At 35.3% G+C, this 72,089-nt stretch overlaps 4 protein-coding genes and 1 pseudogene across 9 annotated transcripts; 4 read left to right on the top strand and 1 right to left on the bottom strand.

Annotated features, from left to right (window-relative positions):
* Positions 1-1,182: 1,182 nt before the first annotated feature.
* On the bottom strand, positions 1,183-24,780 carry LOC107854243 (DNA-directed RNA polymerase III subunit 1). Of its 6 annotated transcripts, none has more exons than XM_016699248.2 (29): positions 24,444-24,780; positions 23,530-23,659; positions 22,316-22,465; positions 21,343-21,520; positions 17,750-17,919; positions 17,525-17,637; positions 16,570-16,669; positions 13,419-13,634; positions 13,191-13,339; positions 12,968-13,109; positions 12,714-12,854; positions 12,171-12,359; positions 10,929-11,124; positions 10,615-10,708; positions 9,774-10,008; positions 8,435-8,626; positions 7,368-7,466; positions 6,630-6,833; positions 6,250-6,528; positions 5,330-5,477; positions 5,072-5,223; positions 4,121-4,273; positions 3,929-4,042; positions 3,630-3,727; positions 3,074-3,278; positions 2,793-2,995; positions 1,845-1,987; positions 1,651-1,711; positions 1,183-1,475 (listed from the first exon to the last, which is right to left on the bottom strand). In XM_016699248.2, exons 1-27 carry the CDS (start codon positions 24,512-24,514, stop codon positions 1,939-1,941), a joined length of 4,170 nt encoding a protein of 1,389 aa, XP_016554734.1. In that variant the 5' UTR covers positions 24,515-24,780; the 3' UTR covers positions 1,183-1,475; positions 1,651-1,711; positions 1,845-1,938. The 6 variants fall into 6 exon arrangements, with proteins under 6 accessions (XP_016554734.1, XP_047271041.1, XP_016554731.1 ...); XM_047415085.1 differs by having other exon boundaries at positions 1,600-1,711; XM_016699245.2 differs by having other exon boundaries at positions 1,651-1,715.
* Positions 24,781-29,285: 4,505 nt separating this feature from the next.
* LOC107854240 (auxilin-like protein 1) lies at positions 29,286-45,788 on the top strand. The gene is made up of 11 exons (XM_047415086.1): positions 29,286-32,291; positions 34,364-34,510; positions 34,981-35,145; positions 35,352-35,378; positions 38,264-38,381; positions 39,598-39,694; positions 41,572-41,665; positions 41,792-41,870; positions 43,000-43,171; positions 44,160-44,240; positions 45,395-45,788. The coding sequence occupies exons 1-11, from the start codon at positions 29,427-29,429 to the stop codon at positions 45,561-45,563; spliced, it is 4,014 nt and encodes a 1,337-aa protein (XP_047271042.1). The 5' UTR covers positions 29,286-29,426; the 3' UTR covers positions 45,564-45,788.
* Positions 45,789-49,558: 3,770 nt separating this feature from the next.
* Positions 49,559-50,936, top strand: LOC107854238 (putative GDP-L-fucose synthase 2). Its single transcript, XM_016699236.2, has one exon. It carries the CDS (start codon positions 49,828-49,830, stop codon positions 50,767-50,769), a length of 942 nt encoding a protein of 313 aa, XP_016554722.1. The 5' UTR covers positions 49,559-49,827; the 3' UTR covers positions 50,770-50,936.
* Positions 50,937-50,960: 24 nt separating this feature from the next.
* On the top strand, positions 50,961-51,490 carry LOC124899987 (probable GDP-L-fucose synthase 1). The gene has a single exon (XM_047415087.1). The coding sequence runs from the start codon at positions 50,961-50,963 to the stop codon at positions 51,345-51,347; it is 387 nt and encodes a 128-aa protein (XP_047271043.1). The 3' UTR covers positions 51,348-51,490.
* A 151-nt stretch (positions 51,491-51,641) lies between these two features.
* Positions 51,642-52,748, top strand: LOC107854213 (annotated as a pseudogene).
* The last annotated feature ends 19,341 nt before the right edge of the window (positions 52,749-72,089 follow it).

The raw sequence follows: 72,089 nt of genomic DNA on the forward strand, positions 1-72,089 counted from the left end.
AAACAAACTTTTGTAATTAACAATGGTAAATACTTGTCCACTAAGTCAGAATAATAGTTCATATTTTAAAATATAAAAAAGATATTAAAAAAATATCTTTCAAAAAAATTTAAAATTCATTTTGGAGGTGTAGATTTACCAACTTTTTTGAAAAAATATGTTAATTTATTTCAATTATGATTTTAAATGCTTATTATTAGTTGTAATTTAATTTGTTCTTTAAAATGTGTATTTTCCATGTAGTCTCTTACTTATTCAGCAGATATAACATTAATTAGGGGTGAAAGTTTTCTTTTACATGGTAAAAGCATAATAAAATCTTTATCTTTACATCAAATAAATAAATTTCATGTATATATCTATATAAAATAATTTGTAGTTATTTATTAATATTTAAATATTTTCTTACTTAGTTGGAAAGTATATATTTACCATATATGTAAGAGTGTCTTTGGATCGTCCGAGCCCAACAACTGGTATTAGAACCCAAATTCGACGAGTAAGGAAATATTGCGGAGTGATGAAGTGCAATGCTCGATTTGCTTACCTTTACGAGCTTAAAGATGCACACACAAGAAGAAGTTAGTTATGGGCGTCGGTTGCCATAAATAGTCAAACAATGTGGACGACACATAGTAATAAATCTCGAAAATTGATCTGTGGATCGTGGTGATGGGCCATGTGAAACTTAGTTCGAGGGGAAATTGTTGTGCGTGGCTTGCACACAGTGAGTCTCAGATATTGACTCGTGGATCGTGGTGATGGGCCACATGAAACTTAGTTCGAAGGAGAGATTGTTGGGTGTGCGAACCAAACCCTGCATTGGTAGCTGAAGGGACTGGGAGGCTACGTATAAGATGAAGGATATCCATCTCCTTAGCCACGTCATCACCCTTTATCTTGCAAATTATTGAAATGTACCTGTACCGATGTACGCTCTCGTATCTGTTGATGATAAAGGCCTAACGTGTTCGCCCAGAGTGTATTACCCTTGTAGGAAATCAAAACGATCGTACTTTTGTACTCAACGTCACGAGGGTCATTATTCTCGACGACGAATTTGATAGTCAAGTTATGAACAGAAAGGGATGTATACTTATTGTATTATGCCTATTTCAAATATGAAGGACCATTAGTGCTATATGTGAAAGAAGAAGGATGATTTTGAGTTTAAACACAAAGTCGAGGGATCATTTTGAGCTTTTATAGATAAATGTATACCGGTGTACATACAATAAACCCTTGTGATTCAGCCTTCCCTGGGCCCCGCGCACAGCGGGAGCTTTAGTGTGCTGGGATACCGTTTAGTATATTTGTATACATTTTTTGAAACTGATATATCCACTTGGGATACACTATACTACTATTCTTCTAACAAAAGTTCCCTTCGATGAGCTTTAGTGCACCGGATTGCCTACGGTCAATGCTAGGATCTGCAAATCACGCCACTCGAAGAATTACTGCAAGTCGCATACCTGCAAAATCGGTCCCAAAGACGAAAAAGGTAAGCTACGAACTAAAAGAAGAAACCGGAGCAGAAAATGAGCAGCTGCATCGAAATATCAAGCCACAAAAGAATGCTTATTCACAAGAATATACAGTGTAGTCCCACAAAATCGGGATAACGAGGGTAGAGCATAAGCAGCAGACCTAACCCCCTACCGCAGAGGTAGAGCGGCTGTTTCCAATAGACCCACGGCTTAAGGAAAACCTGTCTAAAGCAGTTCAGAAAAAAGAATAAACGGAAGTGAAAGCATAAGAAAACATTTTGAATGCTAACTACAGCAAAATAATACGATAATTGAAGTACAAAAAACATGTACTCGTATTAAATTCGTCTTTACCAGTACTATTATCGTTCCAGCAGTGCCTCTCGGATGCCATTGAAGCGTTGAAAAAGTATGAAATTTGCACAACCAGAATACTCATTTGGAAGTCCTAGGATATCATAGGATCGGATTGATAATTCAGCTCGACCTGCTCAACACTGGCATAAAGAAAGGAGACGATTCACAAGAAGCACATCAAACTTTAAAAGACGAGAATTGACAAGAAAAAAGGGAAGGAATGAAATGACAAAAATACGATTATTTTTAGACCCTTATGTCTAGTTTATGGTTTCATCATTACAAAGACTAAGCAAGTGTTGTCCTAATGAAACGGCAGATAGTTAAGTATAACATTCACTCCTGACTGCCGCTGACTGATTAAGACTAAAAGCTAGTAGTGAGACTTCGATTCTGATGCCCTATCTTGTAAGAACCTCTAAAGCTATGTCTGACGTAAAGTCTTAAGAGTTTTTACTTCTCTAGTATCCCTACAATAACGACATACTAATCCCACAAGTGGGGTCTGAGCCTCTGAGGAGGGTAGTGTGTACACGGACCTTACTCCTACCTAAGGAGGTGGAGAAGTTGTTTCCAATAGACCCTTGGCTCAAGAAAATAATAGGTGAAGAAACTAACGCAAAATACTAAACAAGGCATGACAAAGCATTCTGAAAAAGAAATAGTATCCCATCCGGCAAATAAGGCTTTCGTTATGTTGTTTCGTTAAAACAAAAAGAGAATTTGACTATATGAATAGTTTTTGGTGATATTGCTGTGATCCTATCTTATTCTTCCTTTCCGTCCTGCATCAGCCGGACGCAAAGATATGCCAAAAGACTTTCGCAGACTAATCAGTTTTCAACCTCTCTAATTTCAACCTCTAATTCAAATAATTACAACGCACATAGAGGATATCATTAACGTTAAAAGAATAAAATTTCATGCGAAAAGTGTAACAATTACCATTGCCGAAGTTTAAACATCCCAGTGCCTATCTGCATTGGTATTCCCATGATGATACATTCGCTGACGCCTTCTATCTTATCATCCCTTCCATTTACGGATGCATTAAACAGGTGGTCAGTTGTCTTCTCAAACGAAGCTAACATCAGTACGCTATCTTTCATTTTCTGAACGCCGTGTCTAGTTATACCCAGGATTTCACCCTACGATAGTAACGAAGAATGTCGGTTAAAGCTTGGATATTGAAAGCCTCCAACGTGTTTTTGCACGAGGACCACTACCTTATACGTCATCAGATCTGCAAGAAGCATCATGTGCCGCAAGTCGATTGTCATTCCATGACTTGACATGGTATAATTGATCTCATCGATAATCGAGACCCGTGCTGCTTCAATGCCTAGAGTTTGCTGCACCTCCATTATATGATTGCTCTTTGTATTACGTCCATCAACTCCTTCAATGCCCATTACGGCTAGGAGACCAGTACTGAAGAAAAGAAACCTCGTTATAACAACATTTCACTAGAACATCCTGATTTTCTCTAGAACCAATTTTTCATGTTATAACAACATTCGACCTATAACGGCAGTGACACTCATTATAGCGGTACATTCCTTGTAAATTATCTTTGTATAGCAGTCATACTCAAATATAGTGTAATAACGTTTTGTAAGAAATATATTATGTATAAAAATAAAATATTAAGTAATATATTTATGATAGTCATCATTAGTGTCGTGTACATAGTAAATTTCAAGTACAAATATCAAAAAAATTTACCCAACTGACCACGACCTAATGATGTAGAATGTGGAAGAAGCCGTACATAAAACTTACCCTTCGACAAGCAATTCGTATGTTTCTCCTTTGACATCACTTTTACGATCCTTTTGCTGTTCCTTGTTCACCACGGCCCTTTGAACCATAGTAATACCCTGACATGCCGAGAAGATTTACAAATATAAGTCATCAGAATAGTTCAGAACTATGTTGCTCGGACTCTTCAAAAATGTCAACAGTTTGGGTTCTTCAAGAGTAGTGTATCTTTTGGAGAATTCGACTCAGGCGCAGCACCAAAAGTGAAGAGCTCTGATAACCGAGACTTAATTTAATCTAAATATTGATAATTGTCGTACCTTCACAACAACGGAAGGAAGCTTATTTTTCAGCCGGTGCAGTTCGAAATGCAGTTTATCTTTATCAGCGTGAGGAAAAACTTCTAGCTTCCTGGGATTCAAAACTTTTACTTGCTGCAGCAAATACGAATTTCACTCAACAGGATGTCATTGATCGATAAGCAGAGAAAGAGAATCACAAACTTATCTTACATGTTCCTTCACTTTTAATTTTGAAGTCAAAATCGATTGCTTGACGGTGTAAGCGTCAATACACAGTTGTGACACCTGAATTGTCTCCATATCAAGTGAAATAACAATTGATGCTAATCGAGATGCCATAACAATCTTTATACTCTTAGCCACCTGCATAGGAAATAAATGTTCTATTCACAATGAACTTAGTTCAACGCCACTATGAAAACCTTGTAAATTTATTGAAGAGGTTTGAATGAAAAAGAAATGGCAAGAATTGTAACATATCCCTCTGAACAGCTTCAAGTAACACTTTCAATATTATGCATAATATTTTACATATAGCTTTTCACAAGTTATATGTATAGTAGTCGGAACGGTTGCATAAGTTAACTTGTAGAGTAGTCGTATTCCTTCCACAGATCAAGATTCTCTCCGAAAAATTACCAGAATAAGGACAATTAAAGTGCCAATTTAGGCATTAAGAGGGTGTTTGGCTAAGTGTATAAGTCGGTAAAACTGGCTTATAAGCACTTTTTAGCTTATATACGTGTGCGTATAAGTCAAAGTCGGTCGTAAGTTGATCATCCCCAACTTATGGCTTTTCAGCTTATAAGCACTTTTGCTTCGGCCAAGCATTTTACTGTTTTATCTTAATATGTTTTCTAATTCTCAAAATATCTTTCCCTTACGCGGATATTTTCAAATTATAAACTTTTTCAAAAAGATTTAAGGGTTTTTTAGTGAAACAAAAGAACAGCTAATCAACGTTTTTTTAACCAAACACATCAATTGCTTATTAACAGTTTCAACACTTTTATCCAAACACGTAAGATCTTATTTATAAAATCAATTTCAGCACTTAGAAATGCTTTTCGGCACTTGAAACTTGAAAGTTATCAGCTATTTACAATCAGCTAATCAACACAAGCTCTAAGACAAAAGATTTCGTAAATACAAGCAACTTACCTGCCCCAAAAGAGTTTTTTCAATACGGGCTTTAATCATCCTTGCGACAGTCAAATTAGAAGAGGACAGAAGTTTTGCCGTAATAATAGGAGTCGTGATATTTTTTGCTGCATTTATGATTTCTTTTATTCGAGGAACTCCAAGTGTAACATCTATCAAAGAGTTAAAGAAACAGGATAATATGATTAAAAAGTAAGTTAGACTAACCAAAAACCGTTTTGATGATACAGACTTAAGCTCAAAATAAACAAAGGATACTCATGCTTGCAACTCCAGCAAAGTGAAAGGTTTTTAGCGTCATCTGTGTCCCAGGCTCCCCGATACTCTGAGCTCCAATTGCACCAATTGCAGTTCCAGATTCTAGTCTTTTTAGGTGATATCGAGAGATGCACGTGTTGAGGAACACCTACAAACAAGCAAGGAAAACTAAAAACCCACACATATGCACAATGCTATTAGTAAATTTATGGTCTGGAGAAAATTAAAGATCGTCTTTTTCTTTTATATTCCACCGCACATACTACTTTTTTCATCGTTCTTGAACACATACGACTTTTGAAAAACATTTTGTATCCATATTTTCTATATTTTAATCGAAGGGGAGCCTTGGAGTAACTGGTAAAGTTGTTTCCATGTGACCAGGAGGTCACGGGTTCAAGCCTTGGAAACAGCCTCTGACAGAAATGCAAGGTAAGGCTGCATACAATACACCCGTCTGGTGGGCCCTTCCCCGGACACCATGCATAGCGGTAGCTTTAATGCACCGGACTGCCCTTTTATTTTCTATATTTTAATTAATAGAGTGATATGCAAATATAAGTACACTGAATCCACTTCGCAAAGCAAACTATCCCACAGATAATGTTTAGATTGATCTACATGAAGTTTCACTAAGGAGAAACAAAGATTTAAATCTTGCTTGTCCTTGCTATTTATTTATTTTTTTATTTTGTCAATCGGAAAACATCTATCAAGTTATATAATATCACTTCTGAATAACTAATTTGCATCATCATCAATGACGACGTATTATAACAAAAATTCATATCTTAAAGGACAACCAACAAAAAGTGAAGAGTTTCGTAAACAGTTTTGTCAGTAAACCACTTATAGTTGGAGCAAGCAATTAACCCAAAAATCCTCCGAACAAGTAACAAGGAACTTCTGAAGCTATTTACCTGTAGTTGCTTCTTAGTAATACCAGATATGTTTAACGCAATGTTCTCAAGATATTCACGGCCATCCCCTGCATACTGCTCTTCACCCAATAATAGTACTTCCCGTAATTTTTTCAAAGTTTCAGCTAAATTTTTAATCAAAAAATCTGACAGCGAAGCACGGAATGCCTCTGAGCAACCGCCTTCAGGACTCATATCATGATATGAGAGCCTTTCATTGACTATCCCGCAGATTTCTGAGTAAGACAAACTCTTCTCACCTCCAGGAGGACATGTTGCCTGTAAACAGAAATTATTATCAAAATTTTATAATCTTCACCATGAGAATATTGAAAATTGAATTGTTTTTTAATCAGTTATGTTAAAATTGAAGTCAATACCTTAACTTTCATAAATAATCTGCTAAAGTTCAGAGGACGTCCTTTCTTCTCTTCCATCTGTGAAGGATCCATGCCATCATCACCATACATGAACTGAACTATACATGCGCTAGCATTTCGTACAGTGCTGTCATAATAAACGGCAAGATCCTCTAAAGCTTTCATAAGTCGACGAGACATGTATCCGGTGTCAGCAGTTTTGACCTGTAGCAATTAAAATGGATGAACATCCAATACTGACAAAACTTTAGCCTTATACTTCAACGGAAGACATCAGCAAGAATTTTTTTTTTATATATATAAGGATTTTATTTAAAGGGTACCAAGATCGCATAGCAAAGGGTATATGACTTCGCAGCAAAATCCATAACCCAACGCTACATATTATCTCCTACCAAGTACAAAAAGTCCACATACTTATCCATCATATTTGAAGTGCTGCTATAACACCAAAAGTACCGATTTTTAATGCATTTAAGTGCAGTCTACGGAATCCTATGTTACATGCACTCTCATATTTGATAAGGGTGTGGTAAGTATCCGATGCGGGTATGTGCAGTCTTTTGTCAATTTGGGTGCATCTCAAAGAACCTACATGCTTCATCCACACTCATCTCACATCCGTTACATAGAAGTAAATCACGACAGACAAATGAAGAATTCAAGTTAGCATATATTATGTCCGAATGAGAAATAAATAATACAACCCACATATAAATCGAAAGAGGAGATCCTTACCGCCGTATCAACAAGCCCTTCTCTTCCTCCCATTGTGTGAAAAAAGAACTCAGTTGCTGATAAACCGTCAAAAAAGGAATGAGCTACAAACCCCTTAGCCTGGATCACAAACAAAACTGTTCTCAGCACTCCATGAGTGTACATACATGCATTTTCTAAAATTGAGTGCATAAGTAACAGCAATAGTTACTTTAGCCTAAGTTGCACAGACTCTCCAAAAATGTTGTCGCACCTGCATCGGATCCTCCGAAAATGCACTACTTTTGGAGGATCCAATACGCACCTGACGGCATTTTTGAGGGTCTCAGCAACATAGACTTTAACATCCTTTCCTAAAAAGGGAAAAACTGCAATTGATGGATCTGAATGAACCATTAAAAGGATAAAACCAACTTACATAAAACATAATCAAACTAAGATGTTAGTTTGGTTGGGGTGTAAGGGGTTGAAAGAGTGAATAAGATGTTCTTTTAATCCCACAAAATTTGACGGAAATAAACAAATTGAAGTTTGAAGTCTTTTGAACCGTAACAAACAATATGAAGGTAATCATCTATTAAAATGTTTCAAGTGTTAAGGGCTAGAAATTACTTTGGCAGAATAGATAGACCAATAGTCAACGAGTGGGCAAGTGTGAAGTTACATTGGTACAATAGACAGAAAAATGGTCACTACCACTATCTGCTAAATGCATATCTCACCTAAGTATTCAGGCAATCATTTAATAGTACAAGTACAACCACCGATGTGTATGAGAAACAACTGTAATGTGTGGTCCACTGGAATAACTATAGATGAAGATGCAGTACTGAAGAATTAGAAATGGAGCCATCATAACTGTCGGCAATACACTGATGCAGCTAAATTGATTGAATTGAGACGATTAATAAAAAGAAGAAAGTAAAGAAGGTTAACACAATTAGGCCAGGACTAGGGGGATGTTCTCAGTGATCCCGCCTACTACTAATACAGGTAGTATATAATGAAAGATCTTGAGCTCTTGTCAGACGAACAAATGACTAAGGATACAGAACATAACAGGAAAAAATGTAGCATGAAGTACTCACAGCTGGAAATTTTGATTTGAACGGAAAATGAGGAAGACTTCGATCTATGAATCCATCAGGAGCACGACGGCCACCAACGGACTGCTGACCAACACACGCAATCATCTGACTAATGTTAATTGGGGATCCTTTTGAACCACACTGTGACATGATTAGAGGACTATTCCTCCAGTGTAGTGCTTTCATACAAATCTGTCAAAAAATTGATATTCAGGAAAATTCGTTCCACCCCCACGTATCAAAATGTGGCAAAAATAAATTATTAAACATCACAACAACTATACTTCGGGGAAAAAGGTTCAAAAGGAAAGAAAAAGACATCAAAGAAAAATGTCTTCAAACACTCAAAATTGTTTGCTATAGGCCTTAGATGCAAAATGACCAATCAACTTCTTTTTTCCACAGATTGGTGGGACCATAAGACGACAACTTACTTTAGGAAAGAAGATTCTCATTACAAATTGGCACTGTCACTGGATGGGCTCTCTTTTTTATCGAAAAGATAGTATTCTCCAGATCAAGGACAGGAATATAATGTAAGAATCCACATATAATTGGACAAAAATTGACGATGTCTTAAAATGATTTATGCAATTTGGCAAGGGTTTTGTTCCAATGGTCCCCAACCCAAATTCAAATAAACACAAGGCATATACTTTCTAAAATGAGCTTGAATGCGCCAAACTCTCCATCATATTCTCTAAATAGGAGTTTCATGGCTTCGCGATCGCTCAGAGTGAGCAGATGAAGCTTGATCAAAGGAATGACAACTTCGGTAGGGTATTTCCTTATACTTATCGAGAGAGGACTCAGCAATGTCAGGGAAACTGAGGTTTAACCAGAAGATATAGACTGGTTAGGAGAACAATTAAGAGAATGGTCAAGCTTTCAATTAAGACACTCCATATCAACAGAAGCTGATGATGACCATCAGAATTCAGCAAGCAGGCACAAGGTAACTGATGAATCGAACTTAACATCATGAGATATGGTTTATGCAGATTGGCTTCTGGTGTTCCATTCTAGTTGCTATTACATGAACAGCAATTCTGTCAGCAGCCAAGAGTAACTCATTTTCCTTCTATAATTACTGTTCTATGTTTACAAGTTTAGCACTTAGCCTTGTGTTAAATGTTTGAAGATTGTGGCTAAGCTCTCCTTATCCATGTTTTCCCTCCTTTTATCTGTCACGGGAGCTGGGAAGAGATCTAAGACCGGAAGGTTCTACTAGCACGAAGGAATTCACAAGCAATATACCTGTTTTTGATAAGATAAAAGCCCTACAGGAAAAGACTTTTAGAGGAAATAAGTAGCACATGACAAGATACATCGTTCTTACTTTTCCTATGTCGTCACGAACTTTATTCAGCGACATAGTTACTTCAGCCTCCAGAGTCTGCGCAGCATCACAGCCTGGTTGTACAGCAAGCTTTCCTTCATTAAATTGTTGAATACAATCTTCACATTTCTTGTAATTTCTATCAATCTCTCCTTGTTTTTGCTTAACTAAGGTTTCCCCAGGTGTGACATCATCAATACCTATGGAAAATCCATGATTTCCAATCCACCGAGCACTAGCAAGACATGAAAAAATCAGTGACAGTGATTCTAAAAAAATGAAAAATGCAAAAGCAATTAGATCCAAGATGGTTGACACGAAAAGAGAGAACTTAAAGTGCATCCTTCTTTGAACTGCGCACACAATTTAATCAAAATTAAAAAATACCAACTGCGTATGAACTTGGTGCTAGAATAGTCAAAATCAACATAACTAATAGTTGAGGTGTATGCAAGTTGGCCCGTACACCACGGTTATCCAAAAAAGAGAACAACAAATTCCAGCATCCAATAATGTAGGAATATACTTTTTAAAGCTAAAACAGTCAAAAAAATCAATAACTGAGAAAATTTCCGTTCACCTACTATAACCAAATGGTAACCAGACAGAAGTTTCAACTTCATTCGGAACCAACTCCAAGTAATAAAGACATAAATTCTGTGGCATTGGAACCTTGTCCATGAAAAATTGAAAGTCGCTAATCATGTATTTCATCCAAAAGTCTGAGGACCAACTACAAAGATGATGTATGAAGTATTCTCCTTTAATGACAGCTTTAAAAGAAATTTCAGTTGACAACAAATGCGGAAGTAAATGGTTGATATGAATCTAACTAACACACCTTAACTTTGCAAGCCGATTCATGCATGTTGCAGCAGCATGGGACTTGTAGTCTCTCAACAGAACAGAGTACAAACCATCTTTATTTCCGTTTCCTGTTGTCATCTCACACAATAACAACTATTGTTATCTCATTATGAAAAAATTATTGAACATTTGAAAATCGTAAGTTCAAACAAATAAAGTTTCTTGCCATGCATGAAATGTTACATGCACCTCGGAAGGATCAACAGAATCAAATTAGTTAGCAAATAAGAAAAAAAAAAAACATGTCAGTTTTTACAAGTGGGTACTGAGTACTAAAGGTAAACTGACCTAATGTAGCCTTCCCAAGTTGCCCGCTGATCAGTTCGCTATTTCGGAAATAAACAAATCCATCACTTGGGCACATTGTTTCCTCTTTTCCACTGTAACTCTTTTCTGTTACTGTTAGGTTTACATAAACTCTCATCTTTGAATATGGACGCAATAGCACACCAAAGAGTTGTTTCCCAGTCCAAAGCTCAACCGGCTGTAAAAGGCCATCTCAGTCATTTCAAAAAAGATGGAAACAGAACGCAATAAATATCACCAACTATCAAAAAAAAAGGAAGGGAATGCATGATGATTTTGGTTAGTGTTAGGATCCATATCCCCGTCCAAATCAAGTATCTAGGAGGAAAGATGACTTTTTTTGCTTCAGCCAAAAAGCTTCAAAGATCAAAATTTCAATCAAATATCTTTAGAATTTTAGCAGTGTTAACACAAAAAGGGTTACAGGGATACTAATAGATTCGTGTATAGGGCAACAACCTTCCTCACTTACTCTACGTCATCTAAGAACTAAATAAATAAAAGGATATAAAGAAAATAAGGGAAGAAATTGTTGACGCAACTTAACTGCCCCCTTCCTTTCTCTAAGAACCTCTCTCGAGAACCACCTCGATAACCCCTTGTTCCTTTTCTTCCTCTTGATCACTCTTATCTACTACTTGGCCTGACATATAATCTATTGTGAGAGAGAGAATTGGTCATATGTGGACTATTCCCCGCACAAATTCCGCCAATGACATGCCCTCATGACACATGGGACAAAAAAAAAAAGGCAATTCCAGAGTATTCTTTTTACAAAGACCTAATATTTACTAACAGATGGAAAGAGGTGCCAATGCAAACTTGCAAAAGCTAAAAGTGGAAATCAGCTTATGGTGTGGGTAAGAAAGCTCCATAAAGAGCAAATCTGTAAAAGGTTGTTACCACTTGCCATAATGTAAAAATGCAGGTTCACATATGCTTAACACTTGTGAAATGTACTTTGCATGAAAAGTAAATCATAATTGATTTATTCTTGATAACCAACCACTCAGTTCAAATGTTGAATCTGTGCAATTGCCACTTTTGGATTTTTCAAAGTCCGTCCTTATTATGCCTGACCAATTATTAAGCAAGTTGAATACATGAAAGGAACACATAGAGGAACAAAAGGAGGATCAAAGAAAATGGGATGTTTGACAAAAGCTTCATCAATCAGGCAACAAACAGGAGTAAAAGTTCACACTCTTTCGAGGGTTAACAAACCTTAATAAATGCTGGAGTTGGTAAATCAATCGGATCCATTGCGTCACCCATATATGAGCATATAAGTGTAAAGGAAGCACGATCATAGAATGTGTCCTTCCTCGTAATGAGAAAGGAAGACGTCAGAAAATCCTGGGTAGAAGCAACCAAAATTTCTCCACTCTTCGGAGTGCATAAATTGTTTTGAACCTGCATTTTCATCACAAATACATGAAGGGGAAAATTTTGATCATAAACATTATACCAAGCAAATTACTTCTTTTAAATTTGAATACACGTGAAAATATTAGTCAAAACAGATTTTGTATCGGTTGGATAGTATTGACTATATTTCTGTATTAGTCCACCCCAAAAGGTTGACATATACCCCAACACATCAAAAGTTTACCCTCAATGAACTAGGATGCGGGACTTCCTCGGCTGGACCTCTCTTTCAAGTTTCAGCATTACTATTATTTCAAACACTTGTCTAGCTAACTCAATACACTACATATACATGTTATCCATATGTCAAGTAAAGATGGACGGAAGGAGTAAACTTACCCCCATTAACATAAGAGCCTCTGTCCTCGCCTCTTCTGTTTGTGGCACATGCATATTCATCTCATCACCATCAAAATCAGCATTATAAGGGTTGCATACAGATTCATTAAACCTCAAAGTACGCCATGGCATTATCCTTGCCTGCAGGAAAAAATAAAAAATTTAAAATTTGAACAGAATGATCCAAAGGCTCCAGTGCCTGGACATGAATCAGCAAAATATTTGTTCACGCTTTTTGATCAAATAATAGTCACCCGGTGAGACATAATTGACATTCTATGCAGACTTGGCTGTCTGTTAAACAGGACTATATCTCCATCTTCTAGATGTCGATCAACGATATAACCAAATTTCAATTCATCAGCATGACGCTTTCTAGAAGAGAACATCAACGATCTGCATTATACAATTAAGACAAGCTTTAGAAGATTTATGCATGCAATTTATAGGAAGAGTTAAAAAAAACTACCATCTTACATTTCAGTTCCATCGGGATGTCTGATAAACTTTGCACCAGGATACTTATTTGGTCCATTACGAACACATTGCCTTAACTTCTCTATATTGTGCTGTGAAACTCGCTCAGGATATGTTAAAATTCGAGCCATCAGTATTGGAATGGCAACCTGCATATGCATTTGTGATTCGCCCTTCATGGTAAAATAAAATGATTAATATCGATCAAACACTAGTTCCATGCCAGACCTCTGTAATTTTCAAATTTGGATCAGGAGATATGACAGTTCGGCCAGTATATTCCACACGCTTTCCAGAGAGATTTCCACGGAATCGTCCCTGCTTTCCTTTAAGACGTTGAGTGAAACCACTCAGTGGTGTAGTTGCTTGCATCTGTACTGGCACTCCACGAACATCACTGTTTATATATTGTGCAACTTCCATTTGCAGATTAATCCAAAGATTCTGTATCAATGTTGTAACGACGAGTAAGCAAAAAAGAACAGGTCTGAAGAAGCATAAATAGACAGAAAATAGCTGGTACACACACATCAACAAATTGACAAGAATTCATGCAGAGGACATAAATTTCAAATATCTCTAAGGTTTGGAAAACCCCTGCCTGTTACACACCATGAGTGCAGCTTAAATGGACACTTGCTGACATAAATCTCAAAGGGAAAAGCTCACACTTAACATTTCCGTAACTATGTCAAACCACAACAACAACAACAACAACAACAAACCCAATGTATTCCCACATAGTGAAGTCTGCGGAGGGTAAGATATACGCAGTCCATACCACTACCTCCAGAGAAGTAGCAAGGTTGTTTCCGATAGACCCCCGGCTCAAGATAAGATAAGTAATCACAACCGTACAAAACGCATGGAACAAGATGGCAAGACCTAAAAACGCCCCTACAAACCAATATCAAAAAATTCAAGATCATTTTCTGGTGTTCCACCAGGAAACACACACAACGGGATTGATATCTAGACTCTCAACTGATGGTCGTATTGTTAAATAAGACCATAAAGAGAAACAGGCACATCCTTCAAAAGGAGATAAATGGGTGACGTAGTGCCAAGAGTTAGAAGAACTAAGAGAACCACCAGACAAATCAAGTTAAATGCTAATGCAGCAGTTAGATTCAAAATCTACCCTACACTACCCTGGCCATCTAATCTTGAAGAGACAGTAGTTTGCAATGGCGTGTCTGAAAATACCAAGATTTAACAATAGCACAACCTTTTTTCCATTTCAACAGTTCAAAAACAATTGATAAATAATTTACCTAACGTGGGTTAAAAATTTAGTATAGTAGCTCTCTCCACGGGTATGTATGGATAAATTCTCGATCAATATTAAGGAGGTAAGGAGGTCAATTTGGAAGGTAGATGCAATCCTAGTATTATTATTCACCCCCGAGGACAACTTTATCTGCTAAACCAGATAATACAAAAGGACTAACCCAAATGTGCAGAAGTGCACAATATATGAAATAATTCCCATCAGTTATAATGTGCATGGTACTGCATCCTGAATATTTTCAAGAACGTATCTAACATGGAAATAAAGTTATCAACTGGTTCTTTTCCACCGTGGGCGAAAGCTGATGTTAGAGAATAAAATGCAGCAATTACAATCTGATAATGAGAATTACAATCTGATAATGAGTTGACAACAACGGCATGGTGAAAAAGAGCTGACCAGAAGCAGAAATAGAAAATTGCAACCTGCAACTAACTACTGCCACTGTAACTTGGATAGACCTCCCAATTTCTACGCTCTTGGCTTCTTAACATGATTGCATCTTTTTCACTACGACACTGCCTTCCACTACAACCCCGTACATTGAGATGATCTCCTAGTTACTCTACTACGAGTTACTAAGAAGTCTTCAACTATTCTGATCGTGGTACACACCTTAGAGCAGCTCTATGCAGTTCAAACATAATCACCTCTTTAGATCATTCTGTAATATTCCAGTGGTTGCCGCAAGGAATGACGTCATAGGTTAGGACACAAAGCTTATCTATTCCTAAAATAAAATAGTGGATTCTATAACAGCATTCTGCCTTTTCGAAGACTGAGCACTCGTGGCATACACTTGGCCCTTTGCTTTAGAAAGAGTTATAAGGCATGGTTCATCAATTTTTTTGGTGTGAGAATTGCTTCACCTAGTTTGCTACAGAAGGAATGCTTAAATTATTTAGGTAGCTCTGTGACACACCCTAAAAAAAGTGGGTCTAATTCTTTTTCTTGGACCTTGACATGATGTGCTGCTAGTATATGACCTCAAGTAAAGAGGGCGAAAGAACTGGTAAGTCCAACCTAAAGACTAATCAATAGATGAACTGATCCCAAAACCTTTAAAAGCCCCGCTGGATGCCCTTATCAGATGTGAGGCTCTATATAACTTACACATAACTTGGTTTTCAAGGTTCACAAGTGGACTTGAATGTGGAACTATAAATGAGAGCCATGAATAATACTAGGGCATCATACACTAGGCGAGAATGTGTCATTTCCTTCATATGATTTTGGAAAATTCTCACCTTACTACAAATTTTTGGAAGCCCCAAGCTCCAACTTTTTTCCCTTGGTATGAGTGTCTGGCCTAATTCCTGTGGATGGATTTCCAATGTTGGGGCCCAACACTATTTAAACGCTTCACATGTCCAATCCTGGGCAGGGGAGGGGCCGGGGTGTGAGAGTGCTACAAATTGGTGAGAGAACTCATTGTTTGTATTCTTATACGTGTCATGTACAATCTTCGTTGGATGAATTAGCTTTTGGGGTTGAATTTGATCCAAGGTCAAGTTTCTTCATAACCAACAAAGACTGGCTCACATACCACATTAAAGCCCTAAGAATTTAACTGAAACCCTTCATGGAGAGGGTGAGGTAGCCCATGATCTTAATAATTAAAATCTTCCTTCAGGTGCTCTTATATCTAAAGAGATTTTATATAACTCCAAAACATCATTAAGAAGTGTGACTAAATGAAATCGCTGTTAACACTCCAAACTATTCTTGTTGCAAGAAAACCAACCAAACATAGCCACCCACAGTTATGGGAAGGAAGTCATAATAATATTAGGCTTCTCAACATCAATTTTAAGAAAAATAGACTCCTAAAACGTCTCCTGCTTGATGCAAAAAATTTTGGCAAAGAGTGAATTATAATAGATATCAAAATATGCTTTATACTTCTCATCAAGTACACAGTTCAACTATAACACAACAACATTGCAGCACATACTGAATATAAAGTCCAGGAGAAACATGTTAAAAGTTCCATCTAATTAACAACCAAAAAACAGTTACAAAAAAGTGATAGTTGAAAACACTGAATCATTGACTTTCAAAAAGAGCAGGAAGCCAACTGAAAAATACCAGACTCCTACTGTAAGGATTGGGATCAGACATCTCTTCGAGAAGACCAGCATTTGCAAAAATAATTTTCTTAAGCCTCTCCGAAATGTCATTCTCATTGCTGTGTCAAGAAAACCAAACAAATTCAGGAGTTATCAAATATATTTGAAACTTAACATGAGAGAGAATAATACTGCAAAGGACAATGCCAGGCTTCAAGTGGTAATTAACACTTGAAGAAGAATAACAACAACAACAACAACAAACCCAGTGTATTCCCACTTAGTGGGGTCTGGGGGGGGTAAGATGTACGCAGTCCATACCTCTACCTCTGATGAAGTAGAAAGGCTGTTTCCGAAAGACCCCCGGCTCAAGTCACGAGATATCACACAAACACAAACACTTGAAGAAGAATATTGACCATAATCTCAGGATTGAATTTTCATTGAATAAAAACTACAATAACAACAACAACAACATATCCAGGTAATCGCATAAGTGGGGTCTGGGGAGGATAGAGTGTACGCAGACCTTACCCCTACCTTAGGAGGCAGAAAGGCAGTTTCCGATAAAAATTAACACTGGAAATTGTTGATCAATATCAAAATGCAATAAAACTGTGAGGTGTCCAATTAAAACTTATTTAGCCTACATTTGGTCAACAATGCAACAATTTGTTACAAATTGGAAACCATATCCTGATTCCTCCAAATATCCTCCAACACCAAACACTTATTTGTCATGCTCTTACATCTAGGGAAAACATACGATCACCAACAACCTACACCTCAAAAATTTCACATCCCAAAACAAGTTGCGCAGACTACTATGGACCCAAATTAACAGAAAAGAGAACTTACAAATAATTAAAATACTTTCAAGTGTGGAAAAACATTTGTGCAGTAAAGTATCTTAATTGTCAACAAACATTCTAGATCGAAGTAAGAAGTTATAAGACCAAAAAGTTGCATATGACCTCTGTGTTCCACCATCCACAAATACAGAAGGGCGAATTGATATTGGTGGCACTGGAATACTTGTAACAAGGAGTTTTTCTGGTCTATCACTGAGGTAGAGTAACTCACAATCCTGCATGTAGAGCCAGAGAACCAAGCGATAAAAAAGTAGGAAAAAACAACCAAGTGAGTTACTTTAGAAGAAGAATGAAAGAGCGTACAAATTAACAAATATCAAGCAATACCTCATCAGACATATTCTTAAAAAGGGAGTAAACTGTTTTTGGGTCAAGTTCTGGAGGGACACTGACAGAGGACCGGATCTCTCTCTTGTGAGCGATAGCTGCATTAGGCTCGTCCAAGAAACGATTTCCTCGTTCATGTAAGATTTTTATTTGACCCTTTTTCACCATACCTACAAGTAACAAATAGAAGAATAAGATAAACAATGAGATGGTGAGGGTGCTATAACCATGCAAGACCTGAGAGCACCCGCAGCCTCTCCTAATATCTAATCAAAGTCTTCAATTAATCGCTCAAACTGATGAAGACATAATTAAGCAAAAAGATCGACACACCTAGTCATAGATATAGATGTATTTTTTTGGTAGCTTTTTGGTGCAAACTAACAATAGTAGAAGACGTAGATGCAATGCTAGAAACAATAGAAGATCTCCACAATTTGTAACTACACCTGTTGCCCCAACTTAGTGCAAGTATTTATAAAATCTTTTATTGCTTATCAAGAAAATAAAATTGTGCTCTTTCTAACAGATTAAGCATTTAAATGAGATGGTGGCACACTTCAACATGGTACCACAGCAAATAGTTGGCCTAGATTTGAGCCTTACCGCCTCCCATTATTAAAAAGAATTTCAACGTGTTTTAGCTCATGAAAAGAATCATGTCTTCGCATGAGGGGCGTGTTAAAGGCATTTAAATAAATAAAAGTGTGTCCTCACTAACAACTTAATCTTTTAAAAAAGTGAGCAAACTTTCAACAAAAGCTAAATAAATTTTGATATATTTTTTTACGGTAAATAACTTAATTAATAATGGGAAATCTCTCATAAACATTGTCTTTACTCTTTCGTATCATTTATATTGTGATTATACAACAAAAAATAATGCACCATGTTTTTGTCATTTGACTGATTTTTTAAAAAATTGTGACAGAAGTATATCACCATAATATGTAGGGACACTGTTAAGTATCCCACATCGGAAGAGGAAAGGGTCCTTGGTCTCCTTATAAGGCTTGGGCAATCCTCCTCCTCATGAGCTAGCTTTTGGGGTGTGAGTTAGGCCCAAGATCAATTTTCACATGGTATCAGAGCCAAGTCCATCCCAAATCTTTGTTCACCGATAGTGGGCACCCATATATTGTCCACGCTCCAGTTAGCCTGGGCGTGCTGTCCACGCTCCAATTAGCTTGGGCGTGCGGGGGAGTGTTAAGTATCCCACATTGGAAGAGAAAAGGGTCCTTGGTCTCCTTATAAAGCTTGGGCAATCCTCCCCTCCAAAGCTAGTTTTTGGGGTGTGAGTTAGGCCAAAGACCAATTTTCACAGACACAATCCAATCCCCCCCCCCCCCAAATAGTTGCATGGAAAAGCCATTTACACACTTATACTTTACGAGCAACCTAACATCCCCTATCATTCTTTAAAGTGGAACAAACATTATCCCCCTCTCCCCAAAAAAAAGTTGCATGGAAAAGTCATTTTCACACTTATACTTTACGAGCAACCTAACATCCCCTATCATTCTTTAAAGTGGAACAAACATTACCCTAAGTACTGATGTGGAAAAAATTAAATAAAAATGAAAAAGAGGCGAGTGGCAAATCTAAATCCAGCCCCCATCGATTCTTCCTCCCCCCTCCCCCCTCGATGGTGATGTCATACATCGTATTGGTGCGGTGTGTATGAAGTGAAGGTTTGTCTTGTGTAATAAAAATATACCAATGAAACTTAAAGAAAGTTTTACAGAGTGATGGTTAGACTGACGTTGTATGGGGTGGAGTGTAGGCCAGTCAAAAACTTTTATGTTCAAAAGATGCATGTTGCAGAGATGAGGATGTTGAGGTGGATGTATGGGCATACTAGGTGTCATAGAACCAGGAATGGGGAATGAGGTTATTCGAGATACGATGTGAGTGGCCTTCGTGGTGGACAAGATGAGGGAAGCGAGATTGAGATGATTTGGACACATGGTGAGGCGAGGTGTCGACGCTTCAGTGAGGATGTGCAAGAGGTTAGATATAGTAGGTACGAGGAGGGGTAGAGGTTGGCTTAAGAAGTATTAGGGAGATGTGATTAAACAGGGCATGGCACATATTCAGGCTACCGAAGACATGAGCTTAGACAGAAGAATGTGGAGAACGCGTCTTAGAGCAGAAGGTTAGTTGGATAAGAGTTTTGTTGTGCACTAACCGTAGTATAGTAGCTTAGGGTTTAGTCGTAATGTTAAGATGGAGTAGATCCCTACTTTATATCTATCATTGTTGTTATTCTGTTTCAATTATCACACTATTTTGTGGTTGATGATTATTTTTCTAGTAACATTGTTCCCTTGTTAGTTGTTGTTATATTTTCTTCATTGTTTTCCTTCTCTTGAATTTGGATTTGCTACACTTGACTCTAGGGTCTTTTGGAATCAGTCTCTCTACCTCTCTCAGATAGTGATAAGGTCTGCGTACACTTTACCCTTCCTAGACTTTATTTGTGGGATTGTACTAGGTATGTTGTTGTTGTTGTTGTTGCAGTAATTAATGGTGAAGGGAGATGTGGGTTTAAGGATGAACTTGTGGTAATGGTGGTGGTATTTTGGTGGTTTGGGCAGTGGCTAGTAAAGAAGAAACATGGCGACATGGAAAAGAATATATTTTAAAATCTAACAAACAGTGATGTGAAATGACATAGTGGTGATGTGGGGCAATGGCAAAACACCTCCCACCTAAGTCACTTGAACTCTTCACTTTCGAAGGCACACACCCATGTCGACACAACATGGAATAGATATAATTGTGAAATCAACTAATTTTGGGTACTTTGACCAAAATCGTAGGACAAATTTGGAACAAATATAATTGTGAAATCAAACCAAAAGCTAGGGTGAAATCGAAGAAAATGGAGCACCTTGTATATAGAAATTTCTATACAACAACAGCATATCTAGTGTAGTCCCACAAATTTCAATGTCTGTCCTTTTCGTTATATCACCTTCTAGAATTCTCCTCTTAATCAATATCTTCTCCTCAGAATACCTTATAATTTTTTTCATTTGATGTCTCATAATTTAGACATATAAGTCTAATTTTAGATATTTGAATAATAGTTGAATCTCCGCACATGTAACGTACTTCGATATGTACCCTCGAATCTTAAAATCTAGATCATGAAGGATCCAACCTCTAGATTCTCACCCGCGTCAGAAACCACATCGGAGTCGTAGCAACTTAACCTACCACCATGTGACTGGTTATATATGTGTTAGGGTGGCGTTAGCTCCTCTTAAAATACAGATAACGGGTATTAGGTCGTGCGTAAAGTATAAGTGTGTAAATGACTTTTCGACTTTTCCCTAATATTTAACTAAATGATGTTTTTTCATATTTACAAGTTCAAATAATATCCGATCATTTTGAAATCCATTAGGTTATTGACAACAATTTTCCTAAAATTATTTTCAAACGAATGCTCTTTATAATCACATGAAATACATGTTGAATGCACATGCATAATGACTAGTCAATAGAAATGTAAATGGGATCTATATTGAACAAAGGACTAGTTATAGCCAAAACGATGGAGATAGTAATGGAGAAGAATATCATACCATTCATGTATCCGCAATTGGAACATGCGACAGTTTTCTGACCAGTTGTCATGGCAGTACACCTTTGAACGACCTTTTTTTGCAGGTAACTCTTTTTCAAAAACTCAGTTTTCGGATTTCTCATGTTCTTCAAGTATTCTCGACGCTCCTTGTCATTCAGAAGTATCGAGGAGCAGCACTGATCAAGAATGAGTTGCACAAGAAAAATATTAATGCACTACTAGCAAAGTAGATACTAGGCTCTTAATTATGGCAAGAATAAGGGGGGAAAGCCGAAAGGGAATAAAACTCTAATAAGCCATCATAAACTTCACTAATAGTAGTTGTACTTTCTTAAAAAAAAAAAATCTCCAAACCATCACGACACGGGAAACAAGGTGAAATTATCATATCAAATAAATTATGTAGAACACGTTTTAGACCTTCACCATAATTAACCCACCTTACCATGCACCAGGCATCCTTTACCTTCCCTTCTTCCCCCTAAATTAATTCACCTTAAAACTTTTCGTATAAACCAAATCCATCAGAATCCTCTTTTTCTATCCTCTAAATTGAGATATAGCTTACCACCGAAACAAGCTTTTACATGCTAATTTAAAGTTATAAGCAATCGTACTCCCCAAACATCCGATTTACTTTGGTTGTTTTTTCTCATTATGCTACTTAACGTCGCTAAATACTTTTCACACTTCTAAAACTATAATTTAGCATAAAACTATCACAAAATTTAATCATTTAACAACCTAAAATTAAAGTTATAAATGCCTCCTTTTTCAACCAAAGTAATTTCTAACAACTTTTGGGTACTATTTTTCTTCACTACTACCAATATTATGTGGAAGAAAACTTAAATTTTCAGCCATCGTGCCCGTCGTTTACTTTCAGCCAATAGTTTTTTTAATCGTTAAACCACAAATAGACTATTGTTGTATAAGATCAGGAGGAGTTTAAGTTCAAAACAAGATATTACCTTGCATATGCACTTCAAAATGTCCACGACGGTGCCTAAATATCCAACATTATAAACTGGTAGAGCAAGAACCAAGTACCCGTAATGACCTGGACACTCTCTAAAGTTACCATGACATGTTTCACAATGTCCGTTCTTGTTTGGAGGCCCCTGAAATCCAAAAATTCCTATGATCAAGATATCGAAATCAGCATCAAAAGACAAAGATTTGAGACCGAAGATAATTATCAAAGCAACAATTAATGTGATTATTCTTAATATATAAGAAAGCTCATGGTTGTTGCTCCATCATCTAATCTTAATCAACAGAGTTTTATTTAGCCTCTACTTATCGAACTAATATGAATGGCTCACAAATTGTTAGAAATTATAAACCAGTAGATCAGCTCGTTATTTTAAACTAAGATTTCTATCGTGTTCGTTTTACCAAAAAGTCCTTTTGTAGACTTTCTGTTATCGTAAATGCACACCAACAACATAAACTTTTGTTTACAGCGAACTTTATGGTGTGAAAAGATTAAAGTAACAAAAGAGGTTCTGAAGAAATACAAATTCCTGTTTGGAAATTAAAAGGGTGGTCTTATTTACTTTCCCTTTTGGTGCTCACGTAGAACTTTTTGGTCTCTTTGATGATATTTCGGCATATGTTATGCCAGAGTTGCGATTCTCGCCACGCAAAGATCTTATTTCTAACTTATCTCTCCATGCTCAAGAACAGATAGCATGGCATACCATCATATACCCGAAAGGCCGAAAGTAAGATTTCTCTTAATCTAGTGTGTCAAATTGTCTATTTATGAACAGAAGCAAAACGAAATTGCATTTTACTCCCTGTAGCCCCAAAAAGAATTCCAGGGCAACAGATGCACCTCCATACATTGAACCACAAATTATATACTTCTATTTTTTTAGTTGTTGACAAGGGAACACATATCCGCTGCCCTTTGGGTGTGCGCAGGGTAAACCCCGCTCTAGCCTGCAAATCACGCTAGAGAGGTAAGCAGCACTAGGCAAGCCTTGTGCGACGAGCTTGACTGAGAAAGCATGAAAGGCGAACGAGCTGGTTGAGCAGATGATCTCCCAAATGGGAGTCTCAGGTTCGGAATATAAGACGAGTTGGGACCCACCTTCTATCAGTGTTCAATGGGTATGTTGTATATCTGTTCAACTCCGATTATGTGAATTAGAGAGCAAAATGGGGATAAGAAGGTTACCATGTGGGGGTCCAACAAGCCATTTGGAATAGGTTTTTTAGTAGATTCATAATAAGCCGCTTTGAAGACTTCAACCTCAGCTTGTTTCAAAATTTCAGACTCCGAGAAGAGAGAAAATTGAATGCTTTTTCTGTCAAACAATAACAAGAACAATCAAAAAATAATTGATAAAACATTAACTAAACATTCAAAAACCAAAAAACAACAGCCCAATATAGTCCCAGAAGCGGGGTCCATGGAGGATAGAGTATACGCAAACCTTAACGCTGCTCGAGGGGGTATAGAGGTTGTTTCTAACAAGAAAAGCTGAATCAAGAAACCAAAAAAGATTGGTTTTTTTTGTCCAAGTAACCAGATAACATACATATTCAAACACAAATTCAAAAACTCAAATTTTTCAAGATTCAAAATCTATGGCCAAACGGGAGCTAAATTTCTGTCTAACAATAACAAAAAGCAATAAAACATTAACAAATCAAAAATTGAATCAAGAAACCAAAAAAAGATATGTGTTTTTTTTGTCCAAGCAGCCATATAACATACATATTAAAACACAAATTCAAAAAACTCAAATTTTTCAAGATTCAAAATTTATGGACAAACGGGAGCTAAATTTCTGTCTAACATAACAACAACAACAACAACATACCTAGTGTAATCCCACAAAGTGGAGTTTGAAGAGGGTAAAGTGTAGTAGTCCATACCACTACCTCAAATCAATGAAGTAACCCCGGCTCAGGTCATATAACAGTATAACGAACAAAAACACAAAAGCACACAACAAGATGGGATAAGAAGCTGCTAGATACTAAAGGAAACAATAACACAAAACAATAAAAAAATAATAATAAAACATTCAAAAATCCAACAAAACAAAAATTAAGTAAAATTAAACAGTAACAACAACAACTGACATTTTTCTAGGACCAACATCTTCAATGTAAGGTTGTTTAGTAACTTGAATTGTCTCTTCTCTTCTCTTCATCTTTCTGTTCAAGAAAACAATGAATCAATAACAACAGCCCAATATAGTGAAACCCAAAAAGCGGGGTTCGGAGAGGATAGAATATACGACCTTATATAACTACTGGGAAAAACTGAATCAAGAAACCCAAAAAAGATTGTATTTTTTGTACTGTTTGGGGGGTTTAAGGTGGCTAGACAGTTGGGGTTTAAGGTTGTAGGTGGTGGGGGTTATAAATATTTTAACCCTAAAAATATTTCTATAAATAGCGTGCTATGTTTTCTCTTAGCTCAGTTGGTTAGTATTGTTTTAGCTTTTAAGCTGACTTCGAAAGGGTCGTGGGTTCGATTCTTGAAACTATTGTCTTCTTTTGTTTTTTGGTTTTCGATGTCCGGTACGTGTATTGAAAATGGGGGGCTATCAAAAATAGCCTCTTTAAAAGTGGGGCCTGTCGAAAATAGTTTTTTCAGTTCGTATGAGGTAGTAGTATGGACTGTGTACACTTTACTCGTCCTATATCTGGCTTTGTGAGACCTTTTTGTTTTAAATTTTCCTTGTTCGATATCTGAATTGAAAGCGGGGTTCTATCAAAAAGAATGTGTACATTTTACACTTCTCAGACTCCACCTTGTGAAACTTTTTTTTTTTTTTTATTTTCGGTGTCCGATACCTGAATTGAAAGTGGGGGTCTATTGAAAATAGCTTTTCTCTAAAGGCGGGGCCTATCGAAAACAGTTGCATATACTTTACCCTTCTTAGACCCCACTTTGTGGGAATATACTGGGTATGTTGGTGGTGGTGTTTGGTGTCTAGTACTTGAATCGAAACTCGACTGATTATCCGAATTTGTATCGGGTAGGGTCTATTCAAATTTTAGCTTTTGATTTGCCCTTTTTATTATGATTTTGTTTTTTGGTTTTCAATTTTGTGTCCGTATTCATGTCAGAGTCCGGCTAAACCATATTTTACACTTGTACTCTTTTTCTTTAAATAAAAATAAAAATTAAATATTATCTCATTTGTACGACAAAACATGCAATTTTATGCTAGAAAATTGACCTAAATAACAAAAATAGGTCACTTTTGAGTTACAGATGTCACAAGTGACGGGGAATATCAACAACTCGGAGGCTGAGTACCCTCCACTTCTGGTCCTAAGATTGCGAGTTTAAGTTACTAAGGCTCAGAAGTGTCGAAAAAATAGTCGAGTAAATAAAATCTCTCCATTCTTAATTATAAGATCACGATAATTATTGAAAATATTAAACTACGAACCTAAATTTGGTGATTGAAAGCCGGGCCTTGAATTCATAAAATTAAAATTTTGAATCCGCTTCTAATAAAACAGACAAAATTACTTTGAATAATAACATTTTTCTCATTTATTCCAAAATAAAAAATAATTAAAAAAATATATTTGATTGTTATAAACTGAAAATACACAAATATTGTTTGAAGAAAATAATGCTAATAACAAGACTAGGAGACTAATTAAATACTATATAAAAAAAAAAAGTCTTAAATCTTATATCGCTATCGGCAAGGGGCATGATGGAGTGACATATGTTCTTTCATTACGTAACGCCTTTGTTGGGAAACAATTTGTCCTTCTGATGCAAATGTGAACTCAGTCTAACCCCGTATCACATAACAAGGTGGTCAAAACGACGTCGTATTTTTTTCGCAATCCTATTTCTCGTGTAGGCAACGAAAAACTGAGCTTCACGTTTCCACAATAAACTCCCAAACACGATTGATGCATAACGCCCTTTACGTCTACCTGAAAAACCCCGAATCCATTTGTTGTATTTTCCTTAGCGATGGCGTTAGCAACCTCGTTGCCGCCCCTTATCCTGACGATCGAATCATCAAAAGTCGTCTGTACCGTTGCACGCTCTTTTTTCTACTGACGATAAAGATCTAATGTATTCGCCCAAATAATATTCTTCTTGTAGAATCAAGACCATTACGTTTTTGTACTCGACCTCGTGCGACTAGGGTTTTCAACGACGAAATCGATAGTCAAATTCTGAGCAGAAATTAGAGGTGGTGAGGAAATATTAATATTAGAAGATGTGATTGTTTCAATAGAAAATTTGGGATCAGGCTTATTTAAATCCCAAATATTGAAAAAAATAATAGGAAAGACTATGATAATTATTAGTAGAATTATACATACTTTATTCATAACTTGACTATTTGTGAAATATTCGAAGTATAGAATAATTAATATCACCCCTATTTATAATGGTACGAAACCAACTCATGCAACTCTGTTTAGATGTTTTATGGTCTTAGTGTGGAATTTATGGCTAGAGTTATTATCTAATTATTGTTGTTTTCATAAACCGCATCATGATAACTGGGTGGATAATTACTTTGTGTTTAATAATTATTTCATGCATTAGAAGTTGCACGTGTTTTTATCTCAATGTTTGTAGACATTGTGAATCTATGGAAAATTAGTTCTCCCGACAAGTGGTGTTAGCGGGAGTCAGTCATGTCTAGGAGTTATTTTGGGACGTGACAATACTAATACCTCACAGGTGAGGTTGGGAGGCGGGTTGATAGACCCTCGGCTTGAGACCAAACAACCTAGGAAAAAACATAATAGAAGAACAAGAAATAAAAGGTAGTTACAAAACAACGTACAATAGTAGACACAAGATTATCACCAAATAATACCAGCAATAATCTTACCCGAAACCATAAACAACGGCCAAAGCTTCAAGAACAAGACATTGCTTGCGAAACGCTGCAATTACTAGTCCCTTTCCTACTAACCTTCTACGTTAATATGCATCCTCCACATAGGGCAGACCTACGTGAGTGCTGGGGGGGCCCCCGAACCCCCTCGGTAAAAAATTACGTTGTATATAAAAAATATAAATCTATATATCTGTACATATATTAATTTTGAAATGTCTGAATCAAAGGTATGAGGTAGCCCAGTGGTACTGGGTCGATCAACTTTGGCTGCAAGTACCAGCCCATTTCCCAGTTCGATTCTCACTGGGTGCTCACGTCTAGGCACATTCCTCCAATATTTTTTCGGTCTGCCTCTACCTCTCCTAGATTTATTTTTTTCTAAACGTAAGTAACCAGGAATTCCAATCACCGAGAAATATGATGTGATGAATAGGATCTCTCCATATATATATACCTCATGTTTTTTTATCTATATTTTGTGAATACAATAGTTGTCAGTTCATTTGATTTTATCAAAAAGGTCAATTTTTTGTTTTGTTTTTTTCTAGTGTCAATTTTCATAGAAATATGTGAATCTTGTTGATAAAGAACCTTTTCGTTGCGCGGTTTTAAGAGATTCTAGACTCAAAGTTGAGAGTTATATAATTTTTCTCCAAATGTGTTGAGGCACATTATTTAACTGGATATTTTACGAATAAAATTAAACATTATTTTAGAGCGAGCCGCTAGAGTGGTACCAAATCATCACTCCACTCTTGATAGATACTCGCACTGGTGTATGAAGTTTTGCACCACATAAATACTCAAATCAATTAGTCGAGATGCATACACAAATTACCTCTGAACCTTGTCGCTAGGGTTGTTTATTGATAGGTTTGGTTGGGCTTCAAATACTATCCATTCGATTTATCGACTATTAGTTTTTGATTTCTAACGATTTTTTCTGAAATTTCGTGTCCAAATATGTATTTCAGAGTTGCACTCCGAAAAGAAGTAAACAATTTTCATTGCCAAACGCCTCCTATGTTGTTAGATAATCCTTTATTTCTTGAGCTTGCCTCTACCCCTCCTCAAAAACAATTACAACCAACTTTTCACACCTCTTAAACAAGACATCTACATATATTTTCTTCACGTGTCTGAACTATCTCAAACTCACTGTACGTATCTCGTCTTCCATAGGGGCTACTCCCACTTTGTCCCAATATCTCTATTCACGATCTTATCTCTCTTAGTATACCTATACATTCACTTTAAAGTCCTCAATCTCTACCACCCTTATCTTTCAGACACGAGAATTTTGTACTGACCAATACTCAGTCTCATATATCGCGTATAAAGAGAAAGATAGTCAGTCCTCTTAAACGACCGAGAGTGTTACGTAAAAAGGACCCAAAAGGATCCTATCCGTCAGGAGAGGAATGAGGAGCAGAAGTTAGCTTTAGAGGCAAAATCACAACAAAGAAGTTCGTTCATGCCACGACTAAATAAAATAATCAATCCAACCACCATAAAGTTACATTCGAATCAAAGTGACACATTCCTATAACTCACTCTGATAAATTATATACTACAATATTATTTTTAAAGGCAAACAATATAAAATTCGACAGTTTGGAGTTTAAGTATAGAAAATCTCAACATTTTGCATAATTATTGAAAATTTTGATTTTGAATTTATCGAGATACATAATTAGTTCCCGATACATCCAACGAAGATACATTTTTTTCTTTGTAAAGATATATAATTAGCTCTAAATACATTTTTTTTAATTTTGGTCTGTCGAGATACAATATATTCAATGAAAATACGTTTTTTCCTTTGTAAAGATACATAATTAATTTGTGATACATTTTTTCAATTTTGAGTGCATCGAGATACATAATTAACTTCAGATATATCCAACAAAGATACATTAATTAGTTGAGATTCTTGTAATTACTTTATAAGTATGGATATTTGTGTAAATATGATAAATTAACGTGTATGTTTATGTCCTTTTTCCTTATATTAAACTATTCCCCCAAAAATCTTGAATTTATCACTTTTACCCCTGACTTTCTTATAAAAATTTCATCTTTCCCGCCCACTGAAATTTCCCACCCAAAATCCATTTTCACTCTCTCACAGAGAGAGAAGAGAGAGAGAGAGAGAGTAGATGCAGCCAAACCCACTTCCTATCAATCTTTAGCTGGTTAAGGGGGTTACCCATTAAGCCAAAAAATGCCAGATTTTGCCAATCTTTTGGATCTTCAATTACCATCTGCACCAGATGAATCATTATTGTCTGAACAAGGTATGGCAGTATTAAGTGAATCTGATAGAAATAACCAGTTGGGGTTTCCTGTTTTGCTTAATGAAGATGAGCTGGACAAGGAAAATGGTGGTTGTGTTGAGTTGGAATTGAAAGAAGACGAGGTTCAGGCAGTAGTTTCTGACCGAATTGTCGATGAATCTGACCGAAATTCTCGGTTGGGGGTTCCTATTTTGATTAAAGAAGATGAGTTAATAGCGGAAAATAATGGGTATGGTGAGTTGGAATTGAAAAAAGACGAGGTCCAGGGACTAAATTCTGACCGAAATGTTGAAGTTTCCGGTGAATCTGACCGAAATTCTCAGTTGGGGTTTAGTGTTTTGCTTAAAGAAGATGAGTTAATGGCGGAAAATAATGGGTATAGTGAGTTGGAATTGAAAGAAGAGGAGGTACAGGGACTAAATTCTCACCGAAATGTCCAAGTTTCCGGTGAATCTGACCGAAATTCACAGTTGGGGTTCCCTACTTTGCTTAAAGAAGACAATCCGCAACCGGAAAATGACGGGTATAGTGACTTGGAACACAAAGAAGAGGAGGTCCAGGGACTTAATTCTGACCGAAATTTCAAAGTTTCCGGTGAATCTAACGGGAATGACCAATTGGGGTTTCCCATTTTGATGAAAGAAGAGGAGTTGAACCCGGAAAATGCTGGGTATAGTGAGCTGGAATTGAAAGGAGATGAGTTGCAGGCACTAGTTTCTGACCGAAATGTCGAAGTTTCAAGTGAATCTGCCTGGAATTCTCAGTTGGGGTTTCCTATTTTGCTTGAAGAAGGCGAGCTGAAGCTGGAAAATGGTGGGTGTGTTGAGCTGGAATCGAAAGAAGATGAGGTCCAGGCATTAGTTTCTGATGGAAATGTCAAAGTTTCAAGTGAACCTGACCGAGATTCTCAATTGGGGTTTCCTATTTTGCTTAAAGAAGACGAGTTGATGTCGGAAAATGATGGGTTTGTTGAGCTTGAGTCGAAAGAAGATGAGGTCCAGGGACTAGTTTCTGAGCGAAATTCCCAGTTGGGGTTCTCTATTTTGATGAAAGAAGATGACATGATGACGGAAAATGGTGGGTGTGTTGAGTTGGAAGAGAAGGAAGATGAGTTGAAACTGGAGAATGATCGGTGTAGTGAGTTGGAACACAAAGAGGAGGAGGTCCAGGGACCAGTTTCTGATGGCAATTCTCAGTTGGGGTTCTCTATTTTGCAGAAAGAAGAAGAGTTGATGCTGGAAAATGATGGGTGTGGTGAGTCAGAAGTGAAAGGAGATGAGTTGATGCCGGAAATTGGTGGGTATAGTGAGTTGGAATTGAAAGTAAACAAGGTCCAGGAACTAGTTTCTGACCAAAATGCTCAGTTGGGATTCCCTGTTTTGCATAAAAAAGATGAGTTGATGCAGTTAAATGACGGGTGTGTTGATTTGAAATCGAAAGGAGATGAGTTCCACACAGTAGTTTCTGATGGAAATTCCCAGTTGGGGTTTCCTCTTTTGCTGAAAGAAGACGATCTGAAGCCGGAAAATGGTGGGTGTGCTGAGTTGGAACAGGAAGAAGATGAGGCCCAGGGACTAGTTTCCGACAGAAATTCCCAGCTGGGGTCCTCTAATTTGATGAAAGAAGATGAGTTGGTGTCGGAAAATAACGGGTGTGTTGAGTTGGAACAGAAAGAAGATAAGGTTCAGGGACTAGTTTCTGACCAAAATTCTCAGTTGTGGTTCCCTACTTTGATGCAAGAAGACGAGTTGATAGCAGAAAATGATGGGTGTGTTAAGTTGGAACAGAAAGAAGATGAGTTGACCCTGGAAAATGGTGGTTGTGCTGAATTGGAGTTAAAAGGAGATGAGGTCCAGGCACTAGTTTCTGACGAAAATTCTCAGTTGGGGTTCTCTATTTTGCCGAAAGAAGACGAGTTAATGCTGGAAAATGGTGGTTGTGCTGAGTTGGAAACGAAAGAAGACGAGGTTCAGGCAGTAGTTTCTGACGGAAAGTCCGAGTTGGGGTTCTCTATTTTGCACAGAGAAGATGATCTGAAACCGGAAAATGATGGGCGCAGTGAGTTGGAATTGAAAGAAGATGAGTTGATGTCGGGAAATGGTGGGTGCGTTGAGCTGGAATTGAAAGCAGATGAGGTCCAGGCAGTAGTTTCTGACCGAAATTCCCAGTTGGGGTTCCCTATTTTGCAGAAAAAAGACGAGTTGATGCCTGAAAATGGTGGGTGTGTTGAGCCGGAGGAGAAGGAAGACAAGTTGATGTCTGAAAATGATGGGTGTGTTGAGTTGATGTCAGAAAATGATGGGTGTAGTAAGATGGAACAGAAAGAAGAGGAGGTCCATCAACTAGTTTCTGACGGGAATTCCCATCCGGGGTTCCCTATTTTGCAGAAAGAAGACGAGTTGATGCTGGAAAATGGTGATTGTGCTGTGTTGGAATCAAAAGAAGACGAGGTTCAAGCACTAGTTTCCGACGGAAATTCATTCACTATGTTGCTGAAAGAAGACAAGTTGATACCGGAAAGTGATGGGTGTGTTGAGTTGGAACAGAAGGAAGATAAGTTGATGTCGGAAAATGATGGGTGTGTTGAGTTGGAAGAGAAGGAAGATGAGTTGAAACTGGAGAATAATGGGTGTGGTGAGTTGGAAGTTGGGGTTTTGAGGTCTAGTGGTGGTGGGTTGGCGGTGAAAAAGAGTTTGGATGAGTTTGTTAAAGATTGGGTTGAGAGGAAAGTTAATGCTGGTGTGGATAAACGTAATTGTGTATTGCCATTTCTTGTTCATGCTCCGAAATCGGTAATATTCTTGTTTGTGTTTTGTTCTTTTAATGATTTTTGTTGATGAATTTGAAATATGCCCTTAAATAGCTGAGTAGGGGGTAAGGTTAGCGTACACTATACCATCTGCAAACCCTATTTGTAGGATTAACACTGGGTATGTTGTTGTTGAATTTGAAGTATGCCTGTAGAAAATGTAGTTGTTTGGTTTATGCTATTACACTGGATATGTTGTTGTTGAATTTGAAGTATGCCCGGAAACAACCTCTCTACCTCCCAAAGTAGGGGTATCACTCTACCTTCCTGAAACTCCACTTGTGGGATTACATTGGGTATGTTGTTGTCGTTATTGGATTTGAAGCCCTCTCTACCTCCCAAGGTAGTGGTAAGTTTGCGTACTCTCTACCCTCTCCAAACCCAATTTGTATGATTACACTGGGTATGTTGTTGAATTAGAAATATGCATGGAAACACCCTCTATACCTCCGAAGGTAGTGATAAGGTTTGCCTGCACTCTGCCTTCTCAAATCCAGTTTGTAGAATACAGTGGTATGTTTGTTGTTGTTGAATTTGAAGTATGCCAGTAGAAAATGTAGTCATTTGGTTTATGCTATTACCGTTTGGGATTGGCCATAAGATATAAATATAAGAAACTGTAGAAAATCATGGGTGGGTGTCAACTATGAAATGAGACATTTCTGTTTGTGTGCATCATAGGAAGTGTTTAGCTTGTGAAATCGGTTCATCTACATCTAAATTGTCACAATCAATGCCAAGTACACTTCTTGAATGTCGGATGTACACTCTCTTTAAGCAGCTGAATCTACCTAGCTTTGCTTTATTTGTTCTTTCCTGAGATATAGGTGGAGAGAATCTTCAAAGCCAAATGGTTATGGCTGCTAACAAATAGCAAGTTATGCAAGCTCATTTTGTGTGACTTCAGCTTAAGCTCATTTTTTATTTTATCTTATATCTTAGTAAAGCTTGAGGTCAATAGTGTTCAAATAGGTAGTTTTTTCCATTAGCAAGTCCCTAAGTTCCTTGAAGTTAGATTTGAAATAGGTTGATCATTTCATGTTGTTCAGAGAGGGGTTCAATTTAGGACCAAGTCACTAAGGTGAGAACGTGGTTACTAGTAGACTCCATCCTGAAGGGTGCAATGATAATATCTAATGATTTCACTTAATCAGAGTTTTCCCTTGTAATTGTTGTTTATGTTATTAGTTAATAAGTGTATCGCATTGTGGATGAAGTGAGATTTCTCCTTTATATAGTGTTGAGTAGTCTTCACTAGTATACCCCATGAGCTACCTTTTGGGTTTAAGCTTGGCTTAATGTTCATTCTCTTTAACATGGTATCGAGGTCAAACCGATGCTCATTCTCAGTTACCTGATGTTGGTCTCTCCATGTTATATTTGTCTAGACATGAGTATGTTGGGGAGGAGGGTGTTAAAGTTCATACATTGATTTAGAAAATGAACTGTTTGTCTCCTTACATGGTGCTGACAATCCTCAACTCATGAGCTAGTATCCAGGGTCGAGTTAGGCATGAGGTCCATATATATGTGTGTGTGTGTGTGTAAGAAACTTTCCACATCTCCCAAACAACATGGACTAGGTAACTCTATTATTCTTGAATTATATATGAATGTATAATTGATTTTTCTCCATTTGCTTACTTTGTTACTGAAACCAACACTTTATTAGCTTTACACTTGGAGCACCAAGAGAGCTCAATGCTATATTTAGTTTTAAGCAATTGATAACACTGGAGTCAAACATCATGAGCTAGGTCAACTTGGGTTGGCTACAACTTGTCTCCTTTAAAGTAACTCAGAGAACGTTGGAATCTTTATCCCACCGGCAATCAAGAACTGCAAAATAATTAATCTTGTGCTCTTTAATGCATGATATTGTTGCATTTAGTATCATAACATACTGTTGAATGAGTGGGGCTGAGAAGTAAGAAACATGCAGAAGCAAAGCCCCTTACTCTCTTCTATTTAAAAGTTTTAGTAGACATACATTTGTTAGATGTTTTATTTGATCAATTGATAGTACTTTTCCTATGTTTTGAAATCTTGTGTCAGGTTGAATGCTCTGTTTGCCAAAGATTAATATTTCCAGGTGACGAGGTAAAATGCTCTGTTCGAGATTGTACAGGAGTTTTCCACTTACAATGTGCTAAAGAAAAACTTGGGCTATCATCTCCCAAAATGTTTAAGTGCCCTCAACATGTAAGTTGGATTTAGCATAAATCTCGATTCTTGGCTGAATGATCACAAAACAGATTTCTTACTTAATATGTTTGATTTGGATTTGATTAGCACAATTTATTCTCACTCACTTTGAGTTGTACAGTAGTTTTAGCTATGTACATTTCGTTTCTTAAAGCTTTCTGATTCCCTGCTCTGCTTTTAACAACATGCTAGTATCTTACCTTCAACAAAGTAGTACACCACTTATATCTACTGCTTAAAATTTTTGCTGTGGAATCCATGGAACTTTTACTTTTGAGCTAAACTATGATTTATCTGGTAGAGCAAAAGACTAATATCATTTGTCCTTCTCCTTGTGCATTTTCCCATCTACAAGGCTCCAGTTGTGTTTAGACAAAATTGCATAAAATCGATTAGTTAAATACCATGCTCTTGTCTTGAGATGATCAGTATAACTGGTGTGTATATGATGTTTCTTTCCGGAATAGGTATGTTATGTTTGTAATAAAAAGATACATCTCTGGCGGTGCATCAAATGTCCACTAGCATCACATGATAAGTGTGCAGCATTTCCAGAGCACGTGGTTCATTTAAATTATCAGCCAGGGCGAGTTATTTGTTGGAAGCATCCATCTGATTGGTGTTTGCAGAAGGTCAATCTCTTCATTTGTTCATCAGCACAGTTCTATTTCTATTAGATAAGTTCTCCAAGAGACGTCTTTTGTAAAACACTGATGAAGTAATCGATGAACGAAAAGCAAAATTTCAATATAATAGTAGTTTCTATCACTGGATCTTTATTTTTGATTGATTAGGCCGGCTGACATGACAGGACTGACGTATCTTGTTTCATAAGCAGCATGAATCCTCAACAAGTAATTTGGAGGTTAGACATTTATTAAACCATGTTCGTTGCATGTAATTCTTGATGAAAGCCTTTCATTTCTTTAATACTAAAAACCTTTCATTAATAGCATAGTAAGATGGCGTCAAGTGTATGCCGTCATTGAAATTATGATTCGACAATAGTTGTTTTTACGAAGTTGACCCAATTTTCTATACAGCAAGGGGTTCTCTTTGTGAAAATATTATAAATTCACTAAAAAATAATTTTATACTTCTATTGTCTGTCGCTATTCTAGAACATTTTTCTATCTATATGCTGCCAAGGAAGTCAAAGAAAGATACATACACTACGTTGTTTTCCGAGTTAATTTTTCTTCTCGCTATCAATCTTCTATAGTCTCCGACAAGGCACTACTTCATCCATTATCTATTGTAACGTTAAATGAAATATTGAGCAACAAAAGTACAAGAGTTCATTTATAACAATCAAAAAAGTAGTACAAGGGTCCATGTATATGTGATCCGACTAGTCCTTTTCTCATCCCCTTTAAACAAACATCATTTTATTGGTGTTATCAAAGACGAAAAACACAAAAAAGTTCTAAGGTCCATTTAGGTTGTAAACGCATAAAAATGAGATGAGCTTTAATGAAGAAAGGTGCAACTGTAGAAAAATACAAGTATGTGTGTAGTCTAAGACTAATAGTTATAAGCATGAATAACATATGTAATGATAAGGAAATTGGAACAAATTACGATACAGTAAATATTAATTGTTTATTGCCGCATCTTCATGATTTTGCTTATCGGCAAGGAAAGTAAACCTTGAAGCCTTGACGAGGACATTGAAGCACCCATGAAGTGAGGTGAAATGCTCAACAGGTTTTACACCTCGTTTTAGGGCTCAAGCATTCTTTAAGTGAGCCTTTGACCAAACTACATCTTATGACAATCTTCCTTATCTTCATTAAGTTATTCCATGTTAAGATTGCATCTTACACTTAGATGGCTTTCCTCAAGCTTATATCTCACATGATGTAGTCATCCTTTTCAAATAATTGGCTACAAAGTCCTCTTTATCCTTCACCAAACTAAACAACTAATGGTATGCATCCTTCAATGTTGTCCCTACCGCAATTTTCTATATTAATCCATTGAGGTGCTCCATCAGATAACATAAAAGTTGCATGGATCTTATCCTTGAAGTCCCAAATAATTCAAAAATAGTGCTTTTCACATGAATCAAGAATTTGAGCACCATATCCAAACCTAAATCGTCAAACACGCATGTGTGCACACACACATATTGGGTAGTCCAAGTTCTATGATCATAAACTCTCTTAATATTGAGTTTGCAAAAAAACCCTCATGCTTCCACTTGACCTTGTATCCACAAACTCATTTGTTATTAGAACTACATCAGGAATTTGCATCCACATATATACACACACAACAAATTTGAAGTTAAGTGCATCCATCACCTATTTTTATCTTTATGAGCACTTCATTATTAAATTACTGACCAGACTAGTCGGTCTAAATCTTGTGTCCCTTAGCACCACTCTTCTTTGGGATAAGTACAACAAAAGAAACGTCATAACTCTCATCAAATAAGCCCACATATGGTAGAAACAGTCTATGTTGCTCGGATACGGGTGCGGGTGTCTAATAGGAGTGCGGATCCTTCATGATCTAAAATCTAGGATTTGGAGATACGGATCCGGGTATGGATACGGGTGCTGAGATCCGGCTAAAAATAATCCAATTATTTAAAAAATAGAGTTATAAAACCTAAATTATAGATATTGTCTGAAAACCTGAGGAGAATATTGATCAAGAGGAGAATCCTGGAAAGAGATAAAAGGAAAGTGAGTGACATAGAAGTTTCTAAAAATAAGGTATTCCATTTTCTTCAATTTTACCTTAACTATTGTTTGATTACAGGAATCATTGAATGTGTATGGTATTTCTCCGCCGATTCTGCTTTCATATTAGTTGTCATGTTTTTCTTCATTGCCGTTTTTCCTTTCCATTGCTACTTTGATTTGCTTCTCTTGAGCCAATGGTCTTCTGAAAACAGCCGCTCTACCTCCAAGAGGTAGACATAAGGTCTGCGTACACTCTACTCTTCCCGGACACCACTTAATGAGATTTCACTAGGTATGTTGTTGTAGTACCAAAAATCAGTTGACCAGATCGATCGATCGGTTACAAATCCCACACCCACACACATTTTGTGTCGACATGATTGCGACACCAAAATAAAGATTCCGAGCAACTTAAGAAACAATTTAGGTAATCCATCATATGAACACTCATACTGTCTTACTAGTGATCAAAGAATGTCAAAAAAATTGTACCAGATCGACCGATCGTGTACAAATCCCACACACTCATTTCGTGTCGACACGGTTGCGGCACCAAAATAAAGAGTCCGAGCAATGTAGGTAATCCATCATATGAACACTCATACTGTCTTAGTAGTGATCAAAGAATGTCAAAAAGTGAATCCATTTGGTCTGTGTGCCTCACCTTCACAATGCATTGTTTTTTAACAGATAAATTAAAACCAATCTGCTCTTCCTTTTGTTATTAGATAGTTGGTAATAAAATCATGCTATAATATTTTCTCTGTCCCCCTTTAAGTTCATTACCATCTATGTTGACTTTCTCAATATATCTATATCATTCAATATTTGATACAAATAGTATGAACTTGTGTGGGCATTTAGTTCATTTAAATACTTAGAATCCAGGGTTCTCTAATTATTGAAGGATGGAAAAATTGTTACTTATTCCTCATAAACGTTGAAGATCTCACAGTTTTAAGAACTCTGGGTTAATTATTTTGAGAAGATTCCGTGTAGCGTTTCCTTTAGCTTGGAATCAATAACTGATTTACTTATTTTAACCTCAAAATTACAGGAGATATTTGCTAATTTGCCTTTACCATACGTGGAGGAGGAGTTCAAGATTGACTTAAGTTGGAAAGACATGATTGACAACAGATTTGAACCACCTCCATACGTGCATATCAAGAGAAGTATCCTTTGCATATTCATTGCCAAGTCTTCTTAAATTTTGGATTTGCATTGTAGTTGTAAGCATTTCAATGAATGGACGACTGATATCATAGTTATTTTTTATTCCAATGAACGATCAACTGATATCAATCTAATTTTTATGAGGTTGTTTAAATTTATCTTCCTAAGTTAATACTGTTGAGTCTTCGATGTGTGTAGTCTTTCTTTTTTCTTTTCTCTTGTTTAATCCTTTTCACGGAAACTGTTCCTATCATTAATTCTTCTTGATTACATACTTAGCTCTTGCTAAACGTTTCTATATGCTGCTGTAGACAGAAAGACACCTATAATGGAGACGTTGACTTATACTAAGTTCTAGTGATCTCAAAAATAAGAATAAGGTGACGCATAATTTTTTACAAGCTAGGCATAAGTTCCATGGCTTTTCTAGTCTATAAGTTTGATAAACTTCTAACTCAATAATACAAGAATAGTGAATAGTAGCAGAGAAAGCATAACAAGGAGAACAATCCGTAGTCGACTAAATATATTTTTTCTGATAAATGAAGAGATGGGTTTGTTGTAGTGAAGTGAGGGATAACCTAGTGGAAATGACCCTCTAGGTTGGTGGTTCAAGTCATCAAGAGAGATGAGAGAATGATCCACCATCGACTCTTGAATAAGGGGTTCTGTGGATGAGTTTATCATATAGAAAAAGGGTGTGATCAGCTTCTCAATCTTTAAAAGAACAGAACCGATTTCGTCATAAGCTTGTGCAACTTTGAGTCTCAGTTAGTCCTTTTTCTAAGTCTCTCTCACTTGAAAACAATGACATGATCTTCATAATATGAATTTAGTTCAATGTAACCTTTGTTTTCTATATGAAATGAAGAAGCAAAGGCCCAATCAATTACTTGAAAATAGGTTCAAATTTCCAATCTGGTTGGGCCATAGCCATATGCACATAAGTATCTGTTGTATTCCCTGCATTGTTCATTTGCCATGGTTGAAACAAGCAAAAACACTTGCCCTTCAAACCATTACTACATACACTTGGTCTTGGTGGCAATAGCATATCTTGTTTTTGGTTTTTGAAAATTCAAGTAAATTTCCTTTATTGCAATGTGTAGAGAAACAAAAAACTTAAACTGCATCACAGAAGCACATAAATCATAATTCACCATGTTAGTTTGTCAGGAAAAGTAGCACTATGCAGAAAAACCTTGACTGAATTAGATGTTTACCTCATTAAGAAAAAACGTGATGGCGTTAATGCTGATATTGGGTGCACAAGCTGCAGATCCACAGAATGCTCGGACAATTGTGTTTGCAGGTAATGCCAATGGTTGTGTGGTTTTCTAGTCTGTTCTTGCCGGCCTGGAATTTTCTCTTACTAATTGTCAAAATGTACAATGATTTGGTGTTGTCATTCCTGATGTGAATCGTAGGGAAGTCTGGAGATTTATATTCTGATGCAACTTTGAGAAAGTTAAGCCTATATTATGATATTATTTGTGCATTAGAGTCTCAGTTTTAGGATAAGGTCCTGTACAGCAAAGGTTCCTAGAGCACCCTCTTTCTTTTATGACATTTGGTTGACAAATTGGATTTTTTTTTTTCAGTTTCCATGTCTTCAACATTCCTTTACTGTTGCAGGAGTAACCCATTGTATACCAACAATATACTTATATAAATTCCATACTTCCAGCTAAAAGTGCAGTGCAGAAGTAGGTTTACAGTTGTCCCTCAACTATAATTATTTATGTAACTATTGTTTTTTGATGAAACAAGGTGAGCTTAAGTAACTACTGTTTGCCAACTGAAGTCCTGACTCCTATCTTCTCTAAATTATCTTAGGTTCAAGTTTCAGGTTGCATCCACACAAAACCTGTCACTTTTGCTTCCCAAGGACATTTTCTTGCTGCATTTGTTTCTTGACACTTCATTGGGATAACACGACAACTGTTATACTTCGATCTCTCGGCAGAACAGAGAATCTGATGAAAATTCCCCACCTTTCTTTCTTTTCATATTAAACTTTCCTGCTCAATTGCAAAGTTTCAAAACCCTTTCATCTTAGAGAAGAGCTGGTTTATTGACTCTGCTCCCCTCTTGGAAACTTCTCCTGAATCTTATGTTCCTGATGTTGCCATTTCTGCATTCTGCCTTTGTAATATCCTTTGATGTTGCAAATGTTAAATTAGTTCTTTTAGTCGTACCTCCATCCAACAGTCGAGCCAAAGTTTTGTTCTCTCATTGTTTTTCATTTTCAGCTTTACAAAAATGTTAGTATTCATCCCCAAGGCTCCTGATACTTTTCCATACCTCGCTTGAATGTGGATGTCATAGCCCTTGTGCACCATTGACGGTCCATTCTGCACTTGCTTTAATCAGTTCCTTCCAAACATCTACTTTTGTTCAAAACTACTTGTATATTAGGATTTTCTTCTGAATTCTCAGGTTTTTCAGCCTCAAAGCCCCATACTTTACTTGTATCAATCGCTATGGACATGCAGACAGTTAATACACCTTTAACTGCTTCTTATTGTGATTTTCACCAAAATATTAGACTTGCTTCAGTTGAAGGTAGATCTTTATACACCTTTAGAGTGCACTGTTAACTTTTATATCCATTAAATGATTTAAATTGAAATCATAATTTTGAGTATACTTGTTTAGCAATATTTTCTTGAGCCGAGGGTCTATCTGAAACAACCTCTCTACTCTATGAAGGGATAGGGTCTGTGTGGACACCACCCTCCAGAGACCCCACTTATGGGACTGTAGTTGTTGTCTAGCAATATTGGCACCAATGCTAATAACTACTTCACCATATTCTGTGATCTCCATAAATAAAATAGGCAAGTCAAACTAATTTATTGATCTTGCTGCTCAATTATTATAGTTAGACAACAATGGAAGCCTTGAAGGGAGTAATTCTTCAGTTTACTGCAGCTTTTTCTACAATGTGCTCTGTTATCTCATTGATCTTCTAGAAATCTGTACTACCTTTCCTTGTCTAGCATGTTAGATAATTTTAGTGGGAATGGGGTTCCAGTAGCAGCAATGAAGGTCTATCAAAACACGTTTGCCAATCTGAATGAAGTGTATTAGTCTTCCCATTTTGAAGCTCAATAACTATGTCAACATGAATTGCTGTGCTGTATATTTACAAGGAGCCTTCTTGACGGTTAAATTGTGACATAATAGGGTTCAATGCATAAGTTGTTCGAAGGCGTGCCATTGCTCTGATATGTGCTCAAACAGACCGTTTCGGAGAGATAAAAGGGTAAAAGTTGTCAAGGTGTGATACTTTAGTACTCAGGTTTCCTTGAATCCAGCTTATGGTTTTGATTATCATATTTTATTATAAGTGGTAGAATGTCTTCATGCATTGATTTGGTTCATTCTTCCCTGTGTTGCTTTACAGACTGAACTTTGTGGTTGGGGGGTAGTAGCAGCTGAATCCATAAACAAAGGTGATTTCATAATTGAGTACATTGGCGAAGGTGATTCTCTTACAAGTGAAGCTGTCAACTCTTAAATAATTTTCTGAGCTATTCATGTTTCTACATCTCTAGTACACATAAATGTATTTTTGTGCTTATACCATCTTTCAAGTATTCACATTCAACACTTATCTATATAATGTTATGCTCTGCACCAAATAACAATTATGCCTTAATTTAAAGAAATTTGGCGTCGACTATATGAATTCTTGATGCAAGACATTGTCAAACCATCTCAAGCAGCCTCCTATCTTTAACGCGTGGTAGTTGAATTTTCTATCAACCCTGGTCATTTTCAGTCGTTTAATTTTGTATGACCAGGCGTCCATCTTAGCATCTGCATCCGCATCTGAGACACTTATCTTGGTGGATATTTTGAATCTTAGTGTCCCAATATTTCATAGATAACTGTTCTATCGAGCTTGCCTTTCACTTTGGTAGGTATACTTCTTATTACATAACACTCCGATAACATTTTTCCAGCTCTACCATCGGATTTTGATTCTATCTAATATCTTTATCTATCTCAATATTCTCCTGGAACGTCAAGCCTAGATATCTGAATCATTAGTATTTAGGTATTTTGCAATAATGTCTAGTCCCACAGCAAGTTCAATCTCCTTATGTTGACTAAACTTGCATTGCATATATCATGTTTTACTTCTACTCATTGTGAACCCTTACTGACTAGAGTGCTTTTCACAATTCAACATTTTTATTGATGCCTTTTGTCGGTTTGTCAATTAGCACGATATTGTCACCATATAACATATTATCCATTACTAGGATAAACACGCAGGATTTCAGTATTGAAAACCCGGTGTAAACCCACAGTTATGTGAAGCTCTTTGTATCATGCAAATCCTTTTCCTGAAGACCTATTTGCTATCATGTCATCCATGATTCCTTGTACTGCTCAGCAGGCTCATATGCCTGAAACGTGCAGTGTCAAGCAGAAGACTTTCTGCTAGTTAATTTGGATGCAGAAATGTCAAACTCTTTTGCATGTAAATGCCCTTTAGTGACCCATTTGCCGTGCAATCTTTATGCCTATCATCGAATGTAAAAACATTTTGTTTTAGCTAGCATTTTAAGGCTTTCTAATTTGGTTTGTCTTTTCATGTTTCAGTTATTGATGATGCCTTGTGTGAAAAAAGGCTATGGGACATGAAATACAAGGGAGACAAAAACTTCTACATGTGTGAACTACGGAAAGATTTCACAATTGATGCAACTTTCAAGGGAAACTTGTCCCGTTTTCTCAACCATAGCTGTGATCCTAATTGCAAATTGGAAAAATGGTTAGTTCTTCTAATAGCATTTCCTTGTTTCAGATTGTTTGCACTGCTCTTTAAGACCAGATATTGCTTTGGTATGCATTAACATATTCCAGTGACATCTTTTCCGGATCAGACTAGAGCTGTTCCACAACACGGGTCTACGTCAAGATCTCATTAAGTTGAATTTGAAAAGGATATATTCAAACACTATCATCTCAGATTTGACTTTTTTGAAGTTGGATGCCATAGCCCTAAGCCACATTAAAGAATAGAAACATGGATTTCATTTATGATGTCATGCTTTCAGAGTAATATATGCCTATGTTGTTTGGTCTCTTCAGAAATGATTCTGGGTGTGTCAAATCCTCCAAAAGTAGCGCATTTTTGGAGATCTGTGATGGGTACGGCAGTATTTTCGCTGAGTTCGAGCAACATATATATACACTCCTTATTTTTGTTCAATTTTAAGGTTTATTCGTTTTTATTTGAATACTAGAGAAAAATTCTATTGAAGTTGTTTATTCTACCTTGTCACACCAACTTCCAACTAGAGGAAGAGTTAATATTAGACCAGCCCCATTATCAGAAAATATCATTATGTCAAATCCTAGGACACAGAAAATCCTGAATTATGGCATTTTTCAGATGATGTGATGGTATATTCTACAGGCACCTGAGCTATGTTGGTCAGTTTAGATTCTTGTCTCGATAAACTTTTTCTTTGAGATGTCCTCATCTGTTATTGCTCAATTTCTATCAAGTTTTCTCGCTGTATCGAACATCCATTCTTGCATAGGAATTGGTTAATATAACTACACCTGTACAATGCCATGTCTTATTTTTCTGTATAGTTTCTAACTTACGAATCATTTTTTTCTTTTTCTGATAATCACATATGTATCATATCTTAGTTGCAAGTGTTAAAAGTTCAGCGTACGTGGTTCTTCCTTTATGCACATTGTGTGCCTTAATCAATTTTGTAATGGTTTACTTTTATTACCTATTAAAGGCAAGTTGAAGGCGAGACTCGAGTTGGTGTCTTTGCTGCTCAATCCATCGAAATAGGAGAGCCTCTGACCTACGATTACAAGTATGCTTCTTTTTGTTGCTACTTCTATAACTGTTATATCATGCGGCAAAGCTGTTTAGGTTCTCGTATTCTTCTTATCTGTCTAACCTTTAGCGATAACTTCAAGGCATGCCAGTAATATATGTCTCTACGCTTTTTTACCTCTTGTGGTTATACATGATATCTGATATATGTACGATTGATTGGTATGAGCTACTCAACAAGAAGAAACCTCCTTTTCATTTGAGTTTGGTGTCAGGGAACGAAGACAAAATTACTTTCTATTACATCTTCGGCTATTTAGCCATATTATTTTCAGCGATATGTGTGATGTTTGTATGATGTCATAGGGGAAACCGGGGAAGCTTCCAGATATGTGATTTTGTTTGATGTATCTTTTTATTTCCACCAAAGATGTGGTAATATGCCTTCAATTTTGCTTTTTGAGCCACAAAATATAATGTTTGATATGCCATTTGGGATGATTTTGGTTCTAAGCCTGTTAGAAATCCAATAATAACCAGTGGAATAGAAAGATATGCTAGAATAAAGAAATCGCTTCGAGTTAAATGAAAAGACTGGGCTCTCGAGGGCATAATTCTTTGCTGGTTCAAGTTCTTGATGAGAAAACTCAACGTTAGTTGTTATTGTGGCCATAGCAGTAAAATGAAAGACATTCATAGTTTCTTATAAAGGGCAGCCCGGTGCACTAAAGCTACCGCTATGCGCGGTGTCCGGGGAAGGGCCCCACCACAAGGGTGTATCGTACGCAGCCTTACCTTGCATTTCTGCCAGAGGTTGTTTCCAAGGCTTGAACCCATGACCTCCTGGTCACATGGCAACAACTTTACCAGTTGCTCCAATGTTTCTTATAGTTGAATTTCCATGTGAGGAATGGTCTGCGAAATAAATACTCCGAGCTTTCACATGCATTCTGTTTTGCTATAAGCACGATGAACTTGATACTTTTTTCTCTTTTTGGAGCTTAAAGGTTTACAGTTTAGTCATGTGAACTTATCGATACACATGTTCTCCGAAACTAAAACCTGACCGTGCGCTTTCAAGTTGTAGTGCTACACTTTCACATCATCTACATTCGGCTAATTAGCACAGTATGCAATGTTCACACTGCTGTTTCAATCCGAATAAGACATCTTTGTTTTCGTATTCTGCAGATTCGTGCAGTTTGGACCGGAAGTGAAGTGCCAATGTGGAGCTTCGAACTGTCAAGTATATCTCGGCAGCAAAAAGAAAATCACAAGTAAACTCGACATCTCCTGGGGTTTGAAACGCAAGAGAACATCTACTTCTTGCCTAGCGATTATCAAATCGAATTCATGTTAGCCTATTTTTTCTCATTCGATCATTTTTACATATCGCGTTTTCTACAAAATTCAATAAACCAAAAGAAAGGCATTGCAGAAAAGAGAAAAGGAACAGAAAGACTAGTTTTATAAGCATTGTTACATTGATTTATACTGGCAATATGCCCTTGTTGAGCATAGTTATTTCACTTTTATTGTGAAAGATATAACAAGATCCTCACATTATAAAGATCATATCTTTTCATTTTATTGCTTTTTAATTCTAGTTGAAAATTCTTGATTTTCTATGTGTTCCCTTTTTCTTTCAAGGGGAGGGAGGTAGGGATTTGCTGGGGGTCTAGCGGAAACAGCCTATCTACGTCTTCGGAGGTAGTGGTATGGACTGCGTACATCTTACCCTCCGTTGGCCCCATTGTTGTGAGGGAGGTAGGGTTAAGTTTGTGTACACTCTATTCTCTCCGAACTTCATCTGGTGTTCCCTTTTTCTTTCAAGGGGAGGGAGGTAGGGATTTGTCGGGGGTCTAGTGGAAACAGCCTATCTACATCTTCGGAGGTAGTGGTATGGACTGCGTATATCTTACCCTCCCTGGACCCTACTAGGCGAGAATTCACTGGGTATGTTGTTGTTGTGAGGTAGGTAGGGTTAAGTCTGTGTACATTCTATTCTCTTCGAACGCATCTGTTGTGTTGCACATTGGGTATTTAGTTCTTAAATAGTTGAACTTGAAAGTATTTTTGATAAACGTGATGTTTGGATCAACTTTCTCGCATCTCGACTGATTTCATGAGATGCATACCGCCTCCTATCACCACCAACTATCGGTTATGCTACTACTCCTTTGCCTTATTTCTAAGGGCCTTTTGAAAATAGTTTTTCTACCTTCGCTCAAAACGCATTCGGACGTCCACACTCCCATCAATCTATAGGCTAGCACACACGAAAAATTGTAATAAATATCTAGTTCCTACTATTCGCTCATGTCTTAAAAAAAAGCTCTGTTTGCTACTCCAAAACAACATAATCCATTTATGGGTCGTTTGGTTGGAAAACAAGTTATCCCGAGATCATAAATCCGGTATTAGTAATCCCACCCTTAAGGAGGAATAAGAAAAATACTCCAATCCCGGGATAACTAATCCCAGGATGAGTTATCCTATGCATTTTATTCCAATCAAACATGGGATAAGCTTTCCTTCTAAATCAATATCGGGATTAGTTATCCTTATTCCTCCTACCAAACGACCCCTTAATATATTCCCCCAGTCTTGACTTTTCGCCACTGTCACCTGACGATTGGCTGAGAAAACTTCTATCATATAGCTGGGTACAAATACTTCAATTAAAGACGAGTAAGTTCCTAACAAATCTCTCTCTCTATATATTTATTTATTTACCCTTGATTTCATTGCTACATAGCATTGAGAAAAAGAAACGGTTACAATAACAAAATAATGTGATAACCGTTATTTAAGAGTTTTAGATATCATTAAAAAAATAAAACTTTAAAACATACATGTCATCAAATGTGATTCATGTGTGTATTATTCTAATGACTTTTTCACAATCAAATACTTAAATGCTAAAACTTTATAGTATTGCTCAATTATTACATTCAATAATTTGCAAGGTACATTTAATCAACTAAATAAGTAAATAATTAAGAATATTTTGTAAAGGAATAAGATTCTTTGTATCATATAATTTCAAATAAATTATGTTTGAGAAAATATTATATATCTCAAAAAGATTAAGAATCTTTTTTCTTCCTCTAATTTCTATATTTAATTGTGGTTAAAAGTGATTATTATTCCATAAATGACTTGTGCAATTCCACTTTATCATCAAATTAATAATTGCATTTATGGCCAATGATTATAATGACTTTTGACCATATTCCTCTTCTACCATAACCTTTTCCGTCTATTTTTGCTTGTTCATTATTGATCTAACAAATATCTTATAAAAAATAACAAAATACAACAACAACAAATCCAATGTATTTTCATATAGTGGGGTCTGGGGAGGGTGAAATGTACATAATCCATACCATTATCTCCGAAGAAGTAGAGAAGTTGTTTTCGGTAGACCCCTGGCCCAAGACAAAGAATAATAATTAAAGTCGTAATAACGCATCAAACAAAAAAAAAAATAGCATACATAAGACACCCACAAAGTGATACCCTACACTAACGAAGGCACCCACCATCCCCATACCTTCATACTATCAGCTCCAACCGTTGAACATAGCTTTAAGACTACCAGCCCGGCTGCCCCAAAACTCTTCTAACTATTGGCTACGACTCCCCCACATGTACTAGGGTCATATCCTCGGAAAGCTGTAACTGCTCTATGTCACGTCTAATCACCTCTCTCCAGTATTTCTTCGATCTACTCCTACTCCGCCTGAAATCATCCAAAGCTAGCATCTTATACCTACGAACTGGGGTATTCGTGCCCCTCCTCATCACATGCCCGAACCATCTCAATCTAACTTCCCACATCTTATCCTCCACTGAAGCCACTCCCGAATAGTCTCATTTCTAATCCTATCACTCCTAGTAAGCCCGTACATTCAACGCAATATTTGCATTTTCATAGATTAGGTATCGAATAATATTTGATAGATACGATAAAATGGACAAAAATAACAAATTATATTAATTTTTCAAACTGAAAAAGAACTATTGAATATCTATTTTTAGTATTCTTCTAATCTGCCTTAATCTTGGTGGACAGAGTTGTGTGGTACCCATCTTAATCTTGATGGACAAATATTTATGTAATCAGTCGAGATGCACTTAAACTAACACACTCAGGGATTAATTAACTGAATTCACTCATTTTATTTATTCCAATTCAAATAGATCGACCAAAATCTACATTGTTCGTTTATCTTATATGCCTATTTCCATTATTTCAGATCGAGATGAATGATAAGTCTGAGGCAACTATTCAAATTCTAAAGAATATGTTTTGAGCATGAATGGTTGGATAAATATCACGTGTAATTAGTTGAGTTGAATCAGATAATTAGATATATATCACATGTAATTAGTTGAGCCGACTCGAATACCATACGATTAAATAAATATTTCATGTAATTAATCAAGCTGACTCGAAATCACATGATTAGATAAATATCACGTGTAATTAATCGAGCTGACTTAGACACCACACGATTGGATAAATATCACGTACAGTTAATCGAGCTGACTCATACAACACACAATTAGGTAAATATCACGTGTAATTAATCGAGTCGACTCGAACACCACAAACTCTCTCTCTATATGCTTCCCCGTATCTCTCATTTCTCTCTGTCACACACAAAAAAAGAAATCCCAAATATGCCTATCGACAAATTCGTCAAGATCTATGTCTCCAGTCGCCGTAAAATTAGATAAATATCTCGCATAATTAATCAAGTTGAATTAAACACCACGTTTATATCCTATATATGCTTCCTCATATCTCTCAGTTCTCTCTCTCACACACTAGATCAATCTCTCCCCATACAATAAGATAAATATCTCGTGTAATTGATCGAACTGATTCAAAAACACCACACAATTAGATAAATATCACGTGTAATTAATCGAGCTGACTTGACCATCGCTCGAAGCTCGAGATTTTTTTTATCAAAACGAAGAAGGGCGAGGATGGCCGTGCATGTCTTTTTAACTATCATGGTATAATTATCGAGCTTTCCTTTTTATAGTGGCTTTCAGCTCCTCTCCTCGTTCCGCCCTTCTGGTGCCTCTACTCTACTATACTAGATAGACAAACCAGTCATCGATGACATAATACCTTCTCTGCTTGTCTAACTCAAATTAGATAGCAGAAATCACTCGAAATAAGCTTCTTGATTGATTCATTGCGCTGCCCCCCCCCCCCCCCCCCCTTCCCTCGTAGAATTTGAACCTATTGAGGGGGCCTCGACTCAGGAATGGGAGAGTGACCGAGTGATCTTTCTCTGTATATACTTTTCGATATTTTTTATTTCTATCTCTCTCACACACACGATCAATTTCCATCTACAACCACCCACCCACCCCCTCCTTATCTACAAATATGCTAAGATCTACGTCGCCGGTCTAAATAAATATCTCATGTAATTAATTAAGCCGACTCAAATACAACACAATTAGATAAATATTTGATTGACTCTAACACCACGACTATCTCTATATATGCTTCCCCATATCTCTCATTTGTCTCTCTCTCTCACACACACACACACACACACACACACACACACAATCAATATCCCTCACACCCAAATATGCCTATCGACAAATCCGCCAAGATCTACGTCGCCGGCCACCATGGTCTCGTCGGCTCCGCCGTCGTCCGCCACCTCACCAGGCTCGGCTTCACCAATCTCCTCCTCCGTTCCCATTCCGATCTCGATCTCACTAACCAACTCTCCGTTGACGAGTTTTTCTCCTCTCAAAAACCCGATTACGTCATCCTCGCCGCCGCAAAAGTCGGCGGAATTCACGCTAACAACACTTATCCAGCTGAATTCATAACTATAAACCTCCAAATCCAAACGAACGTCGTCGTTTCAGCGTTTAAGTACAAGGTACGTAAGTTGCTCTTCTTAGGTTCTTCGTGTATTTACCCTAAATTCGCGCCGCAACCGATCCCCGAAAGCGCGTTGTTAACTGGGGAATTAGAGGGGACTAATGAGTGGTATGCGATTGCGAAGATTGCTGGTGTAAAAATGTGTCAAGCGTATAAGTTGCAGTATAATTTCGATGCGATTTCGGCAATGCCGACGAATTTGTATGGTAGGAATGACAATTTTCATCCCGAGAATTCGCATGTTTTACCTGCATTGTTGCGTAGGTTTCACGAGGCGAAGGTGAATGGTTTTGATGAGGTGGTTGTGTGGGGGAGTGGTTCTCCGTTAAGGGAGTTTTTACACGTCGATGATTTAGCGGATGCGGTTGTGTTTTTGTTAGAGAATTATAGTGATTTGGAACATGTTAATGTGGGGAGTGGGAAGGAAGTGAGTATTAAGGAGTTAGCGGAGTTGGTGAAGGAAGTTGTGGGGTTTAAAGGGGAGTTGGTTTGGGATACGAGTAAGCCGGATGGGACACCGAGGAAGCTTATGGATAATTCGAAGATTGCTAGATTGGGTTGGACACCAAAGATATCGCTTCGAGATGGTCTTGTTGATACTTACAAATGGTATGTGGAGAATTATGGCAAACAATAGTTCAGGTGACTTTTGGATGTATCTTGATATGAGATTGTTGTTGTTATTCATGTTTTCGGATTGTTCAAAGATTATAATAAGCTTGAATTATTGATTCTCTGATGTACTTATTTCGGAAACTATGTTTTTGTTAATTATTTTTGCCAAAGATCCAATTTTTAATGTTATTTGAGCAATGCCCACAAATTTATATGGTAGAAATGAGTCAAATGACAATTTCCACCTTGAAAACTCCCACTTTTTACCTGCATTGTTATGTAGATTTCACGTTGTTAAGGGAGTTTTTACACGTCGATGATTTAGCGGATGCAGTTGTGTTTCTGTTAGAGAATTATAGTGATTTGGAGCATGCTAATGTGGGGAATGGGAAGGAAGTGAGTATTAAGGAGTTGGCGGAGTTGGTGAAGGATGTTCTGGGGCTTAAATGGGAGTTGGTTCGAGATATGAGTAAGCCGGATGGGACACCGAGGAAGCTTATGGATAATTTGAAGATTACACCAAAGATTTCGCTCCGAGATGGTCTTGTTGATACGTACAAATGGTATGTGGAGAATTATGGAAAGCAATATTGCAGGTGACTTTTGTATGTTTACAAGATTATGACATTGTTGTTGTTATTCATGTTTTCGGATTGTTCAAAGATTATAATAAGCTTGAATTATTCTCTTTGTACTTATTTCAGATACTATGTTTATGTTAATTATTTTTGCCAAAGATTCAATTTTTAATGTTATTTGAGAAATGCCCACGAATTAATATGGTAGAAATGACAATTTCCACCTTGAGAATTCCCATGTTTTACCTGCATTGTTACGTAGATTTCACGAAGCGAAGGTTAATGATTTATATAAGGTTGTTGTATGGGGGAATGGTTCTCTGTTGAGGGAGATTTTTTCACGTCGATAATTTGGCGGTTGCAGTTGTGTTTTTGTTAGAGAATTACAGTGAGTAGGAGCATGTTAATGTGGGGAGTGGGAAGGAAGTGAGTATTAAAGAGTTGGCGGAGTTGGTGAAGGAAGTTGTGGGGTTTAAAGGGGAGTTGGTTTGGGATACGAGTAAGCCCGATGGGACACCGAGGAAGCTTATGGATAATTCGAAGATTTCTGGATTGGGTTGGACACCTAGAATTTCGCTTCGTGATGGTCTTGTTGTTACCTACAAATGGTATGTGGAGAATTATGGCAAGCAATAGTTCAGGTGACTTTTGTTTATTTACAAGATTATGAGATTGTTATTGTTATTCATGTCTTCGGATTGCTGAAAGATTATTATAAGCTTGAATTATTGATTCTCTGATGTACTGATTTTGGGTACCATGTTTATGTTAATTACTTTTGCCAAAGATTCAATTTTTAATGTTATTTACGCAATGCCCACGAATTTATATGGTAGAAATGACAATTTCCACCTTGAGAATTCCCATGTTTTACCTGCATTGTTACGTAGATTTCACGAAGCGAAAGTTAATAAACTTGTTAATGTGGTTGTATGGGGGAGTGGTTCTCTGTTAAGGGAGTTTTTACACGTCGATGATTTGGCAGATGCGGTTGTGTTTTTGTTAGAGAATTATAGTGAGTTGGAGTATGTTAATGTGTGGAGTGGGAAGGAAGTGCGTATTAAGGAGTTGGAAGAGTTGGTGAATGAATTGTGGGGTTTAAAGGGGAGTTGGTTTGGGATACGAGTAAGCCGGATGGGACACCAAGGAAGCTTATGGATAATTCGAAGATTGCTGGATTTGGTTGGACACCAAAGATTTCGCTCCCAGATGGTCTTATTGATACCTACTAAATGTGGAGAAATATGGAAAGCAATAGTTCAGGTGATTTTTGAATGTTTACAAGATAATGAGATTGTTATTCTTGTTTGTATGACTGTTCAAAGATTGTAATAAGCTGAGTTGAATTATTGATTCTCTGTTGTATTGATTTTGGGTAATGTGTTTATGTTAATTATTGTTGCCAAAGATTCGATTTTTATTCGATGTGCCTCTCTCAACTATTCGTGTTTAATATTGCAATAGTTCATTGTGAAATTGTCTAAAAGCATGGATTTGTTTGTATTGAGTTTTACTTCTTGTTGGTGATACACTCGTTGACAATCTTGATAACGTTGTTGTGTGGGGAACTGATTCTTCGTTTAGGGAATTTTGCAAGTCGATGATTTAGCTGACACAATGGTGTTTTTGTTAGAGAATTATAGCTGATTTAGGACATGTTAATGTGGGGGGTGGGAAGGAAGTGTGTAATGTACTTACGAATTGAATGCGAATTCGGGCTAAATTTGTAGTTTAATTACTTCAATCACAATCACAGTTACAATTCAATTTGGAAAAAATATGAGTAACTGAATGATTAATACTCTGCTTCCGCCATTAATGGACTTATGAGGAAGAAGAAAAAGAAACCGAGGGAAAGTGAGAATGTAGAGAGAGAATTTATTGGGGAAAGTACCAGATATTTGTCTAACTAACTCAATCCTCCGTTGACTAGGATATTTATTAGCTGTTGAGTTGTGGCTTTAATCTGGGCCGTTGATTACTTTTAATCTGGAACGTCATCCCAATCCTCCTGCCAGTTATGCCCACCTGCCCTCCACGTGAATTATTCTTAGCCACACCTGTGTACCCCACTTTACTCTTTTATTCCCCTTGTTCTCTATTATACTAAATCAGTACATATGATATTGCAACTCCAAAGTATTACAAAATGTTGTACTGATTTTGGGAACTGTGTTTATGTTACTTACATTGTTTTTCCTAAGATCCAATTTTTATTCAATCTGCCACTATCAAGAATTTGTATTCAATATTGCAATAGCTCATTGTGAAATGTCTGAAAGCATGGATTAGTTTGTATTGAGTTTTACTTCTGGTTGGTGATAAACTAGCTAACGACAACAACATACCCATTGTAATCCCTCAAGTGGGGTCTTGGAGGGTAAGATGTATGCAGACCTTACCCTTTCCTTTGTAGGATAGAGAGGCTGTTTCTGATAGACCCTCAGCTTAAGAGGGAAGTTATTCGTAGAAGGGTTGCAAGAAGATAAAATGACAAAAAAATATCAAGATTCAAAGCAAAATGAAGGAATAAATAGTAGAAACACGGAAGAATACAAACCACACGATTACTAAATAGTATTACTAATAAAGAGAAGAGGATGCGGGGCAAGCCCCCTGCCTCTCCCACCTATTTGGGTACTATGTTATTATTTTTCCAAAGATCCAATTTTTGTTCCATACTGCAATAGTTCATTGTGATATGGCTAAACTAAAGGCATGGATTAGTTTGTATCGAGTTGTACTTCTGGTTGGTGATAAACTAGTTGAAAATGGTTGAAAGGGAGGACCTTTTTTCATCTCATTGAGAATGTAAATGGAGTAACTATTTAACAAAATAGGATTTTCTTTTGACCACTTATGGGGAATCCATCTCAATATTGAGATATTACTCCTAAAACTAATGATTTGCATCTTCAAACAGGCTTATGGTACTCTCTTCTCTTTTCTTTATTTTATAATCATGGTGTCCGCCCAATTTGCCTCGACTAGTTCCACGAGGTACTTGTTACCTCTCACCAGCAAAAGTACTGCTACTCCCTTCTGTTAGTCTTTGTAAGTCATGGAATTCAACATGTTATGTGCACTCATATCTGCTATAGTGAGAAAAAAATATCCACTTCCATACATTTTGTGTCACTTTTGTCCTGAAAGAAAATGATATAGAGGAACCATAAAGAATTCTGACACTGACACATGAAGTTTCCAGTAATTTAGCTCTTGGGATGTGGGGTTGCAAGCACTACCTGTTAATAGAGTGAATGGGTTTCTTCAGTGAGTCTAAAATCACAGCCGATGTCGTAATTTTAATTTCTGTTCAGATAGTCATGTCATCCTTCTGTTATAATGCCTTAGCGTAACTCCAGGAATTTTGGATGCTGAACATGCTCAAAAGATGCCTAACGCTTTGGGCGTTGATTATTTGACGTCGAATGACACGGTTCCTTGCTAAATGAAAATAAAGTTCCACTGCAACCAAGAAAAGAGAGATTACATCTTTGGCCAAATGCCAATCCTTCTATTTTGAAAGAGAAAAAGGGCAGAGGATGTGCAAAAAAAATCACTCCTAACTACTAATCAAGTGAAAGGAGTTCGCTTACCCAGTCCCCTTTCCCTCCATTGCTAGGAGCCTCGCCCTACAACTGCTAGTGGATCACCTTTTTCTTAAGAATGTCGCCATTTCATATATATGATAAAAGAGACAGGCTTGTTGTTACCGACCTTTCCTCGAGATAGCTGGGATCTACACTAATAACTCAAAACTTTACTTTCTACCTGGAATTTATAATTAACTACAACCTAAGTGTCATGTTAGATACTTACTATAGAATCATTATCATAAAGTGCTAGTGCTTTTTTTTCATCAATAATATATTTTACTTTCCTCAAAGAAAAGAAAAGAAAAAGAAGGAGGAGGTCTATAAAAGAACAAGGAAGAAAGAAGTATTATCATACGAAGTTAAGTAGTTGTGCTGGGATGTATACTACTATGCTGTGCTTAGGTTAGATCAGACAGACGATTGCATGCCAGTTCCAGCATATTGGTTGCCGGGCTAGACTTTTTATGTTTGATGCTATTCTGCCAAAGGTTCCTACTAGCCGATCTGCAGGGAGCTTATATGTATTGTATTTATGCTGCTGTCCAATTCCACAATCATCTTTTAGATTTGTGCTTTAGTGCTTGTTTTGACTCTTGATGTTACTGGGAAGAAGGGCATGAAACACAACTTTTCTGCAGAATTTCCATAGTTATAACACATCCTGATCCATTTATGAACATCTTTGCTTGAGCTGAGGGTCTATCGGAAACAACCTATCTATCTACCTTCACAAGTAGGGGTAAGGTCACGTACACAACACACCTTCCCCTGATCCCACTTGTGAGTTACACTGGGTATGTGTAGTTCATATAGTGGTCTCTCAAATGGACATATATTCAAACTATATATGCTGGTCCCACAAGATTTCTTGAACAAGAGTAGGTTATACTTCTAAGCTATAATTGTCCTCTCCAATATCTGTAGACTTGCTGGTTTTGAGGGCTATATCAATACAAAGAAGGCGGGAATGTAACAATTTCGATATGTGATGGATAAATATCCAAATTATTATTCATTCAACATCTAGACACTTTCTTTTAATATATAAAACCAAAAATAAGAGAAGCTTAAAAATGCGCTGAAATCTTCACCTACAGACGGATATTGACAAAATGGGGGAAAATGCTGAATTTAATTTGTCTTGTGTACGTTTGTGCATTATAGGGAGAAAATATCCTCCCCCTAATCATTATGTGTCACTGTCGTGCAGACAGAAAACAAAAAAGGGAACCACAGAATTCTTTGACCATCGACACAGGAAGCTTCCAGAGATATGGCAATGCTTGTTGATTCATAATTTTAGTTTCTAACCTGATAACATTCTTTCCAATGACTTGACTTGCTGATACTCGTGAGTAATTGCTCAAACTTTTGTGGCTGATCATTTGTACTCAACAGTAACTCTAATTCTAATGTCATATGTCATACTTACGTTAATTTTAATTGACATGCCATTTTCAGTAGATTGTTTGCTTGGCCAGGACATTTTGTTTTTTGGTAGTCGTCCTTGAGCTGAGGGTCTATCGGAAACAACCTCTCTACCTCCCAAGATATGGGATAAGGTCTGCGTACAAAGTACCCTCCCGAAACCCCACTTATGGGATTGCACTGGCTATGTTGTTCTGCCTAATTGGTAGTCCTACTAGTGTGTTATGATACCAATCTTCAGCGAGCTTATCTGCTTGGATATATGCTGCTGCAAGACCCTGAATGAGTTCTGAATATGTATGTGATGTTGTTTCTGAATCTTAATGTTACTAAGAAGGGAAACACGGTATTGCATTATAATTGGATTATCACCGGAGGCCCTCAGGGGTTTGCAATGGTTGAGGGATTTGTCTTAGGTTACAAGTTCGCGTCTTATGCCAAGCTAACTAAGTGGACCATTTAAGTGGGGAAGGGTAGAAGGATGGCCCCATCATACTTGAAGTTTAGAAGTTTGTAGTTAGCATGAAGGGTTGGCTCCTAACAGATTTCTCGGTCATAAATATCTGGGTGATCTCGGCCCCATGGTGCAGCAGATTTTGTGAACAATCAATGACAAATGGTGGCCGCCTAAACACTGGTATTTAAGTAGAAAAGCGTAGAGGGATGGGTTCATCTTCCCCGAGTATCTCAGGTTGCAATTGGTCCTAAAGGTCTATTCCGGATGAATTTCTCAGTATTAAAAAAAAGATGGTGGACTGTGATTCTTTCCACCGTAGTTCCCCTCCCCGCCCCCCCCCCCCCCCCAATCTTGATGGGTTGAGACTATTGAATTGAACCACTGATGCCAGCTGAGTTCATATAGCCGATAGAATTGAACCACTGAAGCCAGCTGAGTTCATATAGACGGTAGAATTGAACCACTTAAGCCAGCTGAGTTTTATATAGACGGATATTGTTATTGAAGTATTCATTGAATAGGCCATTAGAAACCGGTATTTTTGGTTTGTCTCCTTGTTCATTTCACTTTCACCATACACACAAGAAGCTGCTAAAGGAATAAATCGATTGACCATGGTTTTCTCTGAAGTTGATTTCTTTGAGATTTCGTGTTTATGACTTGGTGGCTAATAAACTTCGTTATTTTCCATCTTATCGTGCTGTTTCCAGTATTGAATGTGCGATGCTGATGTGTAAACCGGTTCTTTGTGCTTAATATCTTTGCAATAGGTAGATTGTTGAAAGCAGAATTTGTAAAGAAGGTAAGATTTGCTGCAACAACTATGGACTCACTGTGCTTTGAAAGCAAATTCATGACATGTTTAAGGTAAGTGTAACTTTGATTCGCTACACTTGAGCCGAGGGTCTTTTCAGAAACAACCTCTCTACCTCCGCGAGGTAGGGGCAAGGTTTGCATACACACTGTCGTTCCTAGACACCACTTGTGGAATGTCACTCACTATATATGTTGTTTAAGGCAAGTGTAAGTGTGCAAATAGCATGAGTGGAAACATAACCATCCATGGAAAAAATCTAGAGCTATTGAATGGTGACGATAAAATGTTGGTTCCTTATACTCGTATTGGAGTTTCAATTAATCTGAATTGGCGTCACATTAGCCCCATTAGAGGGCGATACGTTCTCTATGATTTTTCCATTTTGAGAGTTTTAGATTACTTTCTATTATATTAGTCGAGTTTGTATTCATCAACTAATATAGTATAGCAGAACAAGACTCGAACCTGAGCTCTCTAATTAAGATTGGATAAGATTCCATTCATTTCTTTGCAACTTTTGGTGGTGTATTATCATTCATCAATTATTTGGTTGTGTTGACACTAGTTAGACATGTCAAACATAGTAATTATGGCCTATAGTGCAAGTTGTGGTTTGAAATTTGAGTTGACATTCTCATTGTGATGATTAATCTCTAATTGACAAAGAAATCATATTTCTAGGTTGATGGAGTTGACCTAAAAAAGTTCCCAATGACCTTATAAAACATTTGACTCTTAAAACCTCTCTTTTTTTTTTTTTGTTTCCCATCCGATGGTCGATAGTCTGATTAATTCAAATTCGCGTCGGGTAGGGCCCATTCGGAGTAGGGCTTTCTACCAAAAATTTTTCATACCCAAGGCTCGAACTCTAGACCTTTGGTTAAGGGAGGAGTAGTCTCACTCATTGCATCACATCCTTTGGTGCGATGACTCTTAAAACCTCTCAGTTGACAATAGAAGTAATAAATAACAACAATAATAAATAATATATTCGGTGTAATCCTACGAATTAGATCTGAGAAGAATAGGATATATGCAGATAATCTTAATTTCTAGTATGCGAGCCGTGGAATGTCATTATATTCCTCGATAGATGGCATCGATAGAAATTCAGTATTTCGCATATGATTATGTTATTTTTAACGAGTACCTTGTCTATGGTTCTGGATAGTTAATAGTATTAATTTTATTTTTTTTCATATTTTTTCACTATTATATTGCCAATAAAACATTTCATATATAAATATAGGACAACAAACTATCAACATCTTCTGACATAAAGTAACTCCAATTTTTCTTTTTTTTTTTAGGTAATTGCAATTGAAAAAAAAAAAATCACAATTTTTTTTTTTTTTTTTTTGAATATAGTTAAATCTTAGCCAGAAAATGGGACCCAAAAAAAAATGGAGAGAACAGTGTAAGATATGTTCTTTTTAATGGTTCAGTCTGCAAAATTGGCTGTTTATTGAACAATTATTTATTTTTATTGTTAAAAACAATTTTACAGTTTTACATTCATGTGAAAAATCAAAGTTTATGTATGATACATACCTGTAAATAAATTTCTAGCCTTATCTTACTGACAAATTTCTAGTATTAATGGCACTTTTCATTCAAGGGTTCATTCCACGAAAGATTATACTATTTTTATACTTTTTACATGTTAAAACATATTTTTTTATATATATATAGTAGATGTTGAACCCCTTCCGACTAATTCGTATATTTACCTCAATAAAAATTTTGATTCCGTCACTAACCTTGTGACGTATAAGTTTACACTGAGATAACATTAAAAAAAATTCAAAAATGCAAAATATTTTATATTTAAGAAGCACCAGATATAATTTGTAAGTTTCAAAAAAGACAAAAATCACCCAAAATCATATTTCAAGATCACAATAGGTCCAAAATTTAGTCCATTTCATGGAAAATTCTCAACTCAATTTAGGACCCCATAAAAATACAAAACAAAAAATCACTCCCAAAATTCACGTGCATAGAAGAAAACAAAATGATTTTTAAAAATAAAATAAAAATTCAAGGATATGAAATCATGATATAAATTATTAAATATTTTTTTAAAAAGAAAATAAAATCTTGTACTATTATTACTATAATCTACCCAATATATTCTCAGAAAAATGAGGTTTGGAAAGAATAGAATATACACAGCTCGTATTATTGTCTCAACAGCAATGACGGAGTTAGAATTTTTAATAAGGGAGTTCAGAAGTAAACATATAAACCAAACAAAGAAGGTTTAACATCGACTATACATACATAAAAAATAGATTTAACAATATAAATAGTGTAATTTTTCATTGAAAGAGGTTCAGACGAACCTCTTGAGCTAAAGATGGCTCTGCTCGTGCAATGAACAGTGATGTAGAGATATTATTTCCAACAGACCCGTAGCTCAAGACAAATAAAAATACTATAAATAACAGGAAGTAAAACAACACCAGATAGTAACAGAATAATAGAGAACTATCATTACATAATACTGAAATCGATCTATTCATAACAACAAATGTCAATCAAAAAGCAAAAAAGCTACAAACGTAACACTATATATATATGTGTGAAATCGATCTATTCAAAACAACAAATAACAATCAAAAGTTCAAAAACTAAAAAACTACAAACATAACACTATATATATATACGTGTGAAATCGATCTATTCAAAACAATAAATAACAATCAAAAGTTCAAAAACAAAAAAACTACAAACGTAACACTAAATATATATAAATATATATATCTACAATCTATAACACTAAATATATATAAATATATATATCTACAATCTATAATCTATATCTATAATAATATATTAAAAGTGTAAAAACCCTTAGAAAAGTGATTTAAACTTTTTACCCTTCGTTAAAAAGCTCTCCTTCAGGCAAAATTATTTTTTCACTATTTTCTTTAATTATTTTTTTATTATATTAATTAAACTTTCTAAAATATATAGGACTCTTAAAATATATGAAATAAAAATTAATTAATATTAATTTAAAGTTACTATACCTTCGACTGTATATTTGCATGAGCTGTCCACCGCCTAAGGAGACTTTCCTTTTCCAAATATAAAAACAATAATTAGTTTTAGGGTTATTCTTTAGCGTCAAAATTTTCGATCAAATAAAAATTAATTTTATTAAAATCAAAACTTTGTGATTCCTACTATATTGTTTGTTGTAGTTTACAAGTCGTAGATTAATGTTGGTTGACTTTGAAGAATTTCTTGTCAAAAGATTAGGTGTAATTGTATTGTTTTGATATTTTTATTATCTTATTATTTTATTTTAATTTACAGATGGTAGATGAATGTCGTTTGACTTGTAAAAGTTAGGTTTAATTGTATTATCTTAATGTCTCTATTAGTTTATTATTTTGGGTACGTAGTTTGCAATTCGTAGATGAATGTCGATCGGTTTTGAGAAATTTTTGTGTGTAAAATTTAAGTTTAATTGTATTGTTTTGATATCTCTTTTATCGAATTACTTTGTTGTAGTTTACAGGTGGTACATAAATGTTGGTCGGCTTTGAGGAATTTTTTAGCTAAAAGTTAGGTTTAATTGTATTATTTTGATATCTCTGCTTTGGGATTTTTTTTTTATGTAAAGGTTAGATTTAGTTGTATTATTTTGATATATCTATTATCATATTATTTTGTTATAGTTTACTGATAGTAGATGAGTGTCGAACGATTTTGAGAAAAATTTTGTGTGTAATTATTAGATTTAATTGTATTGTTTTGATGTCTCTATCATTATATTGTTTTGTTGCAATTTACAGATGATAGATGAATGTAAATCCATTTTTAAAAATATTTTTGATGAAGGTTAGATTTAATAAATAAATTCTCCATCTTTACATTCTCAAAATATATTAAATTTAATTATTGTATTCATCTTTATTATTAAAACAAATATCTTATTTAGTGTAATGTTTGAACTCATCAAAATAAGATACACACGCAAAACGCGTACACTTAAACTAGTATATATATATATATATATACCCAATATGGCAAAAGTTTTACCCAAATTTCTACTATATATTATCCTATTTTAGAAAGTGCAAACCTAGTAATTTCACCTACTAGCTTTGGTTATGTCATCATCTCTCTATTCAACTACCCCACATTAAACATCCAAATCTCAAAACCAAATAAAAATAAATTGAAAAAAAAAAAAATATTCAACATAAAGATTAATATTTCAAATTCATCTCTTTATGAAAACAAATCAATATTTTTTTCATTTAAATTGATTTTTAAAGTCAAACCGATTTTTCTGCGATAACGATATTTGTACAAGAACACCACCATCAATAAAAGAACAGAATATAACCTCGATTCAAGTAAAGCAAATGAAAAATAGGAACGTTCTTTTCATTCACATTAATGATTTTTAATTATTAATTATTGTGTCGTATGATATTTTCATGTAGTTTCCAAACATATAAACTTTAACTCTGAAAATTTGAACAAAATATAACCTTATTCGTAACTTAAGAATATAGAACCTCGATTTAAGTAAAAAAAAAAAAAATGATAGCGATCTTTCCATATATCTTAATTATTTTTTTATTATTAATTATTATATCGTATAATATTTTCATGTAGTTTTCAAACATATAAAGTTACTCGTAATATTGTCTAGCAACTAAATGAAGTAATAATATGCATAAATCCTATTTTAATTGTATATTCTTCTTGAGAATATTTGCCAAAAGATAATAATAATAATAATAATAATAATAATACAATTAATTCCAAATTTTCTACAATAGTAATAATAATAACATCAAAAAACCAAAATTAAATTTTAGAAAAAAAAAATGAAATGAAAAATCAAGTTATCAAAATGATATACAATAAAAGTACCATTTTTTTTTTCAGAGAGAGAGAGAAAAGATTGAGCCGTCCCCGCCAATATCACCACCGTCTACCGCCGCAAACAACCACCGGCAACCGACTTCCTCCGTCAAACTCGCCGGCGAATCAAGAAAACATGAAAAAACAGCTGAAAATTTCCATTTCAAGTAGAAAAATTCGAACTTTGCAACCCCCAAAGTAGCTAGAAACAAAACCAGCCATCTGCATTTGCATTTCTGACATTTTCATGAAATCTACTGAACCAAAATCTGCGGAAAAAAAAAATTCATTGGACACAAGGTGTTTGATAATATTAGTATAGGAAGAAGGATGAAGATGGGATTTTTGATGAATACCATTTTCAAGAAACTTAAAAGGGTGTTTTGATTTTGTCTTTTTGGTGCATTTTTTTATGGAATCAAGAAAAGGTGAAAACTTTGGGCTGAAAAATGGTGATAAAGGTGTCCTATAATGTGTATATAATGTGTATACTGTGTTGTTCGAACTCTTTAAAAATGTTATCAGTTGAGTGGCTAAGAGTGACGGATTCTTCAAAAGTAGTGTATTTTAAGAGAATCTGATATAACTACAATAACATTTTTGAAAAGTTTGAGCTAACTATGTACTATCCGACACTTCAAAAATGTAATTAGGAGAGTGTCGAATCCTCCAAAAGTAACGTATTTTTGGAGAATTTAATACGAATGCGATAATACTTTTGAAAATTTTTGAGTAAACTAGGGACTATGTATATTGTTTTGTTCTGTAATCATTTAATATTCGAAACTTACTGACTTTATTAATTCAGATTCGAATTGAAAAAAAGTTTAGAGCTTTACTATGAGAGTTGGGTTTTAGTGCTTCTTACCTATGAAAACTTCATTTGAACTCGAAACTTCTGGTTTGGTTAATAAAGTTAGTGGGTTTTGCCAAAAAAGCTTTGTTTTCCGGATTTGAATTCGAGACTTCTCGTTAAGGATGTAGAAACCTTTGTCATTCCATCACACCTTTGGATGAAAATTTTGAGAGCTCTTCAATGAGAAAACTTTATTTCAAGATTTGAACTCGAGACTTCTCGTCAAGAGTGAAAAAAAAATTATCATTCCTAAACACCCTTTATTTTCAAGATTTGAACTCTAGACGTCTTATCAAAGAAAGAAAGAAAGAAAGAAAGGAGATCTTTACTACTCCACAACACCCCTTTTGGTGAAATTTCCTCCTTTGTTTTCTTCTCACCCTTTATGGTATTTTTTGATTTACTTTGGCTTTTGATGAGCAAACTTGTCCTATCCTTAAACATCAGAAGGAAAAAAAAAAAATTTCTTTCAGCTGTATTAGTACTACTGCTACTATATAAGTCTATGATGAATTAGGGGTAGTAGGAAGATAGAAAGAAGGTTAAAGAGACAACTAAGGACATTGAAAGAAATCCTATGCTTTTTTGTGTGTTTTTTGTATGTATAAATGTCTATTCCCAACATGTGTAGAGAGTGACCATCTGTCTTATAACACAACATAATGAAGCCAAACAAAGTTAAAATGAAGGCATGAAATAGTGTCCCTCCCAATAGTGTTTGGTCTGTGTACTGTGTTTTTAGGCATGGGCTTGACATTGATTGCCACTAAAACACCTCCCACACTTATTTAGTTTCACTATTTCAAAAGATGGGTACTAATGAGAGTACCAATAACTAGAGACAAATTTCGGGCACATGATGAGGTTTTTGCAAACTCAGTAACATTTATGTGAATTTTAGAGTATATAAAAAATATAGTTTGTTATAAATCTAATGGTGGAAAATGAATCTTTTAAGCTATGTTGCCCTCTTGGTCACAAAGTAGGCTATTATTTTGTCTTTTTATAGTTTATATAAATTTGAGATGAAAGAGAATCACAAACTTCAAATTCTAAAGCCGGTTCTATCGGTAATCATTTCACTTGAGCGAAACTTCTGATGGAAGTTGCTCATGTTTTTCAGTATCAGCTACTTGTTTCTCGAGAATAGATGAGAAATATACTCGATGTTATTTGAATGAATAGTTGATTCAACTCCTTGTTATTCGAAGAAACTCATTCATAAGGATAAAGATAATACGGAAAAGGCTCAAAAATACCCTTCTTTAGATTTTTGTCTCAAAAATACCCCTCCGTTAAATATTTGACTCAAAAATACTCCTTCCTTTAACGGAATTCGAAAAAGGAACTATCTGAAATGGATCAAAAATACCCCTCGTTAGTTTTTTTACTCAAAAATATTCCTCCGTTAAATATTTTTCGGAAAAGGGCATCGTTTCCACCTCAAACTATACCCGAAAAGTCTAAGCCACACCTAAACTATGCTAGTGACCTATTACACACCTTAATTATAAAAAAGTGATACTTTTTACACCCTGTCAGGCATTACACCACTTGCATGTGATGTGGTATTTTACACGCGCTGCCACATCAGCATCATCCGAAAAAATAATAAATTTATTATTTTTATGATGAAATTGATATTGATTCGATGAAGGTGGAGGATGGGGTGTGAAGAAATTGCTTATTTGGGGTTGGGGGTGATGAAGAAGATTCGTTGGTTGGGGTGGGGTTGGATTTTTGGGGTGGGGATGATGAAGGAGAAGATGTTTCGATGAAGGTGGAAGATGGGGTGTAAAGAAATTGTTTATTTGGAGGTGGGGGTGATGAAGAAGATTTGTTGGTTGAGGGTGGAGTTTGATTTTTGGGGTGAGGGTGATGAAGAAGATGTTTGTGGGTGGGGGAGGGAAGTTTTTTATTTTTTATTATTTTTTTTGTTATTTTTATTTTTTATGTAGACGTGTCATTTTTTATTTTATTAATTATAATTTTTTTCACGTCAGATCTAGGGGGTAAAAAATATCACTTTTTTATAGTTTAGGTGTGTAAAAGATCACTAGTATAGGTTAGGTGTGTCTTCGATTTTTCGGATATAATTTAGAATAAAAACGATATTTTTTCTTAATATTTGACTCAAAAATATTTTTTTTTATTATCGAAATTTCACCAAGCATGCCACCTAGATTTGAGCCTTGGATCATTTTTCCAAAGCAAAACAAGAAACAAAAGCAAGTAAGGGTAGAAACCTAATTTTTCACTTTCCATTTCCCAATTTATCTTAGATTTGCACAAGCAATCTCTCTCTTATTATTTTACTTTTCTTTATTTATATATCCCCGTCATTAATTACACATTTTTCCTTTCTATGCTCCCTAGATATTGATTCATATACCAAATTCAAGAAAGGGAGGTTCAACCAAAAATAAAAAAAATAAAAAAATCACAAGAGCCTCAGACACATTCAAATTTTAGGAGGATCCTATTATCTTTTGAACTAATTAAAATTATAATTTTGACAATCTTAGTGCCTAGTGACACATCAGTAAATTAACACATTGAAGATTCACGTAAGCACACGTATGTACCACGTAGGCATTAAGATTGCTAAAAATACGATTTTAATTAGTCCAGAGTGTAATAGAACCCTTCTAAAATTCTGATATGTCTCAGCAATTTCTTTTATAGTTTAGGGTAAAACAATATATTTTCTCAAAAAAAAAAAAGAAAAACTACTACTACTCCCTCTGTTTGACTTTATTTCTCATATTTTGACTTAGCAGATTCATTAAGAAAAATAATTAATAATTAATAATAAATTCGTAAAATATTAAATTTATTATTTTAAAAGAGTGACATATTAGTAAATTATCATTTTATTTATTATTTTAAGTATGTTAAGTCAATACTAAACAATAAAAAATAAACAACGATAGTAATGAATATATAGTTGCTTTCCTTCCAATTGTGAAATTTTCTAACGTCAATTTGAATTTAGCAGAGATTCAATATAGATATACGAGATGGAAAAAATAAAAATAAAAAGCAAGTTCACATTATTATTATTTTATTTTTTTAAAAAAAAAAAATATGTTAACACTAATTCAAACAGTATTATTTCTTGCAGCTTTTGAGTAGTGTATATTTTATATGTATAGTACTACAAGTTTTTTTAATGAGAGAAGACCTGACTATACTGACTAAAAGGGCATCAATCTCAAGAAAATTCAAAATAAGTTACTCTTCATAGAGTATGAATAATATTTATTTACTTTAAAAAAATAATAAATTTAAGAGTAATTTATAATTTTATATCTATTTTATTTGTAGTAGTAAATATTATTATTACTTAATATATTTTCTAAAGTAAAAATAAAAATTATCTTAATTATTTATTGTTTTTAAAAATATGTGTCAAGTTAATAGTGGATAAGTAAAATTAATAGAGAAAATATTATTCATTCATTTCATTTTATGTATAATAGTTTGATCGAATACAAAGTTTAATAATAAAAAAAGACTTGATGACGTTTATCAAATTATACTTTTAAAAAAAATGTATGATTATTATCTTTAATTAAATGAGGCCTAATAAGTGGAGTAATACGGATAAAAGTAAAATTATATTTTTAAATAATTATCAAATAAAAAAATATATTAATAATAAAAAAAATAACGACACATAAAATCAGACGGAGAAAATATTTATTTTTAAAATCTTCTTTTAATTTATGTTTTCTCGAGACTATCGCCATAGCAAAATCCAAGAATAATGTTTTTTTTTGTGGCCTAATATTCATTTGTTGGGTTATAGCACCTAATTAACAAGATTGCTAATTAGCTACTTTTCCCAATAATCTTGGTTTTTGTTGTTTGACTCTTTTTAGTCAAATATAATAAGTGTTTGTGGGTCCCAAAGGTTTGAAAAATTGGGTCCCACTATAAGAGATAAAAAAATTCGGTAACTTCGGAACTATGATCAAAGTTGTTACGATACACTCCAACTTTGCATGAGTACTATTATCTCTTGAACTCAATTTTAATAAATTTTTGTTACCCTTTCGTGCTGATGTGATACTAAAGTGCGGGTACATCAAGATAAAATAATTAGCGATTCAAAAAAAAAGAGAGGGATCCACATACGTATAAATTTCAAATTTTAAATTCGCGCTAGTATAATATATAAGTGGTACAAACTTAAGTGAACTAATATAAGGCTTCGAGTCTCCCTGATTACAAAATCGCCTTTGTGAGAGAGTGTAGCATGAATTTGGATTTAATGAACTTTATTACGAACATCGAACGTCAGGGGTGAGAAAAAAATAAAAATTCATTTTTTTCCTACTTTATTTTCATTTTTTTTTTCAACTACCCTATTTTCATTTACTAACATCTGTTAGAACAGTAAAATAACTGATGACAAATTTATTATGATGTGAAATCTCTTATTTACTGTATTAGATTTCTGCCTTCTGTTCAATTAGGTCAAGGATTTTAAACTTTGTCTCACTTTAGTAAAATATTTTTCTATTAAATGTATTATTATTATTATTTGGTGAAACTTTGAATGATACAAGTTGCTAGTACAAACACTATGAGAAAAAAAATAAAATTAAAACTTGTTTTCTATTTGTATATATTTTACAATAGAGGTGTCAAATTGACGAGTCGGATTGAATTTAGATGAGTCAAAATAAGTAGGTTACAGTGGCAAGCTTTTGAAGAAGGAATATGTATTATATCTTAGACGAATCTTATACCAGAATGAGATAGGAAAATTAAGAGTTTTATAAGACATAACACGAATTTACCTGGTATGCTGCTTTTGAGCTCAATGACGACGTAAGTCCGAGACGTATCTGTGAGGCCTGTTATACCAAAGCGAACAATGCGTATCGTGAGCTTTAGTCTTGACACTTTATTTCGAGTGATTGATGGTGTTCGAGCCCTTACTACTAAAACTTCCGAAACGTGAAGTGATATAGTTAAATTATTACTAATAAATTATGTTTTAAAAGGTGATATAGTTAAATTATTACTAATAAATTACTCTCTCCGTCTCATTTTACCCGTCCCAAATTTCCTAATCTAGTGTCCCATTTTACTTGTCCTTTTTTACTTATTAAGACAAGACAATTTTTTTTTCATATTTTACCCTTTGCATCAATTACTTTTTCTTTAAATTAAAATGTAAACATCATTTAATAGGAGTACAATGGTAAACTAGCCATATTATTTATTATTTTTCTTAATGGCTGTGTCATCCTAATTTAGGACGAGTAAAATGAAACGGAGGGAGCATGTTTTAAAAGGTGATATAGTTAAACTATTCTTATTATTTAGTATTTTTTAAAGTATGTGTCACAAAACCAAAAAAAAAAAAACAATTAAACAAAGAGTTGGGACTTACTAAAATAGGGAAAATAATTATAGTTCTTTATCTAAGAAACCATTAAAAGGTAAGAAATTAAATGTTAACTAATTGGTAGATCAATTATTGTACACCAAAATAGAACTCAAGAAACTGATGGAAACCTAAATGATGGGTTCAAGGGTCCAGATAATAAATGTGTAAGTAAAAGCGTCCAACTTATAAAAACGATATAGTACAGGAGTGCAGAAAATCATTTTACCAAAGAATTATTAATCAAAGAACTCTATATGTAGATAAAATTCAATACTATATATTATAAATATTGACAAAAAAAAAAATTAACTAAATAAGTTATTATATATATATATGCACAGATATCAATCATTTTCAGAACAGATTTTTTTTTTTTTCTGAGAAAAAACCCTACTTTTTCTGTATTTATTTGTCTTTTTTATCACTGCCATGTATAACATGGAGTGTTGCAATGTGAATTCAATTGAGCCCTCCATTTTTAGCATATAGTTACGATATACGTATATTCTATCCTCTTCAGAGTTTATTTATATGATTATATTAATTATATTATTGTTATTATACTTTTAGCATAGAGTTACAGTGTGTATGCACTCTACTCTCTTCCGACCGTACTTTGTAGGCAGGGGCGGGACCAGTCTTTGGAACGGGGATTCACCAAATCCCTTTCGACGAAAAATTATACTATTTATACATCACTAAATTATATTTTATTTATATATAATAGATATCAACCTTTCTTTTATTAGTTTTTCTTCAAATTTTGAACCCCCTTCATGAAGATCCTGACTCCGGTTTTGTTTGTAGAAAGTGGCGGACCTAGGATTTAGGGATCGTCGGTGTTCGTGAGATTCGAACAAACATATTAACGCTCAAAGATTTAAGATTCCGCCTGAAAACTAAAGCACTCAGCTATCCTTTTGGTTTCTTTCTGTGTGTTTTTAAAGCTTATACCAATTTTTATACTTTCTATGTAATTATACCTAATCTGCGTCGAATTTTAGCAATGTATAAGTAGTATACTTTCTGCCTAACAAGGTTTATTGTACTGTATTTTCTTATTTATATAGTACAATATAATTTGTGATGAAGGACTTCGATGAACTGATCGTCTTTCATTGCGTGTAGCTATACCACTCGTTATGATTTCTGATGAAAGGCGTTCAACTGACCGTCTTTCATTGTGTGTAGCTATACCACTTCTTGTTATAATTTCTGATGAAGGGTATTCAACTGACCTCCTTTCATTATGTGTAGCTATACCATTCGTCATAATTTCTGATGAAGGGCATTCAACTAACCGCCTTTCATTATGTGTAGCTATACCACTCGTTATAATTTCTAATGAAGGACGTTCAACTGACCGCTTTTCACTGTGTTTAGCTATAGTACCACTTATTACTTCATTCTACTGAACCCATAACTATACACAAAGCTTCGATCTTAATACACGACACAAATCTGAATTAATCGGTTCAGTAAATTTCGAATACAAATGATTATACCAAAAACACACACACAACACACACATGTACATAAAACTTTTAATGAAACATCATAAGTAAAAAAAAAAAATAGAAAATATGTAGAGTACCTTTCAAATTTCCATTAATAGAGGCAAAAAACTTGTGCATGGATCCATTAATAACAGAACTTATTAGGTATTTTGTAAACTGAGAAAAGTAATAGTAGTACTAGTACAACAAGGATACATACATATATATATATATATATAAAGAAGAAGAAAAAAAATTTTAAAAAAAAATAAGGGAAAATAATTTTTGGAAAAAGTAAAAGGGGTTACATATCTTTTACACTTTATAGTGGAATTGATTTTTTTTTTCTCTTATGAAAAAAAAAATATATTGTGACGGAGATTTCATTTTCAGCTTTTTCTTTATGTTATTCTATGGGATTTTCCTTTACTTGTCATAGTCGTGAAAATGGTCGCTTGCAGAAATACAAAGTAATATTGTCAGGGGAGAAGTCAGTGTGGGGCTACAGAGTTCATTTGAACCTCCTTCAGCGAAATTTTATATTATTTATATATGTTTAAAATTATTTTTTACGAATATTATAGTAGATGTCGAACATTCTTAATTAGGTTAAATTTTGCGTGTTTACATCTTTATATTTTTAAGAGTAAAACATCTAGTACACTCCAGAACTATGATCAATTTTGCTACGACAAACTCAATTTCACGAATTTCCTATTACCTTCATGAACTAAATTTTACCATGTTTTTGTCAACATTTTTAGCCGACGTGCGACACCTTTGACGTGGGCTCCATTTTTATGTAATAAAGGTGTCACGTCAGCACAAAAGGATAACAAAAGTACACTAGAATTGAGTTTAGGGGGTAATAGCAACTTTTGTCATAATTCGGAAGGGTCGGGGAGGATTACTGGATGCTTATCTCTATTTTTAACCCCCTTAGCAAAAAATTTAAATCTGTCACTGAAATCTGCAAACAATAGATTCTTATGATCCGACCCTTTTTCAAACTCTATACACAGCGAAAATTTTAGTACGTCAAACTTTCATTTCTTTTTTTCTTTCCTTTTTCCACCTTCAGTTTCCTTTAAAAAACCTAGAGAAGAAAGAAAAAGAAAGCTGACAATTAAAGAGGAATTAAGAGGCTTTTTAGGTGAAAATGCTTTTTGCAGATTTTGTAGTCTGAGAAGAAAAATGAGAAAATTGGAAATTTATTAATTTGAAGAAAAATAATTATTTTTGTGGAAAATAGATATTTTAAAAGTATTTATTTTGCTTTTTTAAATTAAAATATAGTTTTGAAACAATTAGTAACTTCATTTGAAATTATTAACTAATTATTCACAATTGCAAATGCAATGATGAAATATAAATGGTTTGTATGTACTTTCAATTACTCAATATTTGGGGGGAAAAAAAAGAGAGAGAGAGAGAAAATATATACAAAAAAGAGCAAAAAGCCTACAAAGGGTCAAACCAAATTTGGATATATAAATCATAAAGATAAAAAAAAAATAATTGTTATCTCTTTGGAAATAGAGAAAGCATTCATGCATAAAGAAATACGTTCTTCGTTTCAATTTATTTATCTTATTTAATTTTTAATTCATTTTAAAAAATTTATATCCCTTTACTTTTTGGGCGTCTCCTTAGTTATAACTTTCTACATGATAAAATTAAAAAAATACTTAATTTAAAATTATAAGATTTATTTTTTTTAGTTTATTAAATTTCATATCAAATTAAAATTAAATAAATAAATTAAAAACAAAAGCAAAGCTAGAAAAAGAAAGAAAATTGGGCCAAAAAGCCATTTC

The sequence above is a fragment of the Capsicum annuum genome, chromosome 7 (genome assembly GCF_002878395.1).
Source record: "Capsicum annuum cultivar UCD-10X-F1 chromosome 7, UCD10Xv1.1, whole genome shotgun sequence".
In the NCBI taxonomy this organism is placed as follows: Eukaryota; Viridiplantae; Streptophyta; class Magnoliopsida; order Solanales; family Solanaceae; genus Capsicum; species Capsicum annuum.

Excerpts from the sequence above, each read along its gene's own strand:
- LOC107854243 (XM_016699244.2), bottom strand. The coding sequence starts at position 24,514 with ATGAAGAGAAGAGAAGAGACAATTCAAGTTACTAAACAACCTTACATT. Across the intron at positions 23,660-24,443 it reads GATGTTGGTCCTAGAAAAAT|AAAAAGCATTCAATTTTCTC; the intron begins GTCAGTTGTTGT and ends ATTGTTTGACAG. Across the intron at positions 21,521-22,315 it reads TTTTGAAGTGCATATGCAAG|TGCTGCTCCTCGATACTTCT; the intron begins GTAATATCTTGT and ends ATTCTTGATCAG.
- LOC107854238 (XM_016699236.2), top strand. The coding sequence starts at position 49,828 with ATGCCTATCGACAAATCCGCCAAGATCTACGTCGCCGGCCACCATGGT.
- LOC124899987 (XM_047415087.1), top strand. The coding sequence starts at position 50,961 with ATGGTAGAAATGAGTCAAATGACAATTTCCACCTTGAAAACTCCCACT.
- LOC107854240 (XM_047415086.1), top strand. The coding sequence starts at position 29,427 with ATGCCAGATTTTGCCAATCTTTTGGATCTTCAATTACCATCTGCACCA. Across the intron at positions 39,695-41,571 it reads TCGGACAATTGTGTTTGCAG|GGTTCAATGCATAAGTTGTT; the intron begins GTAATGCCAATG and ends GTGACATAATAG. Across the intron at positions 43,172-44,159 it reads AATTGCAAATTGGAAAAATG|GCAAGTTGAAGGCGAGACTC; the intron begins GTTAGTTCTTCT and ends TACCTATTAAAG.